Below are 60948 nucleotides of genomic sequence, written 5' to 3'. Positions count from 1 at the left end.
CAAACTATTATTACCTCTACCAAACAGGAACATCCATACCCGCATTTTGCTTCTGCATCCGAATGGCTGTTTTATCTTATCTGATTAAATCAAACTATATGATGCTTGTCATATTGGTCAGCATGTCTCTTGATCCAGTAATCAATTTATTGATTTTGATTTTAATTCAGCAGCTGAAGAAGATAAGTACAATATTGCATCCCAACTGATTTAACGATAAACACATCTCAAACACTGTCAAACAAGGCTAACATGCATAAGAACCGTCGCATAAGTCTCCTTTTCTTGGCGTTACAATCAAGAAATATGTTAAGAAAGTTCATGAAACCCTTTTTCTTCATTTCGTAGTAAAAGATTTTAACTCACAAAGATATTCATATGTACTAATTGAAACTAGTCCTTGATCATCAAAAAGTTTGCGTAAAAGTAAATGTATGGTTGCCAGAGCTGCGTCACAGTCACAGAGGGTGTTTTTGAAACTACACGAAGATTAAAATTGGAGGATAAAAAATACCCGAGCTTGCTATTCCCGTCATCCTGCTAGAAAATAGGTGTATTTGTACATCAGCTTATTTAATTCATTACTTGAGAAATTTCTAATATTCTACGTTGGATGCAGGAAACCGATAACAGAAAATCTCAACTTGGATATCTTCAGACTCCAGAGAGGCTATAAAGACGAGACTTGTTTTCCCTTTCAAGTTAAACAGACTTAAAGTCTTAAGCAACTCTTACACAAACAATAACTTCTCCCTAACTTCCATTAAATAAGAAAGATTAGAAAAGCACCTTCATGGAAATATATCCAATGCATCTTTAATTGATCTATTGGAAAAATGAGACAACAAAAATTGTGCTAAAAATATCTGGTGCCTGTGCTGTATTTAATTCATAAGGAGTGACCATCCTCTATACAACACAATCACATAACTCTAACATACATCTTACCTTTCTCAACCCACCAACCTTCCTCGTGTGGTATACGATGATTCAACCTCAGAATGCCAAAATACTCAGACATTTTTAACTTGAGACAATTGCTATTTGACTGAACTCTATATGAATCTTTGTTGCTTTCAGTTTTTAGAGCTTTGATATAGTTAACTAACTAAAAGCTACCATACTAAACAAAGATATGTATATAAATGTGTGTGTGCATGTAAAAGTCCAAGTCTAACAGTTATTATCTCAAATCAAAGTGACATTTGAGATTGTTTGCTCAAGATTGGTTATGGGAGGTATAAACAAGTCAAGCGCTGCTCAAACTTGAAAACTTCACTAAGGCATTGCAAAGAAAGCTGTTGGATAGATGATTTAACCTCCAGACATCAAGTTACTCAAAACACTTTGACTTGATACGATAACCATTAGATCATTTTTTCATAAACCTTTTTTAACTTAATTCTAGGAATTTTGCTGAAGTAAACTTGGGTCACTACACCAAACATTGAAAGAATATTCAAAACTAGAGTCCAATAGTTACCGACCCAGATCAAAGTGTTCAAATACATTGAGTCATTCAAAGAAGGATGGTTACTAGAGTTAAGCAACTTGTGAGTACTCATGCTTGAATTACCAAAATATTTGAACTCAATTCATATGCTATCATGTCAAACTCGAGCTCGAGCTTGAGTAGTTCAATGAGCTAATTAAGTTGAGTTAAAAGTTTTTAATACTCACATGGCTTACAAGCTTTAATCAATATTTTTACTATTTTTAATGCATTTTGCATATAAAATGCATACATAAAATCATATATATAGTAAATCATTTAACCTAATCAAATCAAGTTCAGGTACATCAGTTTTTTTCTCAAATTGAGCTAGAGCATGAAAAAAGAAGCTCAATCATGTTTCATGCCTCAAGTTTCATTGTTAGTTTAACTTGGAATTCCCAATGAGTCCACTTGATTGACCACACCCATATTAGTTACTCCCAGAAATGGCTTGATGCGGGTTAGGATTTCCAAATAGAGTAGACCTATCGCTTCACTATTAAGGATAAAGGGGGGAACAATACCTTAAAAAGTTATCACAAGGTGGAGTAAATTGGCCCTTTGGGATTCAAGATCAGTACACCTTACCTTCCATAGGTCCAAAAGTTTCAAAAACTAAAGGTCCAAAATTATGAACTTAGAAACCAAATCTCTATCTCTCTTAATTTAGATCCTTGCATTGAACAACTCCATTATGCATATACTTCAAAGGATGGACAGAAGTTGAGACTCAAAAACTAGAAAAAACAAAATCTATAGACATAAGAATTTGTACCTCAGAATAAAATTACATTGGATATGCATCTCCGCTTTCATGGTTTGGTTATGTTTTTTGGTGCATCCCACCCCTCTTCTACTCCCAAGCTTTAGGGGGAAAATTGTATGCTCAGAACAGACACCTTAAATGGTAAGAAGGATATAATCCAGGCACCATTAAAATGCAAATAAAAAGCAAAAGCAATGAACTAAACTCCTGAACCTCTCATGTTGCATACTATGTTTGTCAGGTTCCAAACACCCATGATCTTCAAACAACTAACATGAATGCATCAATAGTTAGAATTACATTTACTAAATCTAGATGCAGAAAACTAAATCACGTTGTTTACTTCATAATAAATTAAAGCAGGATTAAAAGCCATCACAAACTCACATATGAATAGATTAAGGACACTGGCAAATTATGAGAGATAATCTCCTTCTTTAAATTCCTCCTTAATTTTTAATCAAAAAAGAGCATCAATCTAAGTTGCTCTGTTTCCAAAAAAAAAAAATTAACCAAACTTAAAAGATAACATAAATGTAACCATGTAAGTAAACTATACTATTTGAACATTAGGTGACACTATATCTACCTTTTTTTTCTTTATCATATCATCGCTTTGCCATTCTTCAACCGCATTTCCATTCACATTAGGTGATAGCGCAGATGGTTTCTTCTTCCTTTTCTTCTTTTCCAACAACGCCTTGGCAAATGCATCCACAATCTTTTGTTGTGACTCAAGTATCATCTCATTATGCTTCATCTCCATCTCCATTCTCATCTTCTCAATCTCCTTCACCATCTCCATCTTCATCTTCTCCATTCGCACAAACCCTTCAGCCAATAACTTAATTGAGGAAACCATCTCCTCAACCGGATCCACACCCTTCTTGACTCTAACACCACCATTCTTCCTTCCAAGCCCTGGCCTTGAAGAAGAAGCAAATCCATTCAAACCCCTACAATCAACCTCCGTGGTCCTATCAACTCTACCACATTTCTTAGGATGAAAACCTTGAGGCACTGAATCCCAAGCACTTGAAACTTTTCCTAGAAACCCCATTCCTTCATCAATGCCATACTCTTCCAAATCATTATAATAATCATAATTTAAATTAGGGCTACCAAAATTCTTGGGCTTAAATTCCGGGTTCACTAAATTCCTATCACCTAAGGTCTTGAGAGGAAACTCTCCAACATTATCAACACCTTCAACAAAATTATGATCAAAATCAACCATAGAACCATACCCATCGCCAAGTCTACCATTACTCTTAAATTTAATCCCTTTAGCCACAAAATCCCTATTACCCTGCAATTTCACCCCATATCGACCTTCAAATTTGTGATCAAAATCAAAATTTGAACCGTACCCACCTCTAAGATCATGATCAAAACCTATATTAGACCCAGAATTCCCATCAATCCATTCACGATTCTTCAATTTCAAGCCAAACCCATCAAACACACTGACTTTGCTGTCAACAGTATGATCTTGATCATCAGATCCAGCGACCAAAGTTGATGCAAAACTCATAGAATCAAGCAGAGGAAACAAGTCCCAAGAAGAAGAGAACTTGCCTGGATTCTTAAGGCTCCGCTGCTTCTCCGCACGATACCGTTTCCTCAGCTTCTCGATCTTATGGCGGCATTGAACGGACGACTTCGTGGTCCCGGGATCAGCTGCCGAGGTTACGGCGGTGGAGACGGCGTCCCAGTCGGGTGCCTTCAGGTTCCCACGCCGAAGAGCGAACCATTTCTCCTTGTAAGCCTCAATCAACGCCAGGGTTTCCTCCTTGCTCCAGCACGGCGGAGGGACCCGCCTTGTAGCGGTGGCGGAGGAGGATTGTGGAGGAGAAGTTGGAGTTGACATGAGGGTATCGAAGGCGGCGGCGGGTGTAAGATAAGAGAAAGAGAGGGGAGGCGTAAGTTAGCAAGAAATGGGAGCATTTGTTTTTGACGGTTTGACAAAAAAGGGGGGCCTGGAAGGGAGTAAAGAGGGATAGAAGAGGGGAGAGTGGGGGCGGTTGGTTGGTTACTGGGGCTGCCTGATGAGTGGGGCGCCTAACGTGCGCGAGGGGAGGTGGGGGTGGAGTGTGCACGCGACAGCGAAACACGTAAGACTTTTTTTAAGGTGAAGTCGAAGTGTAGGAGTCCGGCACTAAACACGCAAATGGAAAGCAGTTAACGTCAGCTAATCAAAGTGGTTGAGGTGTGAGGGACTGGGGGCGCTGTGGCTGAGCCCACTCTCTGCTTGAGGCTTTTGTTTCTCTGCCTAAGGGAGACAGAAAGAGGGGTATGCGTTGGACTGATGAGAGTGGTTGTGGGTGGTGGTGCGGTACCAGTCTGAAAGTGAAAGTTCTTGGCTACTTTGACACTTGGACTTGGATTCCAATTTCTCAAATGTGGTGAATTTTTGGGGCCTTTTGTATTGATAATGGGCCGAGTTTGATAAGGAAAAATGAATGCAAATTGGGCTTAAGAAGATCATTTTAGCATCCGTCTTTGTCTCAAGATCACGAGGATAATATCATTGTTCTAATGTAAGCAAATATTATTGCCATTGTGTGATTAGGATCACAAAGTAATCATAGTCTTAGCTTACATAATTTCACTGGTTTGAAGAATAATCTCTTCAAATTTCAATTAAACTTTATGCCTCTTTTATCATACTTAATTTTGATTGGGACTTCTAACTTTATACTTCTAAATGCTGCTTTAAATTTCCATAGATGAAAAGTGGGGTGCTTTATGATTTGAGTTTGAGAATTAGATAACAAAGCTGTTGGTGGAATTGAATTTGAAGCATTTATAACAAAACGGGTGGACTGCAACGAATGGAATCATCAGTCATATGGTAAAACCTTGACAAAATGGTATCACTTCACCACCTACCTTGAAAAGGCCTTGATGCCTACTGGACAGTTGTAACTTTACACTATCAAACATTGTGGATCTAGCAGTGATCCTGTATTCAGATATGGATTCTTAAGCTTTAGTTCTTTGTTGTCTTCACAGACAACTACTTGTTTCCAATCTTGCTCTCCTGCCGGATATCATTCTGCCAAATGAGTAAAGTCACGAGCAGAGGAAGTTTTAGCAGACATAAACTATAGATTTCCCCCCCTTTTTTTTTTCTTTTGAAGATTAGATTTCCCCATTAGTGAAGCTAAATATGAACAAAAGCAGGGGATTCAAGTAAGGGGAGGAAAACATGTTCCATGCTCATTGGATAGCATAGTTGTTAAATGCGGATCATTGAGTTGCTTTCCAATTAACCTTTTTCGTTTTATCAATTTTTTTATGTATCAATCATTCATTCACTGCTGCAGAAGATAAGGGACGGCTTTAATTTAATGAGAGAATTGGTAAAGCAAAGAAAAAAAGTTGTGCAAAAAATCAAAAGGGAGAAAAGTTGATGAGACAGCTTCCTGGTAAGTTTCTTATCGTTTGCAGTATTTTCTCTGAGTATTTTTGTGTAGGTTACAACTTACAAGCGTGAAGAGACTCATATTTCCAAATAGTAACATCGTATGTATTGAAGACTTTGTGTCTGTAAACATGATTTCACCATTGCTCGCTGCGGGTGTTAGAACTTAGGAGGCCCTGAGGATAGATAGTCTTCGAATACGTAAAAGAACCTGAATTGATTGGTGAATGGTTAGTTGATGACAGCGAGTTGGAAAAGCACCGGAGAAAAGAGAAGGAAAAAGAAGAACCTTAAAGTGCGAGTTTACTTTGTTTTCATGGTCATTGTTTAGTCAACTGTCATTTTCTATGCAACCTTTCTACTTGCAGACTGCCCATGCACTCTCTTTGAAGAACAAATTAGCAGTTTAATCAGATTCTTTACGGAAATATCAGCAAAACTCTTTCCCCTTGTAGGTTTCCCTTGTCTTTGAGCACCATTATACACACAACATCTCTCCTTTTGAATCAAAGAGCCTTATGGATCAAAGATTGCTCAAGGCAGCAAGATCAGGTGATCTCAATGTAATCAAGCAACTTGCTGATGCTGAAGGCAATATCCTTGGTGGAACAACTCCTCAAGGAAACACTGCTCTTCACATGGTTGCAAGATTCGGGCACGAGAATTTGGTACAAGAGATAATGAAGCGGCAACCTAACCTTGTCCTCAAGAGTAACCTCAAAGGCGAGACCCCCGTCCATGTTGCAGCCAGGGGTGGACATTGGCGAATTGTTCTGTTATTCAGAGATTCTGCAAGCGGCTCAAACGATGTTTACATTGCAAGAATCAGAGATAATTATGGTAACACGCCCTTACATTGTGCCGTGAGAAATGATCATTATTTGGTCGTGTGGAAATTGGCAGATAAAGACAGAGAATCATTGGAGTTGGTCAATGATGCTGGGGAATCCCCACTGTCTATTGCTATCGATCTGAAGTTAGCAGTTACTGCAGAGGCAATCATAGGCTTAAATCGATCCACTCTTGATTATAGAGGACCCAATGGCCAAACTCCATTGCATTGTGCTGTCATAAGGCGTGATTTACGTAAGGATTTGATTCCCATATTAGAACTTTTCTTAGCAGTCTTGATTATTATATAGGTTTTTTACTTGTTATTCTTCACTGCCCTTTCTCCCTCTTGTAACTTACATTTAAGGCTTTTTCACCTAAATGAAAGTAATTAATACATTTTCTTTCTGTCATCTTTATTTTCTATGCTATGAAATACAGATATCATGCGTAAAATGCACATCAGAAAACCAAAACTCATTAAAATGCAAGATGAAAAGCAGAGGACTCCCCTTCACTATGCTGCAGCCTTGGGTGAATATGAAATAGTCAAGTTGCTGCTAGAATGGGATACTTCGGCTGCATATCAGGGAGATGACAATGAACAAATACCTCTCCATTTGGCGGCAGAAAATGGACAACTAAACTTGTTAAAGATATTGCTGGATCCCTGCCCGGACACCATTGAGTTATTAGATAATGAGCAACAAAACATCCTACACTTTGCGGCCAAAAATGGAAATATTGATGCTGTATCATTTATATTGAAGTTGCCTGAAATGGAAGACTTGGTTAATGCAGCTGATATGAATGGAAATACTCCATTGCATCTTGCAGCAAAGAATTTCCACAGCAGCATTGTATACATTCTAACAAGGAATGCAAAGGTGGACATTAGGGCAATCAATAAATCCCATGAGACTCCTCTAGCTATTGTGCAATCAACTGATGACCGTGGAATGGAACTTCAAAAGGTAAACAAAAATGCTAATCTTATTCATTTTTGTTGGTAAGTTGAGATAATGCTGGAAACCAGATAGCAAGAGTAAATTACAATATTGTCAACATGTTATTTATACTACTGATTTTAGTGCTTGTATTGCAGCACTTGACATTGAAAGCACTTAAGAGCTCTTACGCAAAGCGAGCTATTAATCCCAAAGATGTTGTCGATAATGCACAATTCAGTTATGTTGAAGTTGACAAAGTTGAAAGAGGTGGTAAGAAAAGTAGAGAGATGGCTCAAATAATCTCAGTGATGGCGACACTAATAGCTACATTCACATTTACTGCTGCCTTCACCATTCCTGGAGGTTTTATAAACGATGGTCCAGATGAGGGTATGGCGACTTTGATTAGAAAATCAGCTTTCAAAGCATTTGTCATCACTGATACTATTGCCATGACTTCATCCATGACTGCTGCGGTTATGGTTTTCTGGTCATCTTCTCGTCGCAATAGCGAATCATTCATGGACACACTTCCTTTTGCCATTGGCTTGACATGGATTGCCCTGGTGGCAATGGCACTAGCATTCGTGACTGGCTTGTTCGTTGTGTTGTCCAAGAATCTATGGCTGGGTATAGTGGTTTGTGTGATTGGCTGTGCTGCACCTGCCATTCTTTACATATTTGCGCCTTTGTTCCTTCTTGTGTTTGATCGCCTGTCCTCTACTCGAGCTCGCCGGCGTAATATTGTTGAAGACAATCCATTTTTGTTTGTTTTCAGATTGGCAAAGATGATTTCTTAACGTCCAAATCTGAATTTGTAGTTGGAGGGTAAATGTTTGAAATAAAAAGTTGTAAGACGCTTGTAAATTTAAGAGCTGGTGCGCCTGTAATGGAAGCTTGGAAGTTCAATCAGCCCATTTGAGATACTATCACCATTTGATCTTGCTTAGAGTATGGAATAGATCAAGCAGCCTAGTGAAGGGCCTTTGTCCTGCTCTGAGTCTGGGCCATTTTGGCTATTGGCAGGGAATCCAATGAGCACTGAGCCCAACAGGCCAACACCATAACGAGGCAGTTCCAACTGAAAAAGGCCGACTTGGTTGCAAAAGAGAATGACAAAAATATATTTGGATCCGGTTAGGATCGGGATTTTGAACCCGACGTGAATCGAACACGCAACCTTCTGATCTGGAGTCAGACGCGCTACCATTGCGCCACGGATCCATTGGCGGTGAATTGTCCTGGCTTATTTTTATAAGCACTTTGATTTACAAAAAGCGTGGAACCAACCTTTCTTTTCCTGTTTATAGAATCCTTAATTACAGACATTTTTATGTAAAGAACTCACTGCACTGTATTTGAATTTTGATGTTTTTATCTTGATATGTAAAAACATGACCAGCTCACTAATATTATCATTCTTCGAATAGACTGTCAGCCTCCAAGTTCATGTTAGTATGGTTTTCCTTGTCCAATTTGTCAACTTTGTCCCAATGCCGCAGCAGTTGGGAATTTCCAACTCAAAACACCAGTTCAGAAAGCCAATGCTTGAGGCGATAGAGGGATAGAGCGGAGCAAATTTGCATTAGTCATACCGGGAGGAGCCATAGGTAGAAGTTGAAATGTATAATTACGTTCAAAGGGACAAACTCTCCTTCAGAAGCTCCTTGGAGACTCAGGAAATAGGTTCTGCACATCGAAAGGCTAAAGAAGGAGGTAGGGAGATGGGAGATTAAATATATTTTCAGGGACAGCAACCAGCTGACAGATAGCCTCGAAAAGCAGGGGTACAACGCCAGGTAGAGCCTTTTAATGTCTTTGAGTAATTTAGTTCTCCCTGTCAAAATATGATGTTTTGGTGGGATTGAGCTGTCGTGATAATGCTTCATATGGAGATGGTTGACTCAATATGGTTGCTGTATGTGGAAGTAAAGGTCTGTGGCTCGGCTGGACATGGCTGCTGATTGTGATTCTATATTGCGTTGTCTTTTGTATAGTTTTTATTAGGAGTCAAATAATCAGGGAACATTGTTGTAAGCAGGCACAGGAGAATTTTGGGTGTTTCCTATGCTCTTACAAGAGCTGTTGTCTGGGTTTTGTTTGCGTTGAATTTCTGGGTTTAGGATGCTGTCTTGCAGCTGGGAGCTGTTTTTTTGTATAGAAGGTTAGATGATCTCCTTAGAGAGGATTTTGAAATGTTATTCTCGAATTTAAGAATAACAGGGTCAGATCATCTTGTTCTTACCAGAGGCGAATAATTGTTCCCTCTTACATGAATATATATTCTGAACTTTCAAACAAAAAAAATACTAAGCAATTGAAGCTTCACATTTGGGTTTTCAACTACGTTTTTTTTTTTTTTTCAAATTTGGAACCCCAACTTTGCAGCTTTGTCACTGCTAAAATACTAGTTTTACTTTGGGTTTGAATGTTAACCAAGCATTTATGCAATGTAAAATGAGGAACAAACCGACCAATTTTATACATAAAATTACACACACACTCTCACAAATAGACTACTTGTTCAGAAATGAAGGAGGAGGTAAGTTCACAGCTCCTTTAAGAAAGGAGAGTTATTTACTTTTACAGAAGATCTCTCCTTTGCAGACACAAGACAATGGAAAAACAAACTAAATAAATAACTATTCTTAACAGAATCAAGGTCCAGCACTTGGCTGCCTTAAGCCACAAAACCATTAATTAAATCTGTAAGCACTGCGAAATTCATTAGCAGACTTGAGCCTTTTCCTCCTCAACCTCTCTGATATGGCAAAGGCTAGCTCTAATGACTGTGATGCATTCAACCTAGGGTCACAATGTGTGTGATACCGAGAGTTCAAGTCATCAAAGGTCACAGTCTTTGACCCTCCGATGCACTCTGTCACATTTTGCCCTGTCATCTCCAGATGAACTCCTCCAGGATAGCTCCCTTCTTGATCGTGAACATCAAAGAATGCCCTCAACTCAGCCTTAGAACAATGTTAAATAGACAGAAAAAAATTCTCATTTAGTCTTCATCATAAGTGCACAATAAAACGGTCCGGAAAAGTATGCTGAAATGTAAGGTCAAGCACTCTTACCCTGATTGCATCAAATCCACGAGTTTTGAGACCACATGGAGCCTTAATTGTGTTTCCATGCATGGGATCGCTTACCCAGGTGACAATAAGCCCAGCCTGGCGCACAGCCCTAATAAGATGTGGAAGCTTTATCCTCATGTTTTCCGCTCCCATTCGGGTGATTATTATCAGTCTTCCAGGTTTGTTCCGAGGGTTCAGAATTTCGCACAATTTTACAAGTTCCTTTGGGTCCATCTTATCACTCACCTACACAACAAATGCAGATATCAGCAACCAAAAAGTACTATTCAAACATAACAGCTAAAACTATCGTCAAGCTTTTTCTCCCTCTAGTCACTCATTAAAAGAATAAGAGGTACGTTGTACCAACGGATGAAAATGACAAGTACTTCGGCTTCACCTATGTCAAATCAACTAAGCCTACTCAACAACTTTATAATTCAACATAATGAAATCCTCCACTTGTTCACTCAATTTATGGTTTGATATTTTGACACTAACCACTGGCAATGCCTTTTAGATTCTAAATATATAAGCACCACGTACCTTTATGCCGAGAGGATTGGATATGCCCCGGAGAAATTCAACATGTGCTCCATCTAATTGCCGAGTCCTCTCACCTACCCAAAGCAAGTGAGCAGAACAGTCATAATACAGGCCAGTCGTTGAATCCTCTCTAGTCAAGGCTTGCTCATATGGTAAGTGAAGGCATTCATGGGATGTCCAAAAGTCAAATGTGTTCATTACAGGGTCATCAACAGTTAACCCAGCCGCAGCCATAAATCCCAAAGCTTCATCAACTCTCTGTGCAAGCTCCATGTACCTAATTATAAATCAAAGTCAGATTCTACTGCATACAACAAGAAACAAAACCTAAATTCGCCTTGCAATGAAAACTACGATCAATCGCAAACATAGGTGGACTGCTTTTTTGAACAAATTCAGCTATTATTGCAAATGTATGCGGCTCCTATAGCGATGCCAGAGGTGCCTATATATGAAACAAAAAATTAAGAATCCACCTGTCTCCCTGTTCACTATGTTTAACAAAATCGAGATTCCACTCCGAGACTCTTTGCATAGCAGCATAGCCACCGGTAGCAAATGCTCTAAGGAGATTCAATGTACCAACAGATTGAAGATAAGCTCTGATCAACCTTTGAGGGTCGGGAACTCTAGATTTCTCATCGAAAGCATCACCATTTATGTTATCTCCACGATAACTCGGTAACTGAACTCCATCTTTTATCTCAAATGGCTCTGACCTTGGCTTAGCAAATTGCCCTGCCATCCTTCCAACCTGTCATACAATAAAAAAAAAGTCAGATATTAAACTTTTTCTTAAATGGGTCATAGTGAAAGTTGGGATTTTATCAAATAAACAGACCGCAATGACGGGTATTTGGGCACCAAAAGTGAGGACAATGCCCATCTGCAGAAGCACTCTGAAAGTGTCTCTGATGTTGTTGGCATTGAATTCTTTAAAACTCTCCGCACAGTCCCCGCCCTGTAAAAGGAACGCCTTCCCGACGGCGGCGTTCGCCAGCTTCTCCTCCAGCTTTCTTGCCTCGCCAGCGAAGACAATCGGCGGGAACGACCCGATTGTTTGAAGTACCAACTCGAGCTCGTCCACGTCCGGGTATTCAGGAAGTTGGAGGGCCCGTTTTGACTTCCATGAATCGAGAGACCATTGGTTATAATCGGTAGAGGGAGGCGGAGAGGAGGCGGAGACGGAGGGGATAGTGATGGGGTTGGGTGTTTCGGTGATGTGGAGGGTCGGGATTGGAGGGGAGAGAGGGAACCGGGTGGTGGTACCGAGTAGAGAGCGTCTTGGGGCGGTGAGATTAACGGAGGCTGAGAGTGCGAGCGCCATGTTTTTCAGAGTGTTGGTGAAGTGACGGAGGATGTGTAGGGTATGATAATGAAGGAAGGAGCTGAAAAGTAGACTTGGAAGGGAAGATCCTTTAACGGATTTTGGGATGTGCCTTTGTACCCCTTATATAGACACCTGAACGACAGCGTTTTAGGTGTTCACATGTCTCACTCATTTACTTGTTTATATTTGGGGATTTTGTGGGTTGATGGAATTAGGCAACGAGGGATGGTTTTCCTTGACCTGGGTAAGCGATCCCATGCATGGAAACACATTTACGGCCTTATGTGGTCGCAAAACTCGTGGATTTGATGCAATCAGGGTAAGAACGCTTGAACTTATATGTTAACATACTTTTCCGAACCGTTTCAGTTGTGCATTTATGATGAAGCCTAAATTTGAATCATTGTTTGTCTCTTTGCATAGTTCTAAGGCTGAGTCATGGGCATTCTTTGATGTCCATGATCAAGAAGGGAGCTATCCTGGAGAAGTTCATCTGGAGATGACAGGGCAAAATGTAACAGAGTGCGTTGGAGGGTCAATGACTGTGGCCTTTGATGACTTGAGCTCTCGGTATCACACGCATTGTGACCCTAGGTTGAATGCATCACAGTCATTAGAGCTAGCCTTTGCCATATCAGAGAGGTTGAGGAGAAGGCTCGAGTCTGCTAATAAATTTCGCGGTGCTTACAGATGTAATTAATGGTTTTATGGCATAAGCCAACTGCTGGACCTTGATCCTGTTAAGAATAGTTATATATTGAGTTTGTTTTTCCTTTTTCTTGTGTCTGGAAAGGAGAGATCTTTTGTAATTATAAATAACTCTCCTTTCGTTACTGAAAAAGTAGTCTGTTTTTATCAACAGAATGCATGGAGTAGCAAGATGAGGAACAGGCCAACTGGCTGTGTTTCTTATTCGTACTCCATGTCTTTGACTTTATTTATTGGGGGGTTCGGATGGGGTGGTTGTAATTGGGGTTGATGGGTGTGTGTTTTGTAAAGTTGAACAGGGCATTATTTCTGGCAGCGTTTTTGCTGGCCAGGTTGCTGTCAACTGTACCCAGGCTGATGCCTCCATAGTCGGGTTACAGTGACTTGTATATTCAGGGGTCTCCCCTGCTCTTGATGTGAAATGAAATTAATTTTTTTTTTATAAAAAAAAGTAGTCTGTTTGGGAGATTGTGTGTGGAATTTTATGTATAAAATTGGTCGGTGTTGTGTTCCTCACTTTACATTGCATAAAAGCTTGGTTACCATTGAAAACCGAAGTAATACTAGCAATTTAGCAGTGGCAATGATACAACGGTGGGGTTGCAAACCAAACCAAGTGCGACGCTTCAATGGCTTGGGACTTATGCATGCCAACTTCTACCTATGGCTCCTTCTGGTAAGACTAATGCAAATTCAAATCCGATTCAGTGAGTTATTTATTATTAAAGCTTAAATAATTTTAGTTTAACTATATATTTATTAATAATATTAATTTATATATAATATTTTTAAAAATATATTATTGATTATCAATTCGGCTGTAAATTCTGAATATTGAAAACTGATCAAAATAGTTAGTAAAAACTGATCATATTTATAAAGTATTTGCCTTCGATTAGTTATTTCAATTTACACTAATTAATGTTCACCTCTCATATTACATTATTAATTAATACTGAAAAAAATTAAATTAAATTAAATTAATCGAATTCAACCAATTTCAATCTGTTTTTACTAATTAATGTTCACCTCTAATAATTCTTTTTTCTCAGCCAATCAATTAAATTTGTATTAGAATCACCGGTAAGTGTCAGTGAGCTAGGTCCGCCCATAACGACAGACCGAAAGTTAGGAGTATGTGCATACAAAATGAAGCTACACGTGGTTGTTATCCGTGCCCATTAAATAAGGCTTGGCGGCCTAAGAACAAAGAGCCACAAATAAATAGGGAACCACAGGCAGAAACACAATGCCGCTAACGGGGGCTAACATTAAAGGAACAACTACGGGCAGAAACAACTAATTAAGAAACAAGCATTGACAAAAAATAGCAGCCACACCGCAGGACCACACTGCCGGCCAGAGTAGGAGAATCATCACCAAGTATCAAACATAGAGTTTTTATCAACGCCAAATTTGGCCAAGGACTCTGCAGAAGGCGTTGCCCTCTCCTAGTATGTGCACAAAGGGGACTTCACTAAGAGAGAGTTATACCGCGTCAATTTCATGGAAGATGAGTCATTTATCCCAAGGCTTTTGGTCAACTTTGTTTACCCATGATAGCACCACTTTTGAATTCGACTCGATGGTTAGAGATGACCCTGCAAAGGAAGAAGAAGAAAATAGACATAGAATGTGAAAAATAACCATCAACTCCGTATAATTAAAGTCATGGATGTTAAGTGGACCAAATGAAAAAACACTCCATATCCTGCAAGATCAGGTTTACTTCTTACGGAGTCTTCACCTTCTGACAATCGATAGTGGAGAACTGTCCGCCTAGTGTTGGAGCTCAATGATTCCATCCACCATTCAATATCATCCATCGCATCTTCACCATCACAAGCACGAATTAAAAGTACGCATCCTTATCAGAAATAAAATTTCCTTACTACCCCATCTCTTATTGTTAGAAACAGAATTGTTGCGTGCCAACCACATATGCCAAAGTGTTGAGTTGCACACAATCAACCAGCGCTTTGCGATATCCTTGTAAAAGCATATTCGATCCATGACCGAAGAAAAAAAAAAAAAGGAAGAAACCTTGTTGAGAGGAGATCATGAAACCCCTTACCATTTGATAACAAGCCCCCAAACAAGCCAGTAGCAACTACATTGACAAGAGAATATGGGAACAATTTTCTTCATACTAGACTGCACCAGACACAACGCAATTGCTTAATGCTGAATCAGACCACGCGTGAGCTTAGGAAGCTTTTGGTGGGGATCGAGTCTCGCATTGGTAGCCATAAAAAACATTGCATCTTGAGACGAATTGACAGTTTCCAAATAAAGTGAAACCAGACTTTGCGCTCACTATGATCTATGCTCTAACGAAGAGCAGAAAGTCTTCACCAAGAATGCCCCTTTGGGGCTACGTTTCCAAATAAGCTTATTGCCCTTGCTAGGAACAAGAACCACACAAGATAGCTTAAGAAGGATTTCTTTATAAGCCTCGTTTCCCATGAATACATATTACGTCTAAAAGATATAGACCAAGTGCCATTACCCCAGGCATTAAGAACCTGCATTTCCTTTCCCTCGACCAAAGAAATAAATGGGGATATTTAGAACAGCGGTACATCATCAAAAAGCCATTTATTGAGTCAAAAATAAATTAAAACACCATTATCGAATCAACTCTTCGGTATACAACGAAAAAAAATGGGGAAAAAATATGAACTACTTGTGACTCAAATGATGGGTCACAATTCACAACAAGGTTGGACACTTTGCATCAAGGAAATCTCTTAGAGTCTGAGCAGCTTTCCGACCACCCATTAGTTCAGCTAGCTTCTCCATAGGAAGAAGTGCAAGTTCGGCCAAGCTCTTACATCCATCCATTATAGCCCTGTAGTTAGAATCTGTCACTCCTGGAAGTCGTCTCAGAAACTCAACAGCAGATGTATTGTAGTTCTCAGCTCTGTAATAGGGGAAAATAGTCAGCAAAATTCTTACCCTGAAAGATATATCAAAGCCAAAAGAAAATGACCGCACAGCTTACCTAACATCATTTTCTATGAAACCCTCTTCGGAGGGTACACCCACTCTCATTGCCTTTGCCTCATCAGGTTCATCCTGATTTGCCTTAAGAGAAGCAAATATTTCAGCAGTTGCATGCAAGCTGCGAGACCAGAGGATTCGTAGGCGGGGAAAATGCAGAACAAGTAATGACAGTTTGGATATGATATTATTTGGTGTTACATCATCCCCAATGTCACTTGCAGACTGCATAAACACGTCAAATAAACATTAAAGGCTAATATGCTGGCGTTTTTTTCATCATATTCCACCATCACAGAAGATTTAATTGAGGTTACCTGAAATGAAAAGCTTTTGTCTTGTGAAAACTCAATTAGAAGAACTGGTATTCGATAATAACGAACCATAGTCTCCACTTGGTGGTAAAGGCGGCCTGATGTGAAACTCATAAAAAGATCTTGAATGCTTTTCCTCTCAACACAAATAAGTGGTGAGAGAACGTAATCTCCAACTTCTAAGGTAACTGGGATTATGCGCATGCCCTTCTGATGGAGCACATTTGGAAGACTACTCATGAACTCCCTCATGTCCACTACAACCTGCAGACAAGGCAAATAAGAAATGAAACATATTTTCCAGCAAGCAAACAAGGGACAATGCTAAGAAGAGGAACAATATCACCCACCTGCTTTTCTTTCTCAGCTTCCTTTCTTCCACCTGCCTTTCTAGTGATTGAGTTCTGGGAACTTGAACCTTGTAGGTCTGAGGAAGAATTAGAACCAAGGCAGAACCCATCCTGAATAAAATAGGGTATGCATAAAGAAGGCAAAGACACGAGTAATCAATACTTTTTTTAAAAAAATAAACAACAATATTCCTTCAGATTATATGCTAAATACTTCAGTCTATTATCCAATAATTTTTACACATAGCATCATGAAGTTTATCAATCATTAATTACCCAAAAGGAATAAATTTCATAGTAGCCCCCTCTTCTGGTGCCAGATAACTACAGAATATTATACCTGATCAACAGGAATCATCATCATTGATTTCTGCCGGATCAAGGATTCAAATGCTCCATTTTCTCTACGAATACTTGCTTCAAACTTTTGGACTTCAGTAGAAGCTTCATAGAAAAGAAAATAGACCTTCAACCTTTTTCCAGGATTCTCTGCTTTGTAGACTTCAATTTCCCTAACAAAAGTCGTATCTGGATGGTAAACAATAATTACAGAGGGCTTCAACACATCTAGTATAGGCTGATCTCTCTCCAGAGCATGAAAGTGGACAGGTGGTAATTGCTTAGAGTTGTCAGTTTTCGTATCATCAATCCTGTCAATATGCTTCCTAAAAAGCCCATTGCCAATAGTAGGGTTAATTTCATTTCTATGACCTTCATTTTCTGAAACAGAAATTTCAGGTCTATCATCTGTTGCTGCCTCAGTGCTATGAGAGCCATCTTTATTCCTAGAACACCATGTATTTGCAGGGCCTTTTTTAATCCTTCCTCTTCCCCTTCCTTTCCCATGTCCTCGGCTGCCAACTTGAGGTTCAGGATCATCTGCAGCATCATTTTCCATTTTAGTCTGGTTTCTTCTTAATTCTGATGCCGCTGCTAACAACGCTTCATGTTCCTGCTTGCATGCACTGCTAGGTTCTGCATTTTGGGCAGACGTAACAGGAACAATACCATCAAGAATCCCATAACCTTTAGGTGTTTTAGGTTTTTTAGGTTTTTTCTTGTGAGATGTTTGCACACTACGGAGTTCTACTTTGCTTAAGAGGTATTTCTCCCATTCATCCCTCATGACCTTAAAAAGAAAATATGCAGTGTCAATTTTAACTACGCAAATGAAAACCTTAATAACTAAAACAGCACTAATATAACATATAAATAGAGGTTTATTGCATTTACTAAAGAGAAAACAAAACCTTTTGTGGGCTGTTAGTAATGCAATCTTCAAGTTGCATGCACGAGCGCTCATCTTTGCATGCCACTAAAACAATTCCATTATTGTCCTCTCCGACATCCAAAAGAAGTTCTTCTGATGATGCTTGCTTTTGTCTTTCCTCTTCTATCTCCTCAAGAACCTCCTGTAATAAAATATTTAAGTTATAGAAGAGAACAACAGCAAACAGAAGACCATCATAAGTAAGTTAACTGCAAGCAGAAATATCATCACAAAATTGAAGCGCCTGGAGAGAGTATAAGACCAGAAGTGAACACAGCAAACAGACAGCACAGACGATGGAACTCACTTACTCACACGTAACACCTTCCACTTTGGAGGCTCTTCCAAAACTTCTTCGAGAACAACTCCATTACTTGTACCTGTTGATGAAGTACCAGCAATTGCTACATGCACAAGTAAACGACAGAAGGTTACGGCATATAAATGCAACTCTTGTTTTGGGCATGACATTGTGTAGAAATTCACAATAAAACCCAAATTACACAAACAGCAGAATGAATACACTCACCTCCTTCGTTAATACTACCATCCTCCTTCAATTTTCTCTTTTTGCCAGACACGTTCTTACTAGGCTTATTAATTTTGGTTCCATCTGACCTTGAAAAACAATAAACTCGCTTCCTTGCATAGTCAAATATCTTATAACTGGACTCTGCAAATATCCAAACAGACCGAAAACTCTCTGACACTCTAAGCGTATCCAAATACTTCAAATAACTCACCGCATCATACCTACCATGAAATAAATAATATAAAAAACCAATTTCCAAATTCATAGTAAAACTCACAACTAAAATGCATTACAAACCATAATTAACTTAAATTTTGAAATAGAAAGAAAAGGGTTTCTTTCTTTAGTACCTAACAAGATAGTCCAACAACTTCCTCAAAGTCTTCAAATCCGAAACGAGCTGCTTCGTCTTCTTCCCCAAAGTATGCCAAATGGGATCCAATTGTCTCCTCACAATCTCATCAAATGACTTAAACAACCCATTCTCCAACGTCAGGTCCTCCACATCAACCTTATTAGTCTTCCTCATTTCCTTCAAACAAGCATCCATGACTTCCACAATCGCCTTTTGAATCCCCACCATGTATTTACTCATCGGCACCCTTATATCCACCACTTCAGGCGGATCCCTCTCCAATTCCTCCGATACATTCACTTGAAACCTCGGCCAAAGATGAAGCTTTTTAATGAACAAACTCTTCATTATCCTCTCCGTTTTCGCGAACCCAGAAACCATAGAGTGAGGCTTGTCTGAAAACGCGTAAACAGAAGCATTTTTATTGAATGTTTTGATGATTCTCACAATGAAAGATTCAGTTGAGCTTTCGGAGAGCGAATGGGTGTTGAGGAAAATGACACCGGAAATTAAGGAAGTTTGGGCCTTTTGGGTTAAGAGGTCGACGATGAGGATACGAGGGGAGAGGAGGAGGACTCGATTGGAGGAGTAGAGCGAGAGGCGGTTGGAGGAAGGTAGGTCGGCGGTAATTTCTGAGAGAGGGAGGTTGGGGGAGAGGGAAAGGAGGAGGGATTTGAGGGAGGAGGAGAATTGAGGGGAGTGGAGGAGGAGGAGGGAGCCGTTCGATTGGGAGTGGAAAGAGAGGAAAGAAGAGAGTAGTTTAGGGAGGGAAAGGCCGGAAGAAAGGATTACAAGGCCGCCGTTTGGGTCTTGGAGGAGGTCGGAGACTATTTGTTCGTGGAATTTCAAGACCATTTTAGCGCTAGGGTTTGGCGGGAAGAAGAAGGGCGGGGACGTTGGGGCGGAAGACGGGGGAGAGGAGGAGGATGGATTTAAACACCAACCTAGCAAGAACTGTTCCCAGTCAACGGTATGAATGAAACGCTGTCGTTTTGAGCTAATTTGGCACTTGGCACTTGGCACTTGGCACTGGGCACTAGGCACTGGGCACTTATCACTGGTTCCAGCTTTTCCTAGTTTTGAGGGTAAGATCATCAGCTAAGAAGAAGAGAACTCTACAAAACCCAAATTGGCATTGCAATCGCCACTGACGATTGCTATTAAAAAATTCTTTAGAACTGCTCAGTATATTTTGTATGTTGCCATAAGCCCATAACCATAACCCAGCATTCACTTTGTGAAAAGAAGGGAGAGTTGCTTCAAAGAAGACAATCCAATCTTATTTTTTTTTATTATTTGTTGATACACAATTAACCTGTTGAACTTCATCATAGAGTGACTTTATTTTGCAAATTACAAACACTTTTCTCGAACTTATCAAGAAAAGACCTGAGAACAACAAAATGACCCAAGGACTTTTGTGTTCTGCTTCGAAAGAAACAGAAGGGAAAATGAGTACAAAAAGATAAGCAAGTATGAACAAAATTGAAGAATACTATAGTGTACATTACAAGAAAATATATAATATCAGTTCAGTCTGATTTCACATTTGTATTAAGATCACCGAGACTCCTCTTCATTCTTCGCATAACCAAGGGAACAGGCTTTTGTAAGACAGAGACGTTGATGTTGCTCCAAACATCTGATTTGGTTGGGAGTTGCGTGATTTTCTCTGCAATCTCCATGTCTTCTGGAAGAACAGAACCGAATACAGTGTATGAGTTTTTCCATTCCTCGTGGTTCGCTAGGCTTATAAAGAACTCTGGCCCAGAGCCAATCCAGGCAACCGATCCTCTTCTTATGGTAGGGCGAGCCTCTGTTGGAATCTTTTTGAATGGGGTTCCTTGGGCTTCAAGAGTTCCTTGAATCAGGGCAAATGGGGGACCAAAAGGAGCCTGTAAATTTGTGAGAGAAATTTGGTATTAGAAATATAAAATCTTCAAATAGCTTGAAGCATATTGGCTAAGAAAAAACATGCATGGACCATCTCTACATCTTTTCCTACTGTAATGATTGATTTGTTAGAAATAATTTTTCCTTAAAAGTAGTATTGAAAGAATTTCTCCAGCAAGAAAAAAAGATAAAATCCAATTAATAAGGATGGAAGGAGAAAAAGAAAAAAACTACGAGTTTAAGAATGATCTTCTCCTCCAGGAAAAGAAAGTAAATAGCAGGGAAGTGATGGATTTTGAGATGTGTTTGTATCATCATTTGAATTGCTACAAAATTGGTAAGAACAAGAGCAATAAGAGAAAGGTAAAACTGAAGATCTATTTGGATCCCTCAAGCCCATCAGCGCCACACATCCCCCTTCCTAAGTTAGGATTCAATACCTAGTTCAGTGAGGTAGCCAATCTATCTTTAATCTCTACATGAAAAGTTGCTGACTCCAAGTTAAACCAAAGCACAAATTCTGTAACAGAGTTCAGGGGCCAAAAAGGACAAAAAGGAAGAAAAAGAAAAAGAAACAAGAACACTTCATCTTATAACAACAGCAGCCCCAAAAGAAGCATGTAGATGCTCTTAAATTTCCTTACATCTTTTATGTGATTTCCTTCTGAATCCCAATATTTTCCCCGGCTTTCAGCACGATCTATTTGGCAACCCGCGCAATGCCGCAATGTTAACAACTCAAGAATGTAGGCCACAGAATATGGAGCACAGTCGGGAAAAAGCTGCATCAAACAACGAATAATTGGTGAGTGCAATAATCTATTACTTTTCCTGAAATTCCTAAATGTATTTTTTTTATCACCTATGCTGAACTCCAAATCTTTTATGGAGAAGTTCTTATTGAGTTGGTGAATTCGCAACAAGGATCACCTTCATTAACCACAAAAAATAAAGAAACAGGGAGAAAAATTCTAAATGGCACATGCCAATCACATTAACAAGTAACAATCCTAAGATCATAAATATTCATCTTTCTTTTTAGTTGCTTCGAACTGTAACTCGCAGCAAAAGCAGAAGGGGCTAAAAAGGGTGAAGCAATATAAAAGATAATAGCTTCTGAATGAGTTGTAACTAACAGTTCCATACTCTATGATACTCATGCAAAGTATCTACAATGTCAAAAACAGTAGAAGCATAGCATCCTAGAACAAAAAGTACTCACTTTTATATGAAGAGTACCATATTTAGTTTCCATCTCAACAATGCCCTGAACAGAGAAGACACAAGAATGAAGTCACTGCTGGATAAGTGTTACTCACATGAATCATGATAAATAGATGAGATTTCAACAATACAAAGTTTAAGGAAGACCTATGCTTATAAAAAAAATCAACAGAAAAAAAAAAAAAGTACTCAACAATTATCAGTATGTAGCCAGTTTCATAAAGATGGAAAAAGAAAATATAAGAACTTTCATCAAGCTTTTGTTGTATACCTCTCCTTTCCCGAAGATGAGCCCAGAAGTCCAACTAACAGTTTCACCTGCCTCTTGCCGATCAGGGGCCAAAGTGTCCTTTTGTTTCTTCAACCAACACTGGAAGAACAAAATGATAAATATAAACTATAGCTCTTGCCATTCAAAATTTAACATAACATTCACTTTACTTTATGCACCAAAAGCAGATAGATCATTAAACCACCTTTAGCACCACCAATTAAGCCACAATAGAATGAGACTAAGCATGCAAATAAAACACTCCAATCTTCATTTTAAAATGCACTTGGTAATTTGAGATTGAACAGCAATAGCAGTATCTTTTGTCTTTGATCATTCACAATAAACTTCTTCAGAAATGAACCACATAAACCGAGATTATTGAGCAAAAACAAAAGCTTTCTGAATAACCACCCCTTAATTATATATCTTTAAATGACATTATAATGTTTATCCAAAGATCTTTTATTCATTCTCCACTGAGGCTCTGACCACATTAAACAATAGACCAAGTAAATCAGCAGCAACACTTTAATAGTCAGACAACAAATGGAAGAGAAAGTAAATTCTCAATCACGCTAATGCATTCACCACGTCAAGTCAAACAACCCCGACCAAAAACATCAAGTAAAGTGAATCAACTAAGAACATCTAACAATCCAATTCAGCATTTCAGACTCGCCTAAAAAAACCGTTAAAAATCCACCAAAAATGAAAAAGGCAAAAAGCTCACCTCTCCAAATCTCGACCCACAAGCCTCCTTGTTCCCACAGAAAACCCAAGTATCACACAAGCAGGGCCCATCATTGCCGCTACACATGGTCTTACAAGCCTGACAACATTCTACAGAGGAATTAAACTTAAACTCAGACCCCCACTTCACAGCTGGACCCCACAGCTCCAAATTCTCAATACCTCTGCAACACTCACCCTTCCTTTCCCCCAAATCACCACTCGCCATCGCTTCCAGATACTGAAAGCTGGAATTTTGAGAATTTACATTGGGGTTCAAGAGTGTAGAAACGACCGCATAGACAAAAACACAGGAGAACAGAGCCACCAACAGGAGGACAAGAGAGGCGAAACGGGAGTTTTCTGGGTCGTTTGGCCTACGACCCATTTGAGATTAAGGGGTGAAGAGAAAAACCCAGGAAGGAATTCGGAAGCTTTGGATCGTGAAATGAGATAGAGATTTTGGATTTGGGGAGGGTGTTGACTGTGAAAACAGGGGAGAATCTTGAGGAGTAGTATTCATGAAGGATTATTATCATTAATATTTAATTAAATTTCATTAAAGGAGAAAAAGAAAGAGAAGGTTGGTGAGTCAACTTTCTTTGTTGGCTAGTAACTATTTACCCGGAACATGAATTGGGCAAATTTTGGCTCGCTTCGATTCATCTTTCCTTTTCTTATTTTTCCTTGTCAAGTTGATGAGACAAGGAAGACACTTTGAATGTGAGAGTGAAACCTCAAAAAACGGTCCGTCTTTGAATGGCAAGACATTTTGAATCTTCTTCTAGCTTATGGAACTTAAACTATAGTTTTGTCAAAATTTTCATACATGTTCTTCAATCCTATGGACTTCACCCTTCCTTTTTGTTTTTCTCCACAAAATGATTTCTTTTTGTTTAAGAGAAAGTTATCAAGCTGATTTTGACAATAAAAAATGCCACTATCGATCAACTATTGGAGCAAATGGGGTTTAGATGGAATTCAAGAAAACAGTAAAATTGATTTCAATACGAGTCTTTAAATAGATGCTATATTTAAGACTTATTTCGCTCTTACGACTTGATATGTAAAAGAGAAATAATACGAATAATCTTAGAAATATAATGAAGCCAACGTTTAATTTTGTCGATTTTTTACCTTAGAACTTACTTTCTACAATAAGTAGATTACAAGTAAATTATAAAAAATTTAGATGTTTTTGTAGTTGACGAAAATTTAAGTGTTTATGTTAATAGAATATAATACTTTTTTTACTCTTGATTTTTTTGCTTTTGTTTTTGTTTTTTATTTTATGTCTCAAAATGGTTAGCAACAAATTTTTATATAGACTTGCAAGTATCTTTTCTTCAAGAATATAATTCTTTCATTAAAGCACTATTTTAGTTAAAAGGTATTTTTATATTTTACCAGACACAACTTTTAGATAAAAATATTATTTCAATAATCATCTTATGAAAAAATAATTATTCGTTTAATAAAATATAATCTTTAAATTATAATTTAAAATAATAACTTTTTATATTTAATTTTTAAACTATAATATCTTTTTAATTTATCTCATAATTTTTAAATATTATTTTATCAAATAACATAACTTTCGAGATAAAATAATTTTTTATTTTAAAAATACATCAACATCAACTACCATTAAGGCCACTTTAGTTTCTCTTTTCTTTTCTAATTGAACAACTCAAAAATTGACTCCAAAACCAAACGACCAAATGACTCAAGGGTCGAAGAAATCAAAATGGGCAGCAATGGTGTTAGAAAATATCATTTATCTTTTCCACAAAATCAGAAAAGTGACGTATGCACACGAGAGAGTCCTCCATTTCAATAGATTTTTAATCGACATAGGCAGGTGGAGCCAAAGTACGAAACCATTACAACCATACGTTTGGAGTCTCATAAATATGAGCTACGTACAGCAGAAAAAATATTGTAAAACTGGGACAAAACCATGTGAAAGGGGCCATTCATGTCGATGAAAATGATAGAGAAAAAGGCAATTCATGTTGGAGTAACACCAAGTAATTCTAAATATACTATAAAAAGATATGATTTTTTTGTGTTTCTGCAGTTTTTTTTTTTTTTTGATTGTTTCTTCAGGAGACATGCTTTCATCCTCCTGTTTCATAGTGTACTTCAATAAAACGTGAATAAAAGTGCAGTTTTTCAAAAAAAATTAATTATAAAATATATAAATAAATTTCTTCCATTATTGTTTACTGTAGTAAATTCAAGTAAGGTGATTTGGTATTCATAAACTCGAATCAATGTTCGTGTGAATTCATTGTTTTTATACGAATACGAACACTTTGGGGAAAGGCTTTCCCAGTGAAGAGGTCGACTTTCGTTTAAAAGTGTATTTTAGCAAACCAAAAAGAAAAGTGAGTCTTTTCACTTGACTTGGGTCTTCGTGGTGTCCTTTGAGAATATTGGAATGATTTTTCTAATTTAAATGGTTAATCTTTTTTGATTTGTGGACTATTTAAGTAATGTCAAACTTAATAATACATGTTTGGATTACGATCTTTCACATTAACTTAATTTAATTGGTTGATTTTTTTTTAATTTTAAAGATTAAAATCAATGTGAAAGATGGTCCACTAATTAATCGATTTCTCATGGCGTTAAGCTATTTTTCGTTCCTCTTACTGTAAATTATACAGTAATTAATTAATTAATTAATCAATGGTCCTGAAAACTTATATAGCCTGTTAGGCAAAATAAAAGGATAGGTTTTAATCCAACAAACTTGAAGGTGTTTGGACTATTAGTACCAAACTGCCACATTCATGATTAATTTGTGAGAACTTATGATACTTTGCGGAGAAATTTTTTCAGTAAATCCCATTATTATGCTTACCAAATGTCACACCATGATGTGGACTTGATGATTAATTATTATCTAGCTATGAACTATGAGAAAGAAAATTCTTTTTTTGGTGAGATAGCATTCAGTTTGAGACAAAGCAGGTGGACTCATCCTAGCAGTAGTGCCCGAAATACTGAGAAGTATAGTTTGCATTGACTTGTTCTTCAACATGTCGTTTTGGAAGGATGTGAAGCAAGTCAAGCTTAATCTTTCGTTTTCTTGTGACTTGTGAATTATTGATCAAGTTTGTTTGTTTTTTTTTTTTTCCTCCCTTGTCTGTCTAATTCAACTATCAATTTTATATGGCAGAGGTTGCTCATTGGTTTGATTTCTGTCACAAGTATTCTAGTTTTAGTTTTAGTTTTAGTATGAATATTTTGCACTTTTGTCAGAGAAGTAATCCTAAAAATGGCATCAAATTCCAATTTTTTTAAGCTTTGACATGATATTTATATTTCATTCCTTTTATACCAAAAAAGAAATATCAATCGAAAATTTTAACTAAACTTTGTTAGTTTGAAGTGAGAATTATCGGTCCAAGTTTTTATTGGAAATTTTGACATCAAATATATTTATTTTTTATTATATTTTTTTTTATTAATTCTCAATCGTAATAATTTTATAAAAAAATTTTATCGGAAGTTCTACAAGAACATTCAAAAAAAGCTTTAGTCGGAAATGGCTATGTTTTTTAGCATCGAGCCACAAGCTTGATATTTATTGTTCCCATTATTATTATTATAAAATTAAACGGTAACGTAAAATAACTCAATAATTAAGCTAACACTCATTTTAATATATTGGCTCCATTAAACATTAATTGAAAGTACATATTAAGTCATCTCCTATGTGTCTTACATATTTCTAGCCAATATGCAAGCAGTTACATATATTGCTGAAAACTCCATTATTCTTTTATTTTTCTTTTAGAAAGGCTGACGCCTAGATCCAAACATAACAGTAGAAAGATATGGATATCCAAGCTGGACCAATTTCACGGAGTTGTGATACCTGCAAAAACCAAAAGAAACAAAAATGAGGAAATCAACAAGTGCATGTATCAACTATCAAGCCAATTAAATTAAATATTATGTATACTTGGATGTGCGTGTGTGCAGACATATCGATGATTATGTATGTATGTATGTATGTAAAGAAAGAAGAGAGGGCTTACTTCCACACTTGTAGTGGCGAGGGACCCTTCTACCGCAGCCTTCGATGAGGCGGACGGCGCGGTTGATATCGATGAGGGCAGCGAGCTGGGGGCTGATCACTGGACACACGCATTCTAGATGGGTAACCCTTACGCGCTGGCAGCACTCCGGGGATGGAAGCTTCCCGTAGACCACCGGCTTGCAAGCATTAATCCCAAGATTCCTTTCCTCCTTGCATTGAGCATCACTGAGTTCTGCACCAGCCATCTTAACCTCCCACGTAGCTGCAACTCCAGCTACCACCACCAGAACCATGAAAGCCAATGGCCTAGCCTCCATTTTCAATACTCTCTTCCTCTCTCCCCTTTTTCTTTTCTTTCTTTCACCGAAAATGTGCTCTTATTTTGGGTTAGCTCGCCACCTAATATATATATAGCGGATTGGGGCTTGTAGGATACGCAAAAATACCACCCCCCACCCACCCCACCCCATCCTTTCTCCTCTTCCTATTCCTTTTCCCATAAAGCGCCAATAGTCTGGCACAGTAACTTTTTAGCTTTCTTTGACTTATTAGGCAGATGCTAGCCTACTCATTTTCACATTGCGGGATTGTAGTCACTTGTGGTTCACTTTTAACTCCACAGCTCCACGGATAGACCAAATACTCAAAGAATTGTGTTGGTTTTCTTCATCGAAATCAACATACTTCCGGCATGTCATCATTTACTCATAAAATTCTTTATATTCCTTTACTAATAATATATATCCTTTGATATATATGGAATCCTTTAATCAACTTGCATCACTGATATATCATTAGTTTATAGCAGTATAGTACCTTAAAGAATGTTGATAGAAATATATATATATATATCATTCGTAAAGGTTTCAAATGAGTTTTTTCTTTTTGAAAAGTAGGATTCAAATTAGTTTGACTGAGAATTTTCATTAACTATGCTTAATTTTTAAAATTTTAAAACAAAATTGCTTTTCTTGGTGGCAAATTGGTGGTAAGGTGTGGAACAAAACCGATAAATATCGATCTTAATTATTGAGCATAATTTGGTTCCTATATACTAGCTTCTTAAATATTTTATCCCTAACAAGATTGTTAAAATTCCTATAAAATTGGAAAATGTGTTGAAAAATACATGTGGGAGCTGTTTTTACGCAAGCAATGATCCAAAGCTATAGGTAGGAGATATGTAGATATAAATTCCGAACACAGTCACACACCATATTATTCAAAAATGGTAGGCTTAATTAAATAAACGAATTGAGTTGACATATATGATAAGTTATCTAAATTACCGGGATCCTTGATTGGCACATACATGATATACATCAATACAAATTCTTAACTAGATTGAGTTTAATTAAATATATATTATCATTTCATTAATAAATAAATTTTAAAATTAAAAATTTTTAAAAATAAAATTATGAGTATTGAATTTATATATATATATATATATATATATAATGGATGAAATACTAAAATAACCGATTACATCTTTCTAGGTCTTGAGATATTCAAAATGTCTGCCAATAAAATAGAACTAACACAAGTTGGTATACAATCAAAGACATGTAGATGAAGTAGCAATGAAAGTGAGATAATGGGCAGTCCCAATCTAAATGAAGTAGCTCCCTTATGCGTCTAAGAAGATAATAGATAAATATTTATGAAATGATACTACTCTATGATTAAATGATAATAGATAAATATATTGATAATGCACCAAAATATAAATGATAAATCTAATATATATTGTTGAATGTTGAATCATAAGTGTGTATGTATTATATAATCAAATCCATATATATAGGTACCACTACCCTACCTCACCGGCCATCTATGACTACGAGGAGAAAATATTTCTTGCATACATATTCTCTTTTCTCTTGATTATAAATTCTTAATACCATATTTTTATTACTATTTTAGTTACATAATTTTATTCTCGATAAAATAATTTTGGTATAAATAAAATATATAAAATATGCATGTATATATTTCTTGTTTTTGTACTTCTTAAAATTTGAAGAAGGGTGAGATACTCTAAAGCCATTGATCCCTGCATGAAATGTTCTAATTGTCGAACTTTAAAAGGAAAGATATGTAGCTACCGGATGGAGAAGGGGGAAGGTGAAACCGATATGCATTGATATCTAACCTTTTCGCCATTAAACACTAGCTAGCGTACTACGATGGCAAATCTAGCTAGCCTCGACGACTTTATGTAGGCATGATATATATCCATAAAATCAAAGTTTTAATTATATTTTAATATAAACTTTTGTGGATTTTGATTGTTCCATTGATGAAGGATCGCGCTACTTGTCTAAAGATTTCCACACCACACTGTTGCATAAATTATCGCAGCTAAAAGTCATCAATGAACAGGAAAAGAAACAAAGAAATAAAGAAAGCTAGATAGCTAAATTTTGATTGCAAATCGAAGAATGTAGTCAAAACAGGAAAACGGGAATTTGGTGTTATTATGGAGGATGGCGAATTTGCTGTCTGCTTTTTTGCTGTAGGAAAGCTTAGGCTTATGTCTATGGAGGACATAGTAGAGAGTAGGTACTGCCAACTAGTTATCGAGTTGTGGACAACTTTTGTAATTGTTGACTTTCATTCTCTAAAGTTTTTGTAATTGTTGACTTTTATTCTCTACAGCTAGTCTTTTTATGGCTATACGAAGTCTTTCAATAGTTGAAAACTTACCATGGTATGCTAGATTGCTAGTTTATGAGATTTCAATAAAATATCACTTTTTCAAAAGAAAAAATTTCCCTTTGATCAATCTTGTGAGGAATTTAAGCTGTGTGGAATAAGCTACGAAGCATCTGTCCCTGCTGGTTCGTGGAAGTCAATGGTATAACAGTTTCAGACAACATTAAAAAAATATACAGACTTTGACTTCGAATTTTTTTGTAATGTTTTGCATGTTAGGTGTGGGCTGAGTTGGGTTGTTTTCGTTCCATTCGCTTTGATTCTCTTCCAAAACTGAAAACATGGGGCGATTCATTTGACTAAGTCTAAGACACTGGGAAGAATTGGATCCCACCACTGGAAATTATGGACTAAAAGGGTCCACAAATGTAATGAATTATCTTTGTAATCTCTATTTCTTACAACGGTAGTGCAGCACTATCTTTGGAATCTCTATTTATGAATGGGATAGGCAAGCATATGTTGATTCATGGTTTGCATTTCTTACAGGCTCTCAACATATCATAAACATACCTTTCCACAGAATTGCAATTTGCAACCAAAGTTTTGATGGATAAGGACTGGGTTAAGCTATTAGAAATTAGAACATGAGCTTCATCCTCGTACATAATTTGTTTGCTACCGTTCTGGCATATGCACGATACTCAGACAGGAACCTTAATGCTTATAGTTATGATGGGTAAGTTGCGTTTAGAATGCCTCACTAATTTCTACAAAATATTGCACTGAGTCGAGAGAAGTATACCTTTTAATTTAGACCACCAAGCAAAGCACTCCTTCCAGAGTCATGGATCCTTTTCACCTAAAAGAGACCATGGCCAAAAGCATCAGGACGGCCCCTTCACAGGTTTGGTGGAAATATGTCTTGGTATGTTGTGCGTGGTGGACCTGTTTTCATACCTGAAACTGGAAATTGAAGGGGAGACTAGACTTAATAACTTGCAATAAGGGGAATTAAAGGGACTGGCAAAAGTCGCTAATCAGAGGTAAACAAGGGAGCAACACATCAGTCAGGCATTCAGCAAAGTGCAAAATTACATCCTGGTTACAAAATATAAACTGTAACATTGTTAGTGTTCAAAGGAGTACAAAATAATGCAAGATTTGAAATCCGTTTATGCTTATGCAAGATGTTTCACAAAGTGTGAAATTTACAATATGGGACAGCAATTGATTATATGATACCCACAAAAGTTTCTTGCTGCCTGCAAGGCAACACACTCTACTGTAAGTCTGCTGTACAGCATTTCCAGTCTGATTAAAGCGTATCAACACTGTAACCCGAAAAATACTACAAGCTTAGAAATAACAAATCTTCTTGAAGCAATTGCAAAGGCCATGCTCACATAGGGGCATCAAAATCACCACTGACATCAATCTCAGATTCTAAATCTGCCTCAGCATCATCAGGGTCTGATGACCCAGCAGCAGCTTGTTCACCAACTTTGGCTCCTTCAGCCGGTGTCTTTGCCTCTTGTATGATACGCATTATTTCTTCAACACTTTGAGATGGTTGGCCACGTTCTGATTCCGCATAGTTTGTTTTCTCAATTTCAACCAGCTCTTTTGGTAAATTTTTCAGAAACCAAGGATGCTGCTTAATCTCTGGGATGGTAATCCTCTTTAGCAAAGATTAGAAGAATCAGCATACAAATAGTTACATCATTGGAACAATGTAAGAAAGGAGATACTTCAAGTTATCATGATAACACAATTTGCAGCAATATTGTTAATTAAAGGGTAAATTTTGCTCCTTTATAATACTGATAGATACTTGGTATTCAAATCAGAAGAGGCAGGCTTTTTCTTTTAATCAGAGTTTGTGTGTGCCTCTGTCAAAATGGTGAGAGTAAAACGCAGAAAAATAGTGTGCAGAGTATTCTAACAAATGCAAAATTTACAAAAAGGAAAAAGAATGATACCTTGGCAGGATCGGCAACAAAGATATGGGAAAGAAGATATCTGCAATCTGCAGACACCCTCACATAGTCCGGTATGGAGTATTGGACACTCATTATTCTCTGTTAAAATGTAAATGATTCAACTTCACAGTTTGAAAAAAAAAAAACACAAAAACCAAAACAAAAGGAAATGATAATGTCATCTAACTGAAGAACAGAGTTCAGAACTTACACCAATGGTCTTACGAAAATTTCTAGGATCTTCAGGATCCTCAAAGGGGTATGCTCCTACCAACATCACGTATAATGTCACACCACAGGACCAAACATCTGCAATCTACAACTAGTAGACGATGAAATTACCCATCAAATAATAAGAGTAGAGATCACTTAATTATTATTTACAAATTGAAAGCATCAATATTGTGACAGGGGTTTTTTTTTTTTTTTTTGGGAAGATTGATAGAGGAATTTGACTAGATCGCTAACTGAAATTAACATATGCTACTCAGGTGCATGGAGATATGAGATACAAGGTTCTGTACAGCAACTCAGCAAGTGTTATAAGTGTTTGTGTGCGTGTGTGTGTTTGTGTAGGTACCTTAACAGCATAACTGCAATGAGCACAAATTTATGCTCCATAAGTAAAACAGACGAATCCCAGGTTGACTTTCTGAGTGATATTTGATTAGCAAACAGAAAATTTATACCTTTCCATCATATTCCTTTCGTGATAGGACTTCCGGGGCTATATAAGCTGGTGTTCCAACAGTTGATTTTGGTTGTGAGTGCAACACAGCAGACTGCATCACCAACAAAGAAAGCAACGAATTAATTATAAACTAGAATAAGAACAGTAGAATACATCAAAGATGTATAACATATAGGGATTATTTCAAATTTAAAAATTAACCTTGGAGTAACCAAAGTCGCAGATTTTAAGACGTGGTGTTGGACTTCCATCCAGAAGTGTGTTTTCCAGTTTCAGATCTCTGTGACAAATTTGCTACAGCACAAGTAATGAATGAGGTAAGAAAGGTGACTATCATACAAAATCTGAAAAGTTATTCATATACCATACCATGGAATGACAGTAGCTGACTCCGGATATTAGCTGCTGGAAGAAAAATCTTGCCTGCCCACAAACAAATATTTTAAGTAAACATTACCTCACACAACTTCCACGCAAATTAACAGGAGAAGAATTAGCTCAACATGTTGAATAAGGATATATAAACTCACTTCATCTTCACTAAATCGACCTGCACTGCATATTCTCTCGAAGAGTTCACCACCAGCAGCATACTCCATGACAATAGCTAAATGTGTTGGAGTCAATAAAACCTGCAGAGAAATGTGTGGACTTTGGATTTTATCTACCGATTTAAGTCAGTTTTAAATGAACAGGCAATTATCTTTAATGAGATAATTGTCCAAAATATATATATATATATATATATATCGTTAATGATTATTAACAATGTAACAAGTAAAAGGAAAGTAACTGATGTTGTGTCCGTATTGCCCAGGGCACTGTTTAATCTCCTCGAACAAGCTTAGAAATTGATAAGGAGCGGCAAGCCAGAGCTTTTAACACTTTCATAAAATTGGTCAACAAGAATAAACTTAGGGCAGAGAACTTCAGATACTCAGTGCAAAACACTAAGTTTCAAACTACTACTGTTATGAAGTGGTGACAAACCGAGTCAAGAAACGAGAAATGTTCTTCTAAATGCCCCAATATATAGGCCTAACTATTTATTGTTCGAACCTGAAATTCTAACCAAATTGCTAATATTTAAAAAAATCAATTTCTCACCTCTTTGAACCTGATAATGTTTGGGTGCCTTAAAGATCGGTGGTTAATGATTTCCCTCTGAACATTTTCATCAATCTGAAACCAAAAACAGAAATCATAGTAAATTAGTATATCAAGGACTTGGAAAATGATATGAAATTGATGCATTCAAAATGCAACACACTGTTGCTCACAGAGAACCAAATGACTTAGGATACTGAAATGTAAATACAGTTCTGAAACTAATCACAAACATCATGCCCATTGCTGAAAACAGTGAAAGAAAGACAGTCCCTTTCTACGGTAGCAGCAGAAAGGAAGATTATAACATCACAAATTATGCCAAGAAGAATACGAATACCTTGGACTTGGAGCCAGACATTCACCATATGAACATGAGTAACTTTAATTTTCCTTTAGATGGCAGTCATAATTCAACACAAAGATTCGTGAATTAATGGCTAAATGTTTGCATCAAAATGATCAGGCCAGTGGCCATGTATGCACAATAAACATAACAGGAAACCAACAATGTTACATCCTTACTTGTCTTTCATTTACTGCTCAACATATAGATGTTAAAATAGATACCATTTTCCAGTGATTCTTAAGTTCAAAAATTTTCCATCAGAAAACTGTTCCCACCAGAACGTCATCGGCAAATGCAAAACTGAAACTAAAATATGCTTCTCAAATGTATATATAGAGATACCGATGGTCATTTTAACCATCATAGCCAACCCTTCCTCAGCACAAACATAAAAATGAATTATTTTCTCATTGCCACCAAAATAATACGATTAGCTTAAACCCCTCATCTTGCCATCCTTAATTTGTTTTAGTGCAAGAAATCAAGTTTTCGGAAATAGGAAACTGAGAGGCTGAATATGTGAACAACTGTAAATAGCAGGGACAAGTTATTCTAGGCTTTCATTCCTAAACAATTTGGAAAGCCAAATTTTCATCTCATAAATGGCAGCAACAAATTGAATTTTCAATTTGATCTGAAATCAGCACAAGTCATAAAGTAGTACCTCTGGACATGCAATGTGATTATGTCAATCGTCTTACTTGTACAACATTAGGTAGCTTGGCAAATATTAGTATAATATTTCAATTTTCATCTCATAGAGTTGTTCTTTATTAAGAAAAAGTAAACTTAGGCAGCTTGGCAATTTTCAACAACACAACTTTCTTCTCAAGAAAATAGAAACGTGTCAATAACTTCATTAGGTAAGAGAGTCTATTCACCCCCGCAAGAAAAGGTCAGAAACTTGCACTTTCACTCTAGATTTGTAGTCCATTATTAGTACATAGATTATAATAACGATGAACACGATATTATCTGCTAGCTCGAACATATAAATCAACACCATTTAATGGTCAGACTTTTGCCCGGCACTTCCTGTCCTATCCCCCAAAATGTCTTTGAAGACATAATCCACGCCTAATTCAACCAATGCACCATGATCACCTGACATGAAAAAGTCAAAACAGCTTGCTATGAAAGGCCAGAAGATTAACTACTTGTCTTGACCTGATTTTTTTCCTTTTTTGGCACCAATTACCAAATTACGTTTCTTATACTGATGAAACTCCAGAATTTTGCCCCTTCGATGCAAGAATTTGTAATAGAAGTAAATCACACATTGCAATACAAGGAAATGGCACCAACGATAAGAGCATATCCACATTCTATGGCAATTGAACAATGGAGATATTCCTTACTAAATGAAACATAAACACTTTTCCATATTCAAAACCCAATCACTATCTAGTTTCTGCGCAGCCATTAAGTAACCAATCGCCTACCATAATTTTGCCCAGATTAAAGCCTGGGAAACACGACCATCTTTTCACCTAATTCGAATTAAGTTGTATAACACACATTATGTTCATATAAGTGCTGGCAGTTCAGATACAATTTGCATATGATCCACGGCAACACTGACACTAATATGATACTTAGAAATGTTAATCATAAAAATTCAAACCGGCCTTAACAGAACTTCTCCATTTTCAGCAAAGCTTAATGAGAAAAATCAATCTTCAATAATTTCAGACTATCTAAGAAGTAACACAAACAAAGAAAACATAATCTTTAGAAGAATAGATTACCTTCTTTCCTCTTTCAATATATTTGACCGCAACAAGCTCTGTTGTCCTCTTATCTTTCACCAACCTTGCCACTCCAAAATTCCCAGTGCCAAGCTCCTTCAATGGCTCATACCTCTCCTCCATCACACCAATAATAATTATTAAAAAAACCCAGATAAAAATAAAAAAGAAAATGTGAAAACTTCCACAAAAACAAGAGTAATCTCTTGTCTCTAGATGGAATTTTTTCAAAGAGAGATAGTCTATAAGGAGTTTGAAACTAAGAAGACCAAGACCAAGAAAATATGATAGTAATCCAAAAGAAACAAAAAAATTGTCGAGAAAGACGGCTTGAAAGCAAGAAGCCCACCTACGCAACCCTCTCCTCCTACAGTCCTTAACCAGCAAACTCTTATAAGTTTACGAGTCAAGCCATGTTTTACGCCTCTTTCCTTTATCAAAGCAAATAGATAATTTACAGAACCAATAAGATTAAAAAAAATTATTTTAAAAAACGTCGAAGAATTGGAAGCCATATGAAAGACACGTGTTGGATTGAGGGGCCACTTCTGAACGTGTCGGATAATGGAGACAAAGACAATGACAACACAAAAAAAACAAACACTGTCTTATGTAATCTGACACGCGGCGTAGGTTAAGTCAGGGAATGTAAATAAAACAATATTATTTGGCTAAGTAAGCCTGGTGGGTCCCGTGTAAAAGAGTACTGTAACGTAGGTTTGCAAATGTACTTTGACCACCTAAATCTATCTTAAAGTCGTGTAACAACCAAGATAGGAATATTTATCCAATCATGTGCTGCCTCCGAAACTGCCCGGGAATAACGTCCAGGGTGATGTCTCTTTAGGCGCCTTTTAACTCGTTTGGATTGCACGCTCCAATAATGTTTCAAGATGTTCCCATCTTTCTTTTTGTTCTAGATAGGCAAGCCCCAGAATTTTGCGTCCCACGTTTTGTTGGTCGGTTTGCAGCTTTCGAGTTTCTTCTACCCATTCCTCCGTAGATGATCATCCAACGGTTCTGATCTAAACCATGTGGGGCCGCGTTGAGTTTGACTTTGCGTACTCAAAGACTTAACTCTAATCCTTGGGCATTCCTTCTTGAGACCACCGAAAGTGACAATATTACTGAGATAAGAGATAAAACTATTTTTTCATGTGTTTGGGAAGATGACTTTTTTCCAACTAAAAATAGGATAAATCCGATATCACATATGATTATACATATTTGTTACTGGTGGCATTATTATAAATTTAAAACAAATCTTTCAATTAATGATTTATGATAAATTAAATTTTTGACAAAAAAATTTAAGTATACACAAATATACTTCTTACGTACCTAATTAATTTTGTCGTATAAATTTTAATTATGTATCCATAAAATTTTAAAAAAAATCATAAAAATTTTAAAATAAATATAAAAATTTAAATAAAAATAGTTGAATGTAAAAATATTTAAAATGTAAATATTTGTTATAACTGTTTAAGACATAAGATACTTTATTATTTATTCAATTGTGATCCAATACAAAGAGAATTAAAATAATTAAATGTTGCTTAAACTCGAGAATTTCTTATTTTTTTAGTAAACCCAAGTCAAGATTTTCGAATGCAAAAGATTAATTAATATAATAATAATAATATAGCAACAGTACCATAGATTCCATACACCTACCTTATCTACCAACATGCATTTTTCTAGTCAAGATTGGTTGAATCGAGACTATATTGATTCCTTTAATATATTATGAAAGATTATTATTTACATAATCCATCAAAAGTGGCCCTTTATTTGTAAATTTTTGTAGTATTTTTTTTATTTTCTTATTAGGAATTTATAATATAAGACTATGTTGAATGTTTCATATAGTCTGAATTCTGTGCTGATCAAACCCACGTGGTTTCAGTTTGTCAATTTACGTGATGCATTGCTTGATAGATTGGAGATCTCATGGAGATTGGAAGATAAATTTTCCAAATTGTTAAAATTGGACTTTTTTTTAATTTAATACAAATTAAAATATTTGTTGAATAGTTTTATTTTCTGAAATAAATATATATGCCCAAAGGAAATTATCTTGTATGTTGATGATGGAGTTTCTAAATTTTATCTACGGACGTTAAAAAGTTGACAAGTATCTTATTTTTTAAAAATTAATTATTAAATAAACATGTATCAATTTATGAATCTTGTTTATAAAATTTAAAAACTCTACCATCAATTTATAAAACAAAAATCTTAGGTTCAATGCTAAAGCACTCATGGATATGAACAATTTTGCATTTTTCTGTTCCTTTCATTCTATTTAGCTTTTTCTTTTATTTAAATAATAAAAAATTAATATTTGAATATAAGCAACTTATTGGTGAAGCATAGTCTCTATAACTACGTTGTTTAATTTTACTTTTTGTTTTCCTTTTGATATGCCATAAATAAGAAGAAAATTATGTTCACAGTAAGGAAAAAAAATTATAGGTTCCCAAAATCTAATCGGCCATGCCCATGTTAGAGTGGGGCTTGCCCCAATTAGATTGCGGGCTACAAGGCCCACTGACAGTCGATATTTTCATAACAATTGATGGGGTGATTTGACTTGAATGGAATCCAGAGGGATTCACATAGGTTCAAGGGGCGGTGTGGGGGGCGGTCAAAAGAAAGGTTCAAACTTTGAAGTGCCTAAACGTTGCAGAGAAGTGATTTAAGGAAAATGACCGTGGAGCTTTAAAAGCCAATGGAAGAAGATATATTGGACCCCAGGAATTTTGCACCCCTTCAACATTGCCTTCCCTGAAAGTGAAAGACTGATTCCATCCCAATTCACCTAATCCCCTTTTTCGTCTTTATTTTTCATTATATGAACTTATTCCTAACTATTTTTTGACCAAAAAGATACAACAAATTCATCCCTGCAAGTGCTTTTCCAGGAAGGTATATGGGGATAGCTTTTAGCTTTTTTTTTATTTTTTTGGGTTAGATATTGGTGATTGTCATTTGTCAATGGTTAAGAGAAACCATTGGTACCAGTAATTCCATTCAAACTTTTAATCAAATTTCACTCTCTGACATTAGTTTTTCAACTGCTGGGAGAAGCCAAGTAGTTCTCAAAATGCCATTCATTGTGCGTTTTCGTTTCCTATCCTAGTTCAAATTATATATTGATATCTCATCCACCTTCTCTTCTTAGGTTTTTGAAAAATCTCTACATGCCTACCTTTGACTAAACCTACCTTACCAGAGAGATCGCATCCTACTTCTGTCTAATTTATAACAAGCTTGTTATAGCTCTCAGCTTACCTTCTTTATGAAAAAGGAAGGAGAGAGCATGAATGAACCTGATAGATCCACAGGTTGTGTCCCAAACAACGCCTTATCCACCAGATCAGATACATAGCAAATTTGGTGAAAGAAAAAAGAAATTGCTATTGTTAATTAATTAGTCTTAATTTTGTTAAATTAAAAAACAAATTAATATGTTTTCTTTAACCAATAACTAATTTCAAATGCATTAATTGTTTTTATTTAAAATTCTTATATATGGAATATAAAAAATTTTATATATGTGTTATTGTCACAAGTTCACATTCAACTAAAATTACATACTTATTAGATAAAGGAAAGTTCTTACTTAGAAATTTAAGATTCATCTCATAATTCTGTGATCACTTAATCAAGAAACTTATTTTCATCCAAACCTTTCTCGATCTTAATATCTCTTGTAAAGAATTTCACATCAATAAAGAATTAGATAAATTTTGATATTACTTATCGCGATTTTACACGTTTAATCCAAAAAGTATATATTTTATATAAAAAAAATTGTATTTATAAATTCAGAACCTATTTCATTTTTTCAAATTTAAAATTTGTGACATTATGACTTTCCCTTTTCGTTATATTCACGAAACTTGATTGATATTTTATAATGAGACTTCATGGCCCAACCACTAATAAACTAAAATTTATGCCTTACATTTCAAGCTGCAAGTTAGAAAAAAATATATTTTTAATTAATTTTTTGGAGAAAAATCATTCAACTTAGCGCCTCCCCCAAAAGAATACTTCAATAAAAAATCATTAAAATTGAAAAAAAGAGGGAAACAAACTCACTTTTTCAAAAGCCAGAGCATATGGCAAATCTCAGATCTATTACAACTTGACAATAATAATGTTATAAAATTAAGTTTGAAAAAGAAACTCAGAATTAAATATATACTATAAAAGAAATCTTTTAAAATAAAGAAATGGACCAACAGAAAACGCGATTAGAACGATAATTTATCCAATTAAATATAATGAATCAGACTGGGATTTTGTCAAAAATTGAGGTCAATGTGTCAACATCTCCGTCTGACAGTCCAACGATTCAACATCGTCAAAAAGAATTATTTTTTGCTATATTTTATTTGATTATTTTAAATAGTACCAAATACTTACTGCGGAGAGAAATATTGATTGGAGAAAAGATGAGGAGGAGGAGGAGCTATAAATGAATATTATCGCCAACAAGCACTTTCAACGCTTCAAAATTATTATAGGAAAAAAACAATTTTTTAAGATGGAAATATGGGCAATAATTGACATATCTCCCCAAGTTGATATTTACAAAATAAATAAAGTCTCTGCTAGATTCTCCTACAGTGATAGACAACATAAGCTAAACGTTAAAAACATTTTAATAATTTCTTTTGAAATAAGAAAAGGATAAAATAAATTGATTAAACCAGCCTGTCAATTCTTTTATTTTTTAAAATAAAAATAATTCACGAAAAACACTAAAAAAACAGGTTTTTTAAATGAAATATTCCATCGAAAAAGTTCAGATTTTTGTCAGAATTGATCTTTACCGACTATTATTCGCCCCTCTTAGGTATAGAATTCACAAAATTAAAAAAAAAAAAAATCAAGCTATCCTTTTGTGGTTCAACTTAAAAGACGACGTTATATAAAAAAAATAACCAAATATGGATATTTATAACATTATACCTATATAAATTTAGTAGAATTTTCAGTTTCCAATTGCAATACATTCTCATCGTCTGGTTGGTTGAGACGTCCGCCGCAGCTATCATCATCTCGTGAAAGGATTTAAGAAAACGTGAAAAGCCATTTGGGGATTGGTGGTGTCAAATACTAGCTAGCAGGAACAGGCTTTTTGCCAAAGGTTGTCTGTTTTTTAGTTGGTGTTATCGTTTCCTTTGGCTGGCGATGAAAAAGAAGAGAGAAGCGATTTCCTTTTCTTTTTCTTTATTTCTTTAATAGTCAGGCTAATAATTATTCTCGAAACAGCTCTTTGATTTGTTTTTAGCTCACTTTTTAATCCGTTAAAACGATTCCCTCCACAAAATTTTAATGAATTTTCGTCGGGTTTTTGACAAAACGTTAAAAAAGAATATTTCGTTGGAAAAAAATTATTTACTTCAATGGCAATCAACTTATTGCTTTTTTCCGTTCTCTGGTGCAATACTATAAACCTGAGGAGACAAATACTAAACCTTTCCATTATTCTTTGTTTGATTCCGAAGTTTGTCTCAAAAACAAGTAGTAAACCAACAATAATGTAAAAGAATAAAGTGATCATAGTTGTCGGTTTCTTTCTTCATAAATAATCCGAGCAAAACTTCCTTCCCCCCCCCCCCCCCCCCCCCCCCCCTCCCCTCAAACTTGTTCCACATGTGGCTTGATTCCTGCTCTTAATTTCATAAATCATGGAGGGTAAGATGTGGGAGAGACAGACCAATAAAAAAACCCAAACAGGGTCATGTGATTTGTTGGGAGTATTACTAAAGTGTAATCAATGGAGCTTATGAAAATGTTTCCATAAACGTGAGTAACAAATCAGGGGTTGCAATCAAAGTTCCAATATTTCCCTTGAAATGGACGTGAAATACAAATGATTTTAACGAGGGCAGCTAACTAGCAAAGGACATTTTGTTTTGTTTTCAAGTGACAGATTGTTTTCATTAAGGTTTGTTTACGTTGCTTTCAGCTTTGTTTTCAGTTATTTGCCCTATCCTAGGGGGCTAATTAAGCCGTAGCAATCTTTCGCTAGGGACAACCCTCAAAAGTTGATACCTCCATCCTGTTGGGGACAAAACCATCTGCTTCTAGTCCAGAGCAAACTCAACAACCACAAGGAAAAATGTAGCATATTCTGATTGGACTGCAAGGTATCTCATTTTAGTTGATTTTGGGTTTGGGTTTAAGTTTACAGGTCAATTAAGTAGAAAAAAAATCTATAGCAAATGAGAAAGAACTTAACCTAAAAAATCCAACCAATGCATAAAATGCAACAGTGAAAAGCCTAAGAAATGTAACTTCTAAATATTTTGGGTAGCCATAAACCAACCAATTGTATTTTTGGTAAACATTGAAAGGATATAAAACCCCCAAAATCTAAATTGAAAGATACTTGATTTTGGAGTTAGGATTAGAAATTTAAAACATTTGCAACAGTTAAATAGTAATAATACTTAACTCAATTTTAGTCTCTCATGTCTATCCTTATCCATTCATTTTTAAATTGAAATGGACAAATGGATGGTCATGAAGAAAATAATTAAAGTTAGAAGGAAATACTTGGACTATTACTAATATCAAGCAAAATAAGTGACAGATCAATCTTAGGATACTTTCTTCTTTACCTTCTTAATAAAGTAAGTGACATTTACCTATAATCATGACCACCCAAATATATTTTCCTCTACTCAAGCAAGAAAATAATCTTCAACTCCTAACTTCCTTTTTATTTTTCAATTTTACCAATTACCCAATTTTATTTGGTTTCCCTTGCAATAGCCATTTCCAATTTGGCTTACACTAAACAAAGAAAGCCAACAATTTTGAATCTGAGTTTTAATATGACCTTTCTTTTCCTATAATGAACATGACTAGACAACAAGTGAGATTTTTGCTTAATTTTAAACCTAATGATTGCCTTCTAAACATTGCTTCTTATAATAATTTTATTTATAATGAGAATATATGTACAAAATTAAATCATAACCACAAACAAACAATCCTTAACATATGTAACTATACATAGAAGAAGATAAAACTAAAACATAACTAATTTATTGCATAACTGTAAAAAAAAAAATTCAATATAAAATTGAATAACAAAATAAACTCACAGATGGTGTGACATGAACTTAAAATCATTAAGTGAAAGAAGTTAAATTTGAACTATATAGATAATGTACCATTTTTCAAAAGAAAAAAAACATACACTTTTCAATCTTTTCTCATTTTTAAAAATTCAACTAAATTTAGCATTGATCCTAAACCAACAAAAAAAAAATAGTGCATAGGTTAATGGTTGAATTTTCTACGTTCAAATTTGTTCCCATGTTTATTAGCATTATAAAAAAAATTAGTAGTAAAAGAAAATGAAGATAAGTATAACATGTGTATTTGCTGTTTAGAGATAAACTAATGAACTGATTAACAGAAGTAAGTAGTATTAATCAACTGATAATTACTGTCAGTAACTCCTTACCGTGCGATAAAAAATTATTTACCCACATCCTTAACAGGGAATATTCCAAATTCTCTTAACGCGTAAAGTAAATAATTCAACCACTCGCGTCAACGGTACGTGCAGTTACTCGCGTTCGAGTCCTATTTGTTGGCCTCTCCAACACCCGGTCCTTTAACTCGTCGAAGTCCAGTCCGTTTTGGCGTTTCCAACTTCGCTGCTTCCCTTTCAGACAAGCGAAAAGAAAGCTGAAAATTTAATAATAAAAAAAAAAAACAGCGTAAAAACAGGCTTTTCCCTCTATGATCAGATCAGCTTAGTCTCAACCGTCGGATTAAGCGGTCAATTTTCTTTTTCTCTCTCGAGAAACCCTTCTCTGCCTTTATAATCCCCCTCGGCTTTTCTCGCATTCTCTTCAGATTATTTCATTCTTTTTTCAAGATTAAGGAATTCGACGTTCTCTCTAGAAGCTTTTTTTCCCCTGTCGTACTTTTCAGCGACGGATTTTGATTTTTCCGGCCACATTTCCGGTCGGTAAGGTTTTGAATTCGTTACTTCTTTTTTTTTTTTCCCCTTTGAATTATACTTTCTAGAATTTGAAGTCTTATTTATTTATTTATTTTTCAATTTTTTTTCGTTTTTCGTTCTTTTTTTTAAAGAAAAGTTTCAAGCTTGAGTTTTCTTAAGAAGTGATTTTTAAAGCTGTTTGTTTGGGGGAGAAATTAATTAAAAAGAAAAGCGGATAAGGTTTTGGATTTTGATTGTTAGATTGATTTTTTTTTCGTTTAATTTCATTACGTTTTCAATTTTAATTTATTGGCTATTGCATTTACTTTCGCAGCTACGAAGGAAAGGATTTTTAAGGCTTTAATTTTGATTCCTTCCCTAAATTTTTATTGTTAGAACAATTTATAATTTCTGTTAATTTTCTTTTTTCGGATTTTATGTTGAACCTTTTCTTTTTAGACTGAGATCTGTTGATTTAGCTTGCATCTTTTTTTTTTTCCTCTTTGTTTCATATATTACTTTGTTTTGATTTCAAAGCTGATTAGTATTTGATTTCTAATTGATGTTGTGAATGACTATGCAGGGCTGAAATGGATTTGCAGAGAGAAAATAGTAAAGCATAGGCGCTTTAGTCTAGCAAGTGCCTCTTTGTTTTTTTTTTTTTTTCCAGTAAATGGGCTGCTTTCAATCTAAAGTAACAAGACAATACCCCGGACACGAAGACCCTATTACTCTCGCTTCACAAACTGCTTGTAGGTTTGCAAATTATTACCACTTTTTGTTCATTGCATGTATCCTATTGTATGATTGGTTATCTAAGGAAACATCAATGTTTTCTGAGCCTTTTTTTTTGTTTGTACCAATGCAATTTGTCTCGGGGTTTTCAACCATTTAGTCAAGAAACATGGTTCTGTATCCAACTAAGAAGGAAAATTTGTAAATTACTCCTGGTTTGTTGTTTTTTGATGGTCTGGGGAAGTTTTGTTTCCTCAAAGATTTGGATTAGTCAATCAGCTTGGGAAGATTATGTAGTTTGCTAACCTTGCTTATTTTTTTGCTGATGTTTATGGAAAATTTGACTACTTGTTTGGTTTTCCTTGTATCTGCAGTTAGTGTTAGTGAAGTTGAAGCACTCTTTGAGCTATACAAGAGCATCAGCAGTTCTGTGATTGATGATGGGCTGATTAGCAAGGTTTAATTCTGTGCTTCCTTTGTATCAACCAGATTTTGACTTTTCCTTAATGCGGTTTGAAATTAGCATTATCACATCTGATGTCGTGTTTGACTTTTTGATGTGTTCATGGTTCTCATGACTTTGCTTTTTGATTGTCTTCCTTCCTAGCTGCTTCCTTACCATTAGAGGATTTTTTTCTCATTGTTTCTTTTATGTCAAATTTGAAAATTTGTATGCAGAATTTAATGCCCATTTGACTTTGCTGTTGTATGCAGGAAGAGTTTCAGTTAGCTCTTTTTAAGAATAGGAAGAAGGAAAACATTTTTGCAAATCGGGTAATATATATTTTTGCGTTTACTGTTCTGAGAAATTCAATATTTCTTCAAGTTTCATTTTGTTTTATCTAAATTATGTTTGACGGGCATTGGAAGTGCTAGCGGTGAGCCATCTAGCTGCATCATTATCTATAGAGTTGAAGTTCGTTTTGAGGGCCTGTTTATCACATTTATCTTGTAGAACTTTTATGTTAGAATTCCTAATGCTTTATGGGAGATGTCTCTGAGACCAATCATACATGTATGATTCAATAAATCTGGCTACTATTATTCTATTTCACAATTGCTTCTATTTTGACCATTTGTACTGGTATGATGCTGTTTTGTTATGAATAAAACATTAGACATGTGCCAGCCATGTCCAGCATTGTTTTTTACGGTCATTATATTCTTTCTTTTGGGTAGGCATTGGCTTACTGCATATCCTAATACTTATCATTGTTCCACACGGTGGCTTTTATGGGAATGTTAATGGCATCAGTGAAAACATTTTCTATCTTTTTTAATATCCTGGGGGCAAAGTATTTTAGTTTTCTTGCGCAACATAGTGCAGAGCGTACTGGGGAACATTTTAAAGATTTGAATTAGTTTATTTACTCAACCTTCTAATGCATGCAGATCTTTGATTTATTTGACGCTAAGAAGAAGGGAGTTATTGATTTTGGTGACTTTGTTCGAGCACTCAATGTCTTCCATCCAAATGTCTCACAAGAAGACAAGATAACTTGTAAGTGGACAATTAATATAATTATGTTGAATTGTATGTGTTAATCTTCTGCCTCATTTTTAAGTTTATGGTTTTATATTCCAGTTGCATTTAAACTTTATGACATGGATGGAACGGGTTTTATTGAGCGGAATGAGGTATGTTGGGCCTGATACTTTTGTTATTTATGTATCATGGTATCGTCTGGATATATATTTTGATATAGTTACATTGTTTTGAGTAAACAGGTTTTAAAGATTACAGATTGCTGCATATCATCCATATTTATATTTTGATTCAGTTACATTTTTTACACAAACCTCCTTGCAGGCAACTTTATCTTATGTGATTTTGGCAGGTCAAGCAAATGTTGATTGCACTTTTATGTGAATCTGAAATGAAGTTAGCTGATGAAACCATTGAGGCTATACTTGATAAGGTGAGAGCTTGTTGTGGTACGGTTGCGTAATGTAAGTGTTTAGTACTGTTGAAAAGTTGTCAAACCTTTTGAATCAGTAGTTACCTGAATTACTGATTACTTGGAATTATTACACTCTTAACAATATCTTGAATCGAATACCTCCAGTTAGAGTATTTCATGTGACTGCCCATGTGAGGTTTTAGATTTAGAGTGAGAACAAAGGAAAGGTTCCTACATTTTATTCTCATTGTTGCTTATGTTGGCATTGTGTTAAGTAGTATCTGTCCATACATGTGATATAATCATCAGGCTCTTTCTGGTGAACCAGAATATTTTAGTAGTCTTCGGTCATAAAATATTTGTCTCGTAACTCTTTGGTGGGATTTTACTTTATTTTGCAACTTTTTACTGAGCCGTGGGGATTTTTGTGAACAGACATTCTTGGATGCCGACATTAATCAGGATGGAAAGATAGATATATCTGAATGGAAAAACTTTGTCTCCCGTAATCCATCATTGTTGAAAATCATGACCCTCCCATACCTTAGGTATGTGCTATCAATAATGTTAAGATAAGCTTTACTTGGAAACCTCACTCATCTGGAAGCTCATCCATTTTGTAATATGAATTCTGCAGGGATATAACAACAACATTTCCAAGCTTTGTTTTTAATTCCGAAGTAGATGAGGTCGCCACGTGATTGGGGGAGTATGTGCTCGGTTTAGCATGTTCATGCATTGGATTGAAAGGCATTTCTGCATGATTTGTTGACATTGAGCGTCTTTATGTGAAGAAAGTATGGTTAGATTTTGTTGCAAGGCTAAAGCTATCAAGTTTGCAAAGGATAGCAGCTAAATATTCACTAGGATGGCTAGTTGATTGTATAGGCATTGTAATTAACCGTTTCAGGTATTCTCCATTTTTAATCATTGTTTTTTAGCAAGGTAATATCAATTCAGCAGTAGATTAGTGTTAAGTCGGATGGATTGCTCGAATTCCAGCTTTAATACCTTAGTAATTACAAGGTTCTAAGAAACAAGGAGGTCTAGAGGAAATAAAATTTTCAGATAGGTTGTGGGGTGGGGTGGAGTGAGGGAGAGATTCAGAAAGTGGAGGTACAGCGACTTCCAACGACCAGGTCGGCTGGCCCTGTTGTAACATAACTACAAATTTGGGATGTGTGCCATGTGCCACCTTTTGGTGTAATTGATCTCCTTTGGTGGTGTTGTGGGCTCCTTTTGAGAGTAAATTCTTTTGAAAAATGGTTTACTTGTTGATTTGAAATTAGAACTTTTCTAAGTTGTAAACAACTCGATCATAGTGTTATGTAAAATTTTATTTCGAAAACATCATCCCGGAAAACAATTGTTTGCAGGTGGACCTGTCCTGGAATTTTGCCTCATTAATTCCCAATCTGAGCTCCACAAACTGTCCTAGCTCGCTCTCTGCCCTTGCCAGCGTGAAACATCATCAGATTCGCACGACCCCGTATGGACCATAGCCAAGTAATAAAACACCAAAAATTTCTGGCTCTGGTCCTGGTTCTGGGGACAGCTCTGCCACGTATTACAAGTACAAACCCATGAGCCAATCCATAATTCGAACCACATGCCCAAGGTGACCACTAAGAAGCCCATCTTGAAAATAAGTCCATAGGCATTGGATTGTGCTGTGCTGTTCAATCAACATTTAAGATCACAGGCATGAATTCGACTGTGGAGGGTCCTCATTCTCTAAATGCTGGGAAAGAAAAATCTAACTGCACCTGCACAAGGAACTGGCAAGTGGCAACAAGTTTGGTGTCAAATTGATGCTTGAATTACACCCAATCCGATTGGTTTGGATATATATGATGCAAAAGGAGATGACAATACTGTCATAACATGTAAAATAATTCTGGTGGTATATATATACAGACTGATCCACAATATCTCAGCTTTTCTCAAGAAAATAACGTAAAGATTCTTTAATAATGTCTCTCTTGAACGGTTCTTTGATGTTCTTTAACTATCCTACAGATCTGTTGCAAAGCCTTCCAAGCCCCTCCTGCCTAAGCCTCGAGAAGACATGAATACGAGCTACCCCCGAACCTACAATATTTTTTTAAACAATTAATAGTCAGACAAGATCAGAGGGTAAGATTTATTACAGGAGACATTCAATCACTGCCATAACTTGGTGAACAGATTCTGTCATCAATGTCACCAAGAGAACCTGAGAGACAACGTAAACCTCTTAAGAGCATTAGCAAAAAAATGAAATTACAATAGATATGTACGGCAGGTAGCGAGTTATGTTGACGTACGGTCTGATTCTCGATAAATGCAGCCAGCCCTCTTTCTGAGTCTGGACTAGGAGATCTGCTGCTGATGACATATCCTAGGTGAAACCTTTCAGGCCTACCAAGCAGAGTGCAAAAAGTTGTCTAATGCACCGACCAGGTTGATGCAGGACGAAAAATGCAACACCTTGTAATTAATTCAAGAGCAAAAACACACCTGTTGAAGTAAACATCCACATATGGAGAATCACTTTTCATAAACATCTGAGTATATATGGAGATCACTTTCACAAGTCTTGTAGCCGAAACGGGCGCTTGATCGATCGGCGATGTCGATTGTTGGCGTAACTTAGAAGAAAATTTTCACCAAGCGTAAAGGAACCCGAGCTAGTCATTCAGGGCTCTAACATACAATATTTGCACAGAGTACACCCATCACGTAAGCCGGCACAGACAAATATCATGCACGTGTTTTACAAAAAGAGAAAACAGATGGGACAAAATACCCATGAAATATCTGTATTTATATATTTTATTTAATTTGATGTCTGTATTAAAAATTAAAATAATTTAGTTTTTTAATTTTAAAAATTATTTTAATTTAATCTTTAAAGCAAAATTTTATATTTAAAATCAAATTTAGATGAATAATTTGAATTGTGTTGAAATAAAATAATATAAAAAATAAATAATTTTTATGATTCATAATAGTATAAAAATTTAAAATTTATTTAACTTAATTTTTAACTTGAACTAATATCAAATTAGTAAAATAAGTTGATTTAATTACAACTTTTATAATTTACAGATATCCATTCTTTTAGAATCATTCAATCCTTATCTAATTTACCTTTTATTTAAATTTATTCAAAGTTTTTTATAAAACGATTTTATTTAAATTCAAATACCATAATCAAAATTTGCTAAATTTAATTATTAATTTAGATCTACAAAAAATGTAAAATAAAATAGTACAAATATTTACAATTATATTTAACTCTGTCAGTCATAAATACAGTCTTTAATTAAGAAAATTTTAACCTAAAAAATATAACTTAAAATATTAAACAAAATAAAAATATAAATAAATAAATAATTTAAAAGATAAAATAGCTTAGATTCTATGAATGTAATAAGAGATTTGTCATGTTCAAATTAAGCAAGTCAAAGCGATATGTTATTTTTATAATCATCACTAACTCCATATCCCTTTTTTCATTTTTTTAAAAGAAAAGACTAAATCAACTTTTTTGCTAATTTCAATTCAACTCAAGTTAAAAATTAAGTCAAATAAATTTCAAATTTGAATACTATTATAAATTAAAAAATAATTTATTTAATTTTTTATATTATATTATTTTAATATAATACAAGTTATTCATATAAATTTGACTTTAGATATGAAATTTCTTTCAAAATTTATTTATTGAAGGAGAATTCAAACTTAATTTTTACAAAGAAAATAAATTAATATATATATATATTCTAAAATTAAATAATCAAGTAAAAAAATATTTATATATATTTTTTAACATCATAATCTTCTATATTTAAATATTTGACTTATTAATAAATATAGTTATCATCTACTTAAATATTTATATTTTTAAATATTTTTTCAATTTAGTTTGTCAACATCTCGATTTTGTTTAATTTAATTCATTTACTATATATTTTTGTTTAGTTTAATCCATATGACGTGACAAAATTTTTATTTAAAAATTTTTTTATTTACCATGTGACACCGACATGTCAATATTGCTACGCCATCATATTAGTGTTACGTGACACTATCATGTTATCATGTCTGTGCCGCATAACATGTCATGTCACCAAAATATACTACATCAGCGTTAATGTCATCTTTTTAAACGATAAAATTAAATACCATTATGGAGAGAAATTAAATTGAAATAATTTTTAAATCAAGAAATTAAATTATTTTAATTTTGAATATATGGACTATATTAAATAAAATGTATGAATACAGAAAATTAGGAAATATTTTAACCGAAGAGATGACAAAGTGTATCTTTGCAGATATCTCTTTCAATGTTTTGACATTGGAAGTTTCGTGGAAACTAGCAGAAGAAGCTTTGTGAAACTGCAGTGGGGGTTCTGGGGATTTGGGTTTCAGAGCAGCGCTTAAGTTGTCTTTTCAACCTGGGTTTTGAACCCAACCCTGTGTTCGATCCTCTTCGCTATGAGTGAGCTACAGTATATGGAGATTTCCATAACTTCAAATATTCATTATCAACAACAAAAATATAAATAAAAAAAAAAAGATTTTTAAGGCCTACAAGAAAGCTTTAATTTTGGAGCCCTAATTTTAATGGGAATTAATCTTTTTTATGCATGTTTGTTTAAGTAGACCACGAGGGGCAGGATCATATGTCAACAGTTGGATTTGGTCAGGCGAGTTACTGTATAATTAAGCATTAATCCCTGGCTTTCAAAAAAAAAAAAATTAAGCATTAATCCTTTACTACTTTTCAGATGTCAACAGTTTAGTTTTGAGTTTTTTTAGTTAAATTTTTATATTTTTATTTTAAATTAAATAAATTTTATGATTATTAATTGATTAATTACTATTAGTTAAATTGCATATGTCATTTTTATAATTTTATAATTTTGTCGTACAACAACTTTTTTGTTTGGTGAGATGCACTTATAGTAATTAGTTAATAATTAATTTTAGTAAACTTAAAAACTAAAGATGCTCAATTTTAGCATATAATAATTGTTAAACAATATATTTTTATTTTATATTTAACAGGTAGAGTTATTTGTGTAATTTTCACTTAAAATTTTTTCATTTAAGTTACTTTATAGTTTTGTTAAACATTAAATTTTTAATATAATTGTTTTTTAGATATTATCTTTACCCTTAAACATAAAATTTTGACGTCATCATTACATATTATAATGAAACTTAAGATTATGGTGACCATTTTATCATGAACATAATGTCATGGCTTTAACACGACAAATAATTTTTCTCATCTTTTCCGACAAGGATTAATTTTCAAATCTCGAATTCTACATAAAAATAATAAAAAAAATTCAATTCCAACTTTTTTACTTTATTAACTTTACCTGACTCATGTATATCTTTAGAGTGGAAGTGTGTGACGAGGAAAAATCCAATGTGGTTCCAAGGTGTAAAATGGAAACCGTGTGGGGCCGTAATCATTATTGTGGAGTCATCATCCATAGTCCAAGAAAAAAGCATGCATGCAACTTAATTATTGTTGACTTCATCACAACAATATAGCAAACTTTTCGGGTTTTTTGTCTGGTATAACAGTTGAAACAAAGGACAGCCCCCCCGTTGGTGTTGGGCGTCATCAACTCAACCATATTACATTGGAGATTCTCTCCTTATCCTTTTAACCATCTGGAAAGTGGAAACATTTAATCTTCTATGCAAATGCATACCAAGAGTTTTGCATGACCCAACTTTAATAATAGATTAATATTGTAACTATATATTTTCTAGCATTAAAAAAGGATTATCAAGGGGCCTTGCTTTTGCTGACGTAGTGCTGCATCATTGCCCTCTGTATCGTCATGAAAACTTGTTCCTTTATAAAGTAAGATTATCGATTCATCATCACGGTGGACGAAAGGGGTTAAATATTATACCTTTTATATCTAATTAATTTATATTTGATTCAAGAGTTCCTTTTTTTTTTTTTCTTTTTATAATTGAATCTAAATCACATAAGCCTAATTAATCAAGGGACACCATATAAACTAGTAGTCTGTAGCACTAAGTTTAGATCAAGGTAATTTAATCGATTTTTAATTTTTAAACATCCTCTCAACAACACAGTATAATCAAGATCGGACTTTTATAAAACCATGTCATTGTTCTACAATAACCTGTTACGGTAAATCTTGCTACAGTATTTTTTCTGTAATGATATTGTGGTTTGTAATCAATTTTATAACGTTTTTAATATAAAAGTTATACCAGAATGACAACTGCAGAATATATGTCATTATTTATTAAGTATAAACAATATTGTCATACTAAGACTAGTACTAGAAGGAAAGAGTAATCGAAAAGAGAAAACTTAGAAAAGAATAGCTTATATTTCACCAAGGATACTTTTACAAAGCTAAGTTCTAACATTTAAGTTTTGCCTTCCTTCATGGTGAAAGAGTTGCAATTTATATATAAACAAAGCAAACTATTTAGTCGATCTAAATTCTAACAACGGATATACCGTTAGCCGAACGAAGTGTCCGGATTCAACGCAATAAAAATTTTGTTTTTCCTAATTTATAACTTTTCGATAAATGACATTTTTAATGTTTTATAGACAAGAGAAAGCATATATCTCCAATCGCATCATATACATACAATTACACTATTGTACTCACATATAAAATTGAAGTTTAACTTATTTTGTTAAATTATATTGCGAACTATAATATGATATTTTTATGGAAACCAACTCTAATAAATTCACACTCTAATTACATAAAAATCTAATAAAACAAGTTAATGACAAAGAATTAGGGTTAGGGAGCACGTTTGGTTGGGGAATAAACGTCAGAAAACTAGTGGGGCTTACTTTTTGACGTTCATGGTTTTTCCCCTACAATTTCTCTTTCTTTTTGGCAGATTCCTTTGACTCTTTCCTACTTCAGAAAGTTCCGCATAAATTTCCATTTCAACTATTTTGTTATGTCCTCTCTGATATAAATTCCCCTACCGAATCATCTCAATTTGTCACAAGCAACAAAAAGGGAGAATAACAATGCAGCTCCTGATTGACTTGAGGTATACGTGCCCTCCACTGCTGAATTTATTCTCGTTTCTGCCCTTGACATCCCAAAATAAGCCTGCATTTCTGCTTGCTGCTTTCCTCACTGATCAACCCATTTCCATCTTCATGCTTGCGTTCTTGCTTGTTGCCACTTTCTTAACTCTACTCTTCCTCTTCTTCTCTGCTGAACTCCATCTCACCCCCCATCCCATCAGCTTGAGAGCTAGAGGTTTCTCCATTGCCCTTTTTATATCACTCGTAGCCGCAGGCTTTCTTCCGCCTTCACTCTTCTGGCTTGTCTATTTATTCATCTTGATCACAGCTCCTTGGCACGACAAACTGTTTGATCTATTTATACGCTTTTTCCGATGCTTTGCTCTCACCCTTCAATCCCTGCCCACATTTATGATCAACGTTACGCAGAATCATGAAAACCCAGACCCATCTTCTCCTCAGGTCGTTGATCTTGAAGTTGGAACTGTAGCAATCGAAGGAGAACGTCAACCCTAGCGGAGTCAGCAAAGTTCTGAACCTGACTGCGTATAGTGAATAAACGAATCATATGAAATGGTGTTTGAATTCACTTTACGCATATGTAAATGTAGTGAATAAAGGAAGCACCGAGATTCTACTTTCTCGTTAGTCTTACTTCTTTTAGAACTGTTACTGTAATCTAATTCATGGTGTACTTTTCGATTTGTTTCTTTCAAAATTGATCACTCATTCTGCATCTTAAACCTTGAATGACCTGGATACAAAGAATCATTCTGAGCAAAATATAAATGCAAATAAATGAACAAGTAGGGCTGACAAAGTTCAAAATTTGTCCCAATTTAATCCTATAATGAATAGAAATCCCCTGCCAGACAGAGAGGTGCCCGGGGCCTCTCTGCCTTTCTAAAATGAATAGATTGCCCTTCCTTTCTGTGACCTATTATATAGCTTGTCATCTTTAATAATTTTTTCCATGTATGTCACTGTCTTTCTTTCTATACTTACTGTTATAAGGTTTCATGTTAAATGAACGAATTTTTGTCCTAAAATGCAGACAAAATGTCGAGGAAATTTAAAGTAACTTTTTGTTCGTCCCAAATGACTAAGTTCTGTGCCGGTAGCCTCACCGGTCACTCTTAGTAGGGTTGTTGATGGTCCACATGGTTTTGTCTGTGATCTAGATGACTAGAACAGAGATGTCATTGTCACTGCTCGAAAGTTCGTGCCGCAGCAAGGGGTCAGCAGTGGCACTATGTGGCCCGAGGACCTTCGCACGTGACACCTACACTTACTGGTGAATCGACCTTCTATTATGAACAAATGAGAAACAAGTACTACAACCCAAGACCGCATCAAAACTTTATGGTTGCAAATTAGACATCTAAATCCAAGATATTCTTCCCAAGTTTGCCACTATGCAACAAACCCATAGCTAGCTACATAGTTCTGAGTATTAAAAATCACTTTCCCAAATCTTGTAGCCGAAATGAGCCCCTTGATCGGCGACTATTTTCCTTCAATTGTATCTAGTATCAAAAGAAAGAAACTAAGACAAAAAAAAAAGGTATATTGTAACTAACCAATGTGGAATGATGACGCTTTGAACCAGAATATGAGCTCCGATCATGAGCATGTCCTTCACTGTGACTTGATGGCTACAAGTTTCATAAGCACACTCCCTCACTGTTTGTGAATAAGAAAAGCCCCTGCATGAATCAATCGAGCTTCCATGTCTACTCTCATGGGACTTTTCCAACCCGAGAACAACAATCAGAAACTTTCCTTTGACTAATATATTATCCTAGAGTGACTTACAATCAGCTTACAAAGGGCTAGTATCTGATAATGGAAATTCCGATATTGTTTCAGGGTGTAAATAAAAAAAAAAACCGTTTAGGGCCAGTAAGGCCATGCTTACAAATTATATCTGCAGAGTCATCATCTATTTTCATTAATCCTCCCACTCCACAAGGAAATGGAGGTAAAAAGCATGCACACAGCATGGTGATCGATGACTCCAAACTCGAAACAATAAGTTCAATCACGACGGTATATTTTGTTACGCCTTATACATATATTATCATCTTTTTCCCTTTTTTTCTTCTATGTACAACGGTTTAAACAGAGGACACCTCCCATTGGCCCAAAAGATTTTGGTTCTGTTATAGATGTTTTCCGTGCTCCTAACTATAGCTTGGCCGTGAAGACTCCAGTTAAGGTGAGAAAACTCACAAATTGGACCCCTCCCCTGCTGGGACAAATGAAGTTTAGCGTTGACAGCGCCGCAAGAGGATGTGCAGGTGAGTCCTGGATTGGGTGATCTTACGATACGGAAGCAAGGTTCTCCAAAGGAGTGTTCCTGATTTTTGCAGCTACTGAATGGGCTAAAGATTAGATTTTGGTGGTCGATAGTGATTCGGAAAATGCTGTTAAATGGACAAATGAACAGGATTTGGCAGCTTGGAGGACGTGGAGGTGGATTCTTGAAATTGAGAGCCTCAAAACTCGATTAAAAGGGTGGATAATAGTTCATACAATGAGGGAAGGCAATGAAAAGGCGGACAGATTAGATAACGAGGGTATTGGCAGAACCCAGAATCTGATGCTGTGGTTTAGCAGGTATGGACGTTGAATCAAAGTTCGAATTATGATAAGGGGACACTGCAAGTCCTGTCATTGTTGGCTGGACTTTTGTGTGTGTGGGATGTTTTGTTTGTCTTGTTCTCAATCATTGCGAAGCTGTTATTTTCTGTTACAGCTGGGTGTTTTCTGAGAGTGTTCCTCATGCCTGGGGTGCGTTTGATCTCGGTTATGGACTTTCAGGGACACTCTGTTTTTCCTTTTGTAGTGTTGGTGCTTGTACAGATGCCAGAGCTTGTGATTTTTGGTTGATATGCTCGCTGCTGCCTTAATTTGTAAGAGCATAAAAACTCAAAATCCATCCGTGTTTCTAGTGGAGTTATAATTTGTTAAAGCTTCAAGGATAATTAACTAATATTATGTCCGATTAATGGATCAATTACAGGAAGGCCTTGATTGATATAGTCAGTCTGTTACAAGTTCAGGAAAGTGAAAATAAGCGCCTTTCAAGTTAGGTACAAGACTAACCAACAAACCCAATATAAAAGTTTTAGGATTTTTTTTTTTTAAATGGCTTCCATGTGTAAGGCATTTTTGACAATAGACCTCTCTATAATTTTAATTATTTTTAGTCAAGAAAATTAAAATTTGGATAAAATTTCTCTTAATAAAACTGACCAATTTATTTGGTTTCGCGTCTTAACCCGAAACTTATTAACGGGTTAAGTATGTTTAGCTCTGCACCTCAAATCGACTCATATTCTTTAAGCTTTACTTGTCAGACTATATATCTTAGAGTATTCCTTACCAGAAAGAATACCTTTAAGCATTTTGAGGATTTTTGAGTAATTTTTGATACACGAAGAAAACTTTTGAGCGTTTTTAGCATTTTGGAATGATTTTGATATATGAAGAAAAACCTTTGAATATTTTGAGCATTTTTTATCAAGTAGGCATATTCGTTAATAATGTTGTTGATCTTATTAAATAAAATTCAATAGTTTTGGTAGTTTTTAGGTATTGCGTGACTAGTTTTTAGGTATTGCGTGATTGATTTTGACATTGCGTAACTAGTTTTTAAGTATTACATGATTAAATTTTAGGTATTGCATGACTGACTTTGAGCATTACGTGATTAGTTTTTAAGCATTGCGTGACTGGTTCATACAGCATTGCATGACTAGTTGATAGGTATTGCTTTACTTATTAGTAAGACATTGCACAACTAGTTAGTAATGCATTGTGTAACTTAAGCATTGTTTAAAAATCAATCAGTAATACCTAAAAATCAGTCACGCAATACCTAAAACAAATTACGTAATGCTTAAAAATCAATTACGCAGTGATTAAGTCACGCAATACCTAAAAACCACTTTCGCAATACTTCAAAACCAATCTAATCAATTTTAACTCCTCAACTTTAGAGTTCTATGAATAAACCAATAAACTCAAAAACCTAGAATACATTTTTTTTTTTACTAAGCCATGAAATTGTGCATTTCATAAATGATAGGTTACAAAACTCGATAACCCTCCAAAGCAAGACAAAATATATCCCTATCAGGAGGACCTTGCTCACTCCTCTTATGCAAAAACAGAATATACTCATTTCACAAAATATTCTCAGAACAATTTCAACTCAAAATCCCATAAAAAAATCAAAATTTTTAGCAAACATGCTTAACAATCATCTCGATCTCAGACATAATAAAATTGTGAACCATCATAAAATCCATTAAATATGCTTTAGCTCTTCCTTCTCCCTGAGTTCATCATCTTAACCAATCCTATCCAACTCATCAACAAAGACATCTCCATCGCAGCACACGTTTCGAAGCAAGTCATCATAAAAAAACATCCAGTTACCATATTCATCATGTTGCCTGCAATCACCGTAGAAGAGTAAAATCGTTGTTCATCCCCTTGAGAACCTCAATATTCACCATCCAAAAAAATAAAATAAAATAAGAAAGAGCTTAATGTCATCTCTGTTTTTTGGATGAAGAGATAAACAGTATTTAACCAAAGAAAAATCAAGATTTAATTTTGAAATTTTTATCTTAATGGCAGAATAGAGAAAAATGAAACTATTTTAATTTGTCTGAAATTATTTAAAAGGTATTTTTATCAAATTATGTCAAAAATCGATTAAAAATAATTAAAATTATAAAAATTAATATTTTTGAATTGAACTTAAAAAAAAAAAATTTTTATAATTTTTTTAAAATTTTATAACTTAAAACAAGCCCGTGCTTTACATGGGCCGACCACGTGCTTCTCATTTTGAATGCTCATGCGCGAGCCACGAGAGATTCTCTTCCTCTGCAGCCAGACTTCCAGTCTTCTTTGATCAGCTGCTGATAGCGGTAACTGTAACTTTCCCGCGTTAAAATGGGATTACAAATGGGCGTTGTTTACACAATGCTCCGTCGTTCCTCAGGTTATTTCCAACATACTAGAATGCCGTAGATCCAACGGCCAGGAGCGGTTTGAATTGGTACCAACGATGCGAGAACGTTTGGGTGATGAACCAGTGGGATTTGCACATCCTACCCTGACAGATGACTTTGCTGCCCTTTGTTTTTTGGCCTTTTTGAAAGTCAATCAGTGGATTTCATTAACAAAGGGAAATGAATTTCCCCGCAATCGCCATTGCACTCCTCGGATGCAGATAAAGGCCAAGGGATTGAACGATATGCCCACTTCACTTTTTGCTGTCCTTTCTTTTGGCAAATGCCTTTGAAAGTTCGCGTTCCATTCCAAATTTTTTGGTTTTTTGTCGCTTATATAAGTTCCCTTACTCAAATCATCTGAATTTGTGGACAAGAACACAATTCACCAAAAAAAAAAAAAAAAGCAAGAAAGAGGTGAACAACAATGCACCTCCTGATAGATTTGAGGTATACGCTCTCTCCACTGCTTAATTTAATCTCGTTTCCTTCTCTAACATCCCAAAATAAGCCTGCATTTCTGCTTGCTGCTTTCCTCACTGATCAACCCATTTCCATCTTCATGCTTGCGTTCTTGCTTGTTGCCATTTTCTTAACGCTACTCTTCCTTTTGTTCTCTGTTGAACTCCCTCTCACTCCCCATCCCATCAGCTTGCGTGCTAGAGGTTTCTCCATTGCCCTTTTTATATCACTGGTTGCCTCAGGTTTTCTCCCGCCATCACTCTTCTGGGTCGTCTTTTTATTCATCATGATCACAGCTCCTTGGCACGACAAACTTTTCGATCTATTTATACGCTTTTTCCGATGCTCTGCTCTCACCCTTCAATCCCTTCCCACATTTATGATCAACATTACGCAGAATCATGAAAACCCAGACCCATCTCCTCCTCAGGTCGTTGATCTTGAAGTTGGAACTGTAGAAATCGAAGGAGAACGTCAAGCCTTGCGGAGTCAGCAAAGTTCTGAACCTGACTGCGTATAGTAAATAAACGAATCATATGAAATGGTTTTGGAATTTACTTTACGCATACGTAGATGTAGTGAATAAAAGAAGCACGGAGATTCTACTTTCTAGTTAGTACTAGTTGTTAATTGCTAAGGTGCTGTTGGTGATGGGGCAGAGCCATTTGTTTCAGCGTTGGGTAGAGCCCGGTTTCGAGGACGACCAAAAAAAAGTAATAGTTAATTGCTGGCTCTGTTTAATTTGGCACCAAATGCCCCTCCAAACAAAACCTTTGGAAAGTATACACTTTTGGTAGAATCTTAGGAAACACTCTGATTCTATGCCTTTCTTTTTCCTTCTCTTAGAAATGTTAGTATAATCTAATTGATGCTGAACTTTTCGATTTGTTTACTTCAAAATTGTCCACGTGCAGAGCATAAATCTTAAAGCTCGAAAGACCTGGCAAATATAAATACAAACAAAAAAGTGGGGCTGAAAAGTTCAAAATTTGTCCCAAGAGATAGGCGCCCAGCCCCTCTGCCATTCTAAAATAAATAGAGTGCCGTTCCTTTATGTGACATATTATATAGCTTGTGCTGTTAAATAATTTTTTTCATGCATGTTTTGATCGCGGAATAGATAGTAATAAAATAAAATAATTATTACGTAGTTTGATATTACGAATAGAATAAAATAAAAATAGTAATTATAATTTATTGCAGTATTTGATAAATAAAAATAACCTTAAAATAAGAAATTAATAAAAAATAAAAAAGCAAAACTAACCAATGAAGTATCATACGCTAATCAATGAGTTATATACGTGAGTGCAATATTTTATTCATAATTTAGTCTTTAATTTTTTTAAATATTAATATTTTAATTATAATTTAAATATTATTATGATTATTTATTATTTATTTTATTTTTAAATAATAATAATTTAGAATTTATTAAAAATATTTATAATTGATTATTTAATTATTAATATTTTATTTATAACTTAAATGTTATTATGATTATTTATTTCTATTTTATTATTTTTTAATATTAATAATTTATCATTTATTTAAAATATTAATATTTGATAATTTAATTATTAATATTTTATTTATAATTTAAATGTTATTATGATTATTTATTTTTAATTTGTTTTAAAATATTAATAATTTATAATTTATTTCAAATATTAATAATTTATAATTTAAATATTAATATTTTTAATTACATTTTAATCATTAATATTTAAAAATATTATTATTTTATTTAAAATTGAAATGTTGTTGTGATTATTTATTTTTATTTTATTTTATTATTTAAATATAAATAATTTATAATTTATTTAAAATATTAATATTTTACTTATAATTCAAATATTAATATTTTATTCAAAATTGGAATGAGGAGAGAGAAGGAGAGAGGAAAAAAAAAGAATGTTTTTATCTAGATAGAGTTGTAAGGGGTATTTTGATCTTTCTAACTTAAAGTTATTTCTCAATTATGAAATCGTTAATATTATGAAAAGATTGGTATTAGCTATTTTTTGCTTTTGAATGATTTTGGGGTTTGAAATGGCTATTTCTTGATGTATTTGACAACCCAACAAAAGAACAAATGTTACTTAAACAACCATTT

The 60948-nt window shown here is 35.2% G+C and overlaps 8 protein-coding genes and 1 non-coding gene across 10 annotated transcripts; 2 read left to right on the top strand and 7 right to left on the bottom strand.

Moving 5' to 3' along the window:
- Positions 1-2626: 2626 nt before the first annotated feature.
- LOC18606151 (FRIGIDA interacting protein 2) lies at positions 2627-4536 on the bottom strand. The gene has a single exon (XM_018116682.2). The coding sequence runs from the start codon at positions 4129-4131 to the stop codon at positions 2815-2817; it is 1317 nt and encodes a 438-aa protein (XP_017972171.2). The 5' UTR covers positions 4132-4536; the 3' UTR covers positions 2627-2814.
- A 1329-nt stretch (positions 4537-5865) lies between these two features.
- Positions 5866-9797, top strand: LOC18606150 (uncharacterized). Its single transcript, XM_018116815.2, has 3 exons — positions 5866-6774; positions 6961-7493; positions 7625-9797. The coding sequence occupies exons 1-3, from the start codon at positions 6207-6209 to the stop codon at positions 8267-8269; spliced, it is 1746 nt and encodes a 581-aa protein (XP_017972304.2). The 5' UTR covers positions 5866-6206; the 3' UTR covers positions 8270-9797.
- On the bottom strand, positions 8622-8693 carry TRNAW-CCA (transfer RNA tryptophan (anticodon CCA)). The gene has a single exon. It is a non-coding gene; the product is annotated as a tRNA-Trp (tRNA).
- Positions 9798-9927: 130 nt separating the features above from the next.
- On the bottom strand, positions 9928-12521 carry LOC18606149 (phospho-2-dehydro-3-deoxyheptonate aldolase 2, chloroplastic-like). Its single transcript, XM_007039604.3, has 5 exons — positions 11937-12521; positions 11572-11849; positions 11096-11372; positions 10550-10795; positions 9928-10438 (listed from the first exon to the last, which is right to left on the bottom strand). The coding sequence occupies exons 1-5, from the start codon at positions 12420-12422 to the stop codon at positions 10166-10168; spliced, it is 1560 nt and encodes a 519-aa protein (XP_007039666.1). The 5' UTR covers positions 12423-12521; the 3' UTR covers positions 9928-10165.
- A 3195-nt stretch (positions 12522-15716) lies between these two features.
- On the bottom strand, positions 15717-19969 carry UVH1 (Restriction endonuclease, type II-like superfamily protein). Its single transcript, XM_018117922.2, has 9 exons — positions 18953-19969; positions 18600-18823; positions 18386-18474; positions 18051-18212; positions 17141-17929; positions 16801-16911; positions 16454-16714; positions 16138-16361; positions 15717-16056 (listed from the first exon to the last, which is right to left on the bottom strand). Exons 1-9 carry the CDS (start codon positions 19810-19812, stop codon positions 15846-15848), a joined length of 2931 nt encoding a protein of 976 aa, XP_017973411.2. The 5' UTR covers positions 19813-19969; the 3' UTR covers positions 15717-15845.
- Positions 19970-20211: 242 nt separating this feature from the next.
- LOC18606145 (peptidyl-prolyl cis-trans isomerase) lies at positions 20212-23606 on the bottom strand. The gene is made up of 5 exons (XM_007039598.3): positions 23079-23606; positions 22346-22444; positions 22073-22117; positions 21495-21632; positions 20212-20852 (listed from the first exon to the last, which is right to left on the bottom strand). The coding sequence occupies exons 1-5, from the start codon at positions 23463-23465 to the stop codon at positions 20490-20492; spliced, it is 1032 nt and encodes a 343-aa protein (XP_007039660.2). The 5' UTR covers positions 23466-23606; the 3' UTR covers positions 20212-20489.
- A 3113-nt stretch (positions 23607-26719) lies between these two features.
- LOC18606144 (uncharacterized) lies at positions 26720-27520 on the bottom strand. The gene is made up of 2 exons (XM_007039597.3): positions 27130-27520; positions 26720-26966 (listed from the first exon to the last, which is right to left on the bottom strand). The coding sequence occupies exons 1-2, from the start codon at positions 27446-27448 to the stop codon at positions 26950-26952; spliced, it is 336 nt and encodes a 111-aa protein (XP_007039659.1). The 5' UTR covers positions 27449-27520; the 3' UTR covers positions 26720-26949.
- A 3374-nt stretch (positions 27521-30894) lies between these two features.
- On the bottom strand, positions 30895-36124 carry LOC18606143 (serine/threonine-protein kinase SAPK3-like). Of its 2 annotated transcripts, XM_088804364.1 has the most exons (10): positions 36016-36124; positions 35667-35778; positions 33570-33644; positions 32993-33094; positions 32832-32885; positions 32664-32756; positions 32461-32553; positions 31983-32087; positions 31772-31870; positions 30895-31470 (listed from the first exon to the last, which is right to left on the bottom strand). In XM_088804364.1, exons 4-10 carry the CDS (start codon positions 33059-33061, stop codon positions 31192-31194), a joined length of 792 nt encoding a protein of 263 aa, XP_088660490.1. In that variant the 5' UTR covers positions 33062-33094; positions 33570-33644; positions 35667-35778; positions 36016-36124; the 3' UTR covers positions 30895-31191. The 2 variants fall into 2 exon arrangements, with proteins under 2 accessions (XP_088660490.1, XP_017972148.2); XM_018116659.2 differs by having other exon boundaries at positions 35667-36094.
- A 7183-nt stretch (positions 36125-43307) lies between these two features.
- On the top strand, positions 43308-47597 carry CBL1 (calcineurin B-like protein 1). Its single transcript, XM_007039594.3, has 9 exons — positions 43308-43677; positions 44234-44402; positions 44760-44842; positions 45100-45159; positions 45778-45886; positions 45971-46023; positions 46224-46304; positions 46722-46834; positions 46924-47597. The coding sequence occupies exons 2-9, from the start codon at positions 44324-44326 to the stop codon at positions 46985-46987; spliced, it is 642 nt and encodes a 213-aa protein (XP_007039656.1). The 5' UTR covers positions 43308-43677; positions 44234-44323; the 3' UTR covers positions 46988-47597.
- Positions 47598-60948: the final 13351 nt, after the last annotated feature.

Source organism: Theobroma cacao, chromosome 3 (assembly GCF_053813885.1).
Source record: "Theobroma cacao isolate CCN51 chromosome 3, ASM5381388v1, whole genome shotgun sequence".
Classification (NCBI taxonomy): domain Eukaryota; kingdom Viridiplantae; phylum Streptophyta; class Magnoliopsida; order Malvales; family Malvaceae; genus Theobroma; species Theobroma cacao.
Note: the sequence above shows the minus strand (reverse complement) of the source record. Positions and strands in the feature narration are given on the sequence as shown.

Coding starts and splice junctions, on each gene's coding strand:
- LOC18606151 (XM_018116682.2), bottom strand. CDS start 4,131: ATGTCAACTCCAACTTCTCCTCCACAATCCTCCTCCGCCACCGCTACA.
- LOC18606150 (XM_018116815.2), top strand. CDS start 6,207: ATGGATCAAAGATTGCTCAAGGCAGCAAGATCAGGTGATCTCAATGTA. Junction 6,775..6,960: donor TGTCATAAGGCGTGATTTAC/GTAAGGATTTGA, acceptor TATGAAATACAG/ATATCATGCGTAAAATGCAC. Junction 7,494..7,624: donor GTGGAATGGAACTTCAAAAG/GTAAACAAAAAT, acceptor CTTGTATTGCAG/CACTTGACATTGAAAGCACT.
- LOC18606149 (XM_007039604.3), bottom strand. CDS start 12,422: ATGGCGCTCGCACTCTCAGCCTCCGTTAATCTCACCGCCCCAAGACGC. Junction 11,373..11,571: donor CATAGTGAACAGGGAGACAG/GTGGATTCTTAA, acceptor ATTTATAATTAG/GTACATGGAGCTTGCACAGA. Junction 10,796..11,095: donor CCAATCCTCTCGGCATAAAG/GTACGTGGTGCT, acceptor TTTGTTGTGTAG/GTGAGTGATAAGATGGACCC.
- UVH1 (XM_018117922.2), bottom strand. CDS start 19,812: ATGGTCTTGAAATTCCACGAACAAATAGTCTCCGACCTCCTCCAAGAC. Junction 18,475..18,599: donor TGGTAGTATTAACGAAGGAG/GTGAGTGTATTC, acceptor TTGTGCATGTAG/CAATTGCTGGTACTTCATCA. Junction 16,362..16,453: donor ACAAAAGCTTTTCATTTCAG/GTAACCTCAATT, acceptor GTGTTTATGCAG/TCTGCAAGTGACATTGGGGA.
- LOC18606145 (XM_007039598.3), bottom strand. CDS start 23,465: ATGGGTCGTAGGCCAAACGACCCAGAAAACTCCCGTTTCGCCTCTCTT. Junction 22,445..23,078: donor GTGGGTCGAGATTTGGAGAG/GTGAGCTTTTTG, acceptor TTGTTCTTCCAG/TGTTGGTTGAAGAAACAAAA. Junction 20,853..21,494: donor AAGGAAATCACATAAAAGAT/GTAAGGAAATTT, acceptor ACAAATTTACAG/GCTCCTTTTGGTCCCCCATT.
- LOC18606144 (XM_007039597.3), bottom strand. CDS start 27,448: ATGGAGGCTAGGCCATTGGCTTTCATGGTTCTGGTGGTGGTAGCTGGA.
- LOC18606143 (XM_018116659.2), bottom strand. CDS start 35,789: ATGGAGGAGAGGTATGAGCCATTGAAGGAGCTTGGCACTGGGAATTTT. Junction 32,554..32,663: donor GCGACTTTGGTTACTCCAAG/GTTAATTTTTAA, acceptor TTGGTGATGCAG/TCTGCTGTGTTGCACTCACA. Junction 31,471..31,771: donor TTGTTGCCGATCCTGCCAAG/GTATCATTCTTT, acceptor TCTTTGCTAAAG/AGGATTACCATCCCAGAGAT.
- CBL1 (XM_007039594.3), top strand. CDS start 44,324: ATGGGCTGCTTTCAATCTAAAGTAACAAGACAATACCCCGGACACGAA. Junction 46,305..46,721: donor TTGAGGCTATACTTGATAAG/GTGAGAGCTTGT, acceptor TTTTGTGAACAG/ACATTCTTGGATGCCGACAT. Junction 46,835..46,923: donor ATGACCCTCCCATACCTTAG/GTATGTGCTATC, acceptor TGAATTCTGCAG/GGATATAACAACAACATTTC.